The sequence below is a fragment of the Vidua macroura genome, chromosome 4 (assembly GCF_024509145.1).
Source record: "Vidua macroura isolate BioBank_ID:100142 chromosome 4, ASM2450914v1, whole genome shotgun sequence".
In the NCBI taxonomy this organism is placed as follows: Eukaryota; Metazoa; Chordata; class Aves; order Passeriformes; family Viduidae; genus Vidua; species Vidua macroura.
Genome location: NC_071574.1, coordinates 37,992,459 through 38,064,547, shown reverse-complemented (window position 1 = coordinate 38,064,547; position 72,089 = coordinate 37,992,459). Strand labels below are relative to the sequence as shown.

The following is a 72,089-nucleotide window of genomic DNA, read 5'->3' as shown; positions in this document are numbered from 1 at the left end:
TAGCTTCTACACAACTACCTCCAGATAGTTATGATTCTGAAGAGCTTTACCATACAGCTATCCAGTAATCTCTCACTTGAACATAATTCAGTTTAATCATTATTCATTCTGAAGCTGTTTTATGTCTTTGATCATCCTTGTTGTTCCTTGAACTTTTTCGATTTCTGCTGTAGGCCTATATTCTGCTGAAGTGAGATAAGGAAAAAAAATCACAGAATTCTAGGAGAACATGAAGTGTATATTTACAAAGTGGCATAAACATTTATTTGGCATTTGGTCTTGCTTCCTTTTGTAATAATTCTTAACATTCCTTTTTGTCCACTGCTGAATATTAAGTTAGTGTTTTGACAGAGCTATTTATCATAGCACTGGTTCACTTATAAGGAGCAAAGTTGCAGATCGCCAGGTCTCATGTAAAGCTAGGATTTTCTTTCCTCACATGCATCTTGTATATATCTAAAATTAATGTTAGCTGCCTCTTCATTCCATAGTCACACCAATTTCTGAGGTCCTTTAGCTGTCTTCAAGTGCTCTAATAAATTATTTTATCTGAAAACTGTTTCACCCACTGAGAATATAATTTTCTAATAATTTAGAAATATGTTGATAAGCCAAGATTCTTATCCAAGATGCTGTGGAATGCAGTGGAACTACAGTGGTAACCTCCCTCTCTCTCTTGTAATGAAAACATATAAATTCTATTTTGGTTATATTTGTTAGCCAGAGTTTTATCAATGGGACCTTCTCTCTAATTCTGATCATTTAGTCCCCTTAAAAGTCTTTGTAGAGGTAAACTAGCAGTCAAATTACCTTTAGCCACATGTCTGTTCAGACCTTTGAAAATCTCAAGAGGTTTACAATGCAGGACTTCCCTTTAGTAAAGCTATACTGAATCTTCCCAAAGGATTGCAGTTACCCTTAATTTAATCCACATTAAGACTGTGATCCCTTAGATATGAAATGTTTAAGTATTTTGCTTACTTGAGTCAACTTTTAAACAGCGTGAAGCTATCTAAATGGATGAAGGTGCTACATCTTTTTCAAGAATGTCCTGTGCTCTAGTAGGGACAGGCTATCTGATTCCTTTACAACTACAGAAAATATAGGGGTATAAGGGCACCCTCCAACTCCTAAGCTATCACAAAATGTTATACTGTAATGCTGATGAACTACAATGACTCATTCCTAATAGCTAAGCTTCTGTTAGAAGCTGGAAGCAGATGTCAGACAAACAGATACTTTGGAGAACTAAAGTATGGTGCTTGGCAAAAGAATTTTTCATCATCCTTTGGGCTCATTCCGAATACCTGAGTAGTCAACAGCAAGGGAACCTTATATTAGAAGTGACACCATTTGGGTTAAAGCAATAAGAGGTAATTTTTTTATAAACTAGATAGATAGATAGATAGATAGATAGATAGATAGATGACAAAATAAAATTAAAGAAACAAGAAAAAACAAAACATGAACAAACTTAAAAGCAATATCAATAAAACACACTAGACAACTGTCGGTGATTCCCAGTCTAACTTCTTCTTGGTAATTTTTCAAAGTAGCGATGTTTGGACCACTCCTCATACAGCTCAAGGCCCCAGGAAACAATACAATACTAAGTGATTTAAAAGCTTTGCTTTAATATTCATAGAATCAAGGATTCTCAAAGCTTGTAATAACTTTCCATTGTGTGCAATGGTGCAATGGTTATGAATATGCTCTGATTCTGATAAAGTCTTCAAAGTGCTTACAGACTATCAATTTCTACATATGCAAAAAAAAAAAAAAAAAAAAAAAGCACTAAGAATTTTGGAATATAGCTGAGGTGAGAGGCCAGAAATTATGTATTGGGAAATATCAAAAGATATGTAGTCAAAGTGGAGCAGGATAAAGGAATAGGAGACTTTAGAAAAGACAGTATCTTCCAAGACATAGGCACAGAAATAGAAATCTTGTCCCATCTGTAGAATTCTGTCATTTCAAAGGATCCTAGAGAATTTCACAAGATTTTAGAGTCAGCAGTTCCCTCTAAAGTAGCTTTTTATTTCAGACCAAAAGTGGCCTCATGAAGGAAGTCCCTTGGTTGCCTCCAATCACTGCATACTGGTTTGCATTGCAGGGCAGAATCAGAGTGCATGAACTGATACACTTTTGGGTGAGATTGTTTTACAATGCAGGACTTCTCTTCCACATAACACTTCAGCTGATAACAGACATTCACTTCACGCAAGCCGAGAGCTAACCTCAAGTAATCTCTCTCACTGCAAATGTGTTGCATGGATGTCCTCAACAGCTTGCTACCAGCTAAGGCAGATAGGGCCAGAATAAAAGGGACATCAATAGCACACACAGTGGAACAATGTATGTGTGCTATAGCACCCAAGGACAGTTTTGCTTCAGCCTTCACACGTTGCAAAATTTATAAAATTGAATTGTTATGATTCCATGTGCAGACTAGAATTGAGTTTAAGCTTATGGTAATACTTAAAATGTACACATGGAATTTACTCTGCTTAAACCCAAAACAGATTAATGCTGAGCAGGAAAAGTAGTTGAGTATGTGCAGCAGATGCATTTTCCACATTTTGATAATCAAGAATGATATTTGGCCTGAAGTTTTCCACAATTCAACTTTTGAGTTAGATGCCTGGGGGTAATAAATACCACCTGCTTTGGTGTTGCACCTGTAAGACCTGGCAGTTCCAAACTGAGTCACTTGAACACCATTTAAGGTCAAGTCTTCAGCTCTTTGTCTCTTTTGACAAAGAAACCATATTTTCTTAAAACAAGTGTTGAATTTCAAGGCATCCAGCACACACACACACACACACAGACAAACCCAGATTGTACTTTTCAAGCCCTTATAGGTGTGCAAATATGCCAGCAGAGTACATATATCAGTCGGTCACTATTACCGCTATCATATATCAGTCAGTCACTATCATCAGTCTTTGCATGAGACAGATTCAAAATTGTACCCAAGTATCTCATAAACCACAGTCAAGGCCAAAATGAGCATAATAAAAAAGGTTTATAATTTTGTCACAGCTAAAAAAGTTATAATATATCTTAATCCCAGACAGTTTAACAGATCTTTTTTAAGCATTATTCTATTTGTTAATGAACAGATATTCAGCATAGACTACTTGGTGAAAACATATTTACTCTACTTGACACACAAAAAGGACCAATATTGGCAAGTGTGTTTAAAGGAGGAATCCTCTAGACTATGGAACTCCTAAGGCAGTTACAAGATAGATAACATCTAACTTTTGGAACAGTGGCAATGAGGAAATTGTTTCAACAAAGCAACAGTGAAACATATGGAGTTATTACAGACATCCACGTAATGACTGGGACATGATAATTACAATGTCAATCAAGGTGGAACATGATCAGAAACAGATGAAAGGGAAGGAAAAGATCCAAGTAGAAAATACTAATTTAATTCAAGTGAGGACTAAAAGATGGTACATACAAAAAGAATTTAGACAGATGACAGCAAAGATGAAGACTTCCGCAGAAGCAAAAATGAAAATTTTATAGTACAGGAAGCTGTACAAAAGATTCTGCAGATAATAAGAGTAACCACAGAGGGTTCCCAAGGGAAGTCTGTTTGCTGAGACAATAGGATAACTTGGCAGTGGCTGGAGAAATATGATGAAGCTCTAGAGCAACTAGATAGAGTGTTCTATTATGTGAGTCCTTGCTGTCCAACAAATGGATATAAATTCATAGCTTTAACTCTCCTATTGTCTGACTTTCCAAACATCACTTTGCTTTTCAGGCACTCTATACCTTTCTAGACTAATCTCTGTAACCCAAACATCATTTCAGCATGCAAAGATAGCTTGGAAATTTCTACAGTACAAGTGAACTCTGATTGAAGCAGAATGAAATTTTATAGAAACTGAGAAGGGAAACCTGGCTGCCATATTTGCCAGTAGGAACTACAGCACACAAAGAACGCTTCAACAGCAGAAAATTGAACAGATGAGACACAGCGGTGTTTTGTTGTTGCATTACCATGAGTCACATCTAATGGAGTACTGTACAGGATGTTAAAATCATAATAATAATTCCAGAAAAACTGGTCAGATGAGAAAATCCAATGCTTCTTGAGATGGATATGCAATACAGATGTTTTTGGAGAGGACTGCATAACTGGAAAGTATTTATTGTTTCTCTGAAAATCTGTTCACAAGTAGGACATGAAGAATGACTTTTTCTTTGTAACATACATTGCTGTGGTTCACAAGGTCTCAGTAAATTTGCAATAGAATATTCAAAGGTACAAAGAAGGTACAATGACAAATGAAGCAGCCAAATGGTTGAGACCAAAAAATACAAAGACCTGCATGACAGTCTTAGGCAGGTATTCACAACCAGACTGAGCTGGTGATAAAGACTGAGCTCAGATGAGTTAAGTGTTAGCAATCTCTAACCTACACCGGTATTATCAGCAGATTATTACAAGTATGCCTCAGGCCTAATGTGAAGACATTATTTGTCTGAGGCATTTTTAATGGGAAATAGCAGAGGGAGTGTATTGTGATACTATCTTTTCAAATTAGTCACAAATAATTATCAGAAAACTTATATTAGCAAGAGGTCTCTTATGTGAGGCTCCAAATCTGTGAGACTGACATATCAACATAAGCCATTGTCAACCAAACTATCATTAGGTCACAGAGTCTGAAAAGCTATGTTCTTGGTCTCACTGCATGTCTGGTGGTGCAACAGTTAGGAAGAGAAATCAGAAAGTATAGAAACCAATGGATCACATTCTAATGTGATGATGAATCCCATGAAGATGAATTACAAAATACAGAGGACAGACTAAGGAGGAAGTCATGACAGCTGGAATGGCAGGAGGTGCAAATCAAAAGCAACCCACAGCAATACTCATCTAAGGCTAATATGTAAAGTGACATTACAACGAAGAGCTGTTCCTATGCGTGACTGTCACTTAGGATCAGAAAAGTGATAAATTTGTTGTGTCCTCCCTTCACAATTACTTCTGGCAGTGAAAGAACAGTGCTGTAAATATGATAAGCATATGATCTTTTTGCTGTGTGTTCTAGTTTGCAATGATTTGGGGTTTATTTTGTGGAAACACAAATTTGACATAGATGCTTTATAATTGATATCATAATAAGAAGAAAGAAGACAGCTGTACTTTATTCCTTTAATGTTTTTATTTTTTTAAGAAAATGGAAGAGAATACATATAAGCACTGTTTCCCATTTCAGGAAACAATCTGCTTCTTTGGTCTTATTGAGATCTGGAAATTTTGCATTCCAAGAGAACACCTTTTTATCTAACATTGAAAGAAAATTTGTGATTTGTGTGCTTAATGAGTAGTATATTTTACATGAGTCCAGCCATCTGAAATAGGTTTATTTTTTCCATCTCAAATAAAATTGTAACCCTAGCTAGGATTTTCATTAAAATATATTCTATACAGAAATAATATGGATCTTGAATGAGATGTGATCGTCTTCTTAACATAAAAATTCATAAGATTTTTCCCAGTAAGCTAAGAGACAAAATGGAATGCTAATATTTATGCTGTGTTTTCATTTTTTCATGCTGTCACAGCTGTCTTAGACTAAACAAAACAGTTTTATTTTAAAGCAAGAGACTGTACAGTTACTTCAAGGAATTAACAGAGCTTCTAGAATATTTGCTTTTAAGAGACTAATGGGAGATACCAACATTAAATAAACATACTGAAAGACAAATATACACACTATCTAAATAAAAAACAAGTTAGAAGAATAGTTTGGCTATATATTTATTTAATCATGTATACATATCTGAGGTTAACTATTTAAAATTATACATATTCCCATTATTTTATTGTCCTACATATTGTTTTATTTCTTTTCCATTTCCACATATTATTCATAAGGAATAAGGGCATACTATTTGTACATCTAAAGTCCTCCTTCAGTGACACAAATTTAATAAATCACAACACGAAACATAAATATATTTTTAACCACTGAACTGAACTGAAGATCTATACTTTGAAATAAAACTCTCAAACAACACATTGGCTTTACAGAGGTTTTGAAAATATATTCAGGAAAAGGAGTGAAGTGTGTTGATTTGGTTTGAATTTAGTATAATTCTATAACCTGTATTAACAAGAAATTATAAACAGGGATCAACAGATATCTTCTTCAATGGTGTTTGTGTCACCTTTCTTGGGAGGATCATGACCATTCCAACATGTAGTAAATTACTTCTGATGTATTAAGAGTACAGGAAATTCAATCTTGTCTAACAAAGAATAACTGCAAATTCCAAGAAAAGCTACTTATACCAATTAACTTAGGCAATTTTATTTCCATTCATAGCTTTTTAATCTCTTTTTGACATCTTTTCTGTCCTCATATCATATATCAAAACATTTCCCTGCAAGTTCATCTCCATGTTTTAACCTCATGCTAGTTTATGCCTCATTGAGTATTCTGTAAATGTTTAGATCATGCTCCTGTATTTGCTTCATTATCGTCACTATTATGCATAGGCTAAATTAGTTACAGATCAGCATAGCTTTATGACAAGGGTGTTCAGATAAAATGAATGCAAATAATGGCTTTGTATATATATATATATATATATATAAATATCATATGACTAGGTTCCATTGAATTGAAGCTGCTTACCTGCACGTTTAAGCACATGTCTAAATATTTACATGGTCTGATATTTAGAAGATTTCTTTAGAAGAGGAATAGTTTGTATGCTAACTGTATATTAAGAAGATCCCTTGGTTTTGTCCCTGAGGCAAAAAAAAACCTGTGACCTGTCATAGTGTTCTTGTTTATAAATGAGAATTATTTCAAAGTTATTTGATATTTGGAGATAAAAGAAGCAATGAAGCCCTATATCCCTCTGATAGTCTCATAGTACTTTTGGCATATGTAATAGTTGCTTTAGAAAAGTTTAAAATAAAAGCAAAAGTTTTGCTTCAGGATTTATGATATCACATGAATTTTAAAAATTGTAATCCTGTGAAAAATTTCATCCATAAGGACTCAAACCAAGTTCTGCCTAAAGAAACAAAAATCTGGAATCTTTTTATTGAAGTTAATAGATATGTTCCAGGTTTAAATGGCTGCCAGAAAGAGTAGAGTTTGGCTTCACATTTTAGTTGCAATCAGAAAATTTTAAGAGTAGGATACTCAGCAATTTATTTTTATATAGTTTTCCTCTAGAAAGAAATATTTGTAGTTGTTATGCTTTCAGCTGGAAAAATATTGTTATTTATTCCAACCCTTGCAAGATGAGGCTGATAGTTTTGCCACATAGGATGAACACAAGACTGAGTCACGGTTACAGTATGCTGGGTGTGGCTACAAAAAAAAAAATATTCCTTACCTTGACAATATTTGTTTTTTTGGTGGGGAGGTGAGAATGGGGCAAATATGGGTGATTTTATCAGTGAATGGGTGTGTTCCCAGCAAATTAGTATGGGTATTAGCTGGGTATGCCAACTGAGTAGGGTTCTCTACAAACTTTTGATACCAGAACATAGGAATCACAGGAAATATTGAAGTTATAGGAAAATCCTTACACTAAGTTTGAAAGTGCCTAAAGCATCTGAGGGAGTGACACAGTTGTCACAATAACAAAAGTTTTTCCAGGTTCTTGCTATTGGGTGCAAGTACAGGTAGATCACACACTGTCACCAGATTTGTCCATCTATAACTTCCAGATTACCCTCTAAAATCCAGTGCAGTTCAGCAGCTATGCAGATTAAACATAAGTCATAATATCATATGTAAAATGTTAGAGCAGAGCATTTTTCTATTGCCTCTGGTCTGCAATAGCCTGCTGCTTTTCCTTCCTGGAATCCACTGGACCATGTTTTCATCTAGTCTTCCCCTTCTACTTCAAACCTTCAAACTCCCTCCTCCCTGATTTCCACAGCTTGTGCTCCCTGTGACCACAGAGACACTGCTGTCAGTACCTACCCCCTCCTTTCACCATGCAGAAGTTACCTGAATGTGTGGGTCATCTGAGCACTTCTTTTCAGAGATCAGAACTTCAAAAAGTGCAAATATTTACTCAGGAAAATAATACTCTCTGCTTGTGCACATGAAGATCAGATATCCTTTCCTCCTTCAGACTCGATTTCTGCATCTCAGGTGAGAGCCTCAGGATCTCCTGCAGCATCACCAGAACTGGGACTGTCAGCTGGGCATTGGGAAGGGCCTGGTGGCAGGGAGGGAGCCCAAATCCCAGACCCACAGATGTTCACAGTGGCTGCGACAATCGCTCAGGCTGGACCTGTGACATGCACCAACCCAAAGTGGCTCCCGGGGCCCTGCCATGGGCCACTTGAGTCCACCTCTCCCCATGTCACCTGGTGGGACAGGGCTGTGTGCGGCGGCCTGTGGGATCCACAGAGGTTGAAACATTCTGGACACACAGGCAGGGGCGAGACACTCCCAAAGACGGGAGTCATGGGGAGCTGAAGAACCTTCCTCATATTTAGCCCCAGTGTCAGAGGGGCTGAGAAGGGGTGAAGGCCCCTGGTCAGATAATATACAAACACAGCCCTTCACCAGCATAGCAGCATCAGACAGGGATGGATAGTCTCCAAGAGCATATGGAAGCAACAAGTAAGTTACAAAAAGTGTCTCCTACCTTGAATGCAATTCCTTTTTTTTTTTTTTTTTTTTTGTTAATGTTAGTCCCATTTCTTATTCTTCTCACAACATCCACTGGTCAGGCTGGCGATGTGGGAGGCATGTGAAAACGCAGTCTCAGAGACAGGTAATTACCTTCTAGCAACAGGTAATCCACCTGATGTTGACCTCTTAGGCTTCTGGGGTTTTTTTTGGGTTTTTTGGGTTTTTTTTGTCTAAATATCACCACTGATCTGTCTAAACGACTCTAAACTGAAAAATTACTGATATTAAGATTACTGAGAAACCAAAAAGTGTTTGAGATCTCTTGTGCACTAATCTGACGGTACAGTACAATCTGCCTTTTAAATGTTTGCTTAAAATAGGCAGCAACTAAGCAGCCCTTTAAATGTTGTCGCAGGCCTGAAGAAGGCTTTTTTCTCTGTGCCAGGGCTTAGCAGATGGCATGTTTGCTGAGATGATACACAGAGCATAGGGCAGGTGCTGGAGGTACAGCTTGTTCTTCCAGATCTCAGGGGAGAACAGGAAGCTCTTAAAAGTTTGTCTCTAACATTTCCCTTATTAGCACACTTGTTCTATATTTGTTTTGTATTCACTTCTGCCAGTAAACACCTTTCAGCATGACCTCTAGCAATAAATTATCTTATGAATCAGGATACTTGGGATTGACTTTAAAGTGGAAGCCTTCTTTCTATCAAGTTAACCAAAGATAATTTTCAACCTATAATGAACATGTCCTAGAGAAATATCTGCATGCAAGAATTCAGCCCTGATGCTTTTCAACTGAAATTCTAACATTTAGCTCTCCCATGAGGATTCACATTTCACATGTGAGGAAGCGTAATGACACATGTGAGGGAAGCTCAGGCTAATATGACTTCGAGTCTCTCTTATTTTCTTTAAGCTCTTGTTTCCACAAAACACTGCCAGGTCACATGCAATCCCTCAGAGTTCTTCCCTGAAGACTGGCCACATATTGCAACATTTGGCAAACCAAATTTAAAGAGAAAAACGCTGGTGCTTCTAGAGAAATACACCACGCTTTCAGCCTCTGGACTATGCATTCTCACTCAGAGATGTAAATCTCTTAGCTTCACCCGCAGGTGTACACTAGTAATCCTGCAGGATGGCTGTGACTGCTGAAGACCATTTTATAAATACTTAGTGATATACTTCTAACATCCAATCCAAGATTTTTTTTCAGGGTCAGTCTATATGTATTTGTTCTTGTGCCAGCATTGTTCTTTAACTTAAACAGATCTGTTCCCTCAAGGTGTTTATCTCTGAGGAGAGCAATCTTAGCCCCTCTTGGCCTTCCTTTTGCATAGTTAAATAAATCACACTCTTCCACTATCTTTCGTTACTTAGGTTCTCCTTTCCTGTCGTCACCCTTGTAGTCTTCTCTGCAAATGCACTAGTTTCAGTTTAATTTTTTGCATATCTGTGACTGGAGTTTTAACTATTCCTGATGACCACAGCACCATCGTCCTGCTCACCAGTTCCCCTGGAATTCTTCTGGAGGTGAATATTTCAGTCTCATTTGCCTTTTTTTATGTCTCCACCCCTTGAGTAATTCGCACTCATGACATAACCATCAAAAATACTTTATTGTTATCTTTCTCAACTACTTCCAACTAAGAAGATGCAATCTTACAGCATGTTATCAGTCCCCAAAGCATGTGTTCATAACTATGCTGAATCTCCATGTAGATGATGTTCTGTGTCGGGGTTGGGTTGGCAAGACCCCAACAGTGTGAAAGTCCTTTTTCCCTAGCCTGGCAGCCAAAGAAGAGGTCTTGAAGGTGTGAAGCTGAGTTTTCAAGGTTGTTTATTTCTTCTTATCTAAAAGATTTTCTCTGTGACCTGACGAGGTCCGGCTAGTACAGAAGCCATGGCAGTCTGCCCCAAGCCCCAGGCATCTCCCACATTATATACCCAAAATTACCATGTTTACAGTTCCCGTACCAATACCTAAAATCTATGTTGGACAGTGTGTCCCTATCCTAGACCAATAGAAAAGTGTCACTATCACATTGAGACATGGAGGACAAGAAGAAGGAAGAAAAGGCTGGGGCACGCCCAGATTCCTCCATATTGTATCCCTGAGTTACATTCTAAAAAACCCCAAAATTCTACTTTTTTCACCCTGTACCAATTCCCTTATTACACTACTCGATCCCTTTTGGCTTGTAATTCCTCATATAAGGTTGGCAGCCTCTCCCATGGGTTAAAATCGAAGCCACAGGTGTTTTGGACTTGTTGCCAAGATCCCTGAGCCCTCTGCCACGGTCTTGAGGCATCCAGAGCAGCCAAGGGATGTTCTGAACCAAATCTCTCCTGAGCAGATCAAACAGTAGCAAGAGACGTGCACGCATGGCTAAGAACAGTTGAAGGCATGGAATGAAATTGCTAAACCTTCTTATTTAACCACAATAGGATTAAACTTAATGCTTCCACATACAATAATAAGCATTTAGAGGGAGAGAAAAGCCAAACTTGGCAGCATCCAAGTACAGAAAAATATAAACAAATATTGTAAATCAATACACAGTGGTTAGATTCTTTTTTTCTGCTATTTTTTTTAAGTTTGGTAAGGTTTTTGTTAAACAACAAAGTACTGAATACAATGAATTTACAAAAAATTCTACATGCTTTCATATCTCAGAAAAAAGGAAAGAGCAAAAAGAAACACAATTTTTACTTCCCAAAATTTGAAAATATACATAGCAAGCACCAGCTTCTGCAGAAAAGCCTGTTTGAGATTAAAATTGTAAAAAATATTTTCAGAACTTGCTGACTATTTGCATCTCCTGCCTCTTAAATGAACTTTCTTTAGCAGTGGAAGGTTTTCTCTACCTACCCTTGCAAGCAATAGTATTTCAGTGAAATGGGAATCTAGGTGCCTATTTCTATATGACCAAGCATAGTTACTCTTCTTCTTCCAGTTTTTAGTGTCTCATTTTTAATTTCTTCAGTTTCCATGATGGACTGTAACAGGAATAGTTGAGAGTCATTCCACACCCAGGAAGTTAGAATGTTCTTTCAGGAGGTAAAGGACATTATTTCAAATCTCAAAAATTCCTCATAGAAAATGCCAGACTCTATATTCAATGTCTGATTATCCCAACCTCCTGGCAAAAGAAAAGGTGACCTCTCACTGGATTTGTGAATACACTCCCTCTTTTTGCTTTTCTGACAAAACCTGGAAAACATTACTTTTGAACAAAGGGTTTTGCTAAGAAGTGGGGAATGAAAGTAAGGATCAAGATTATTTCAGTACAGCAAACAACAAAACATATACATTTAATAGAAAATATGTTTTTCTTTTAATTGACTGGTTAAGCAGCCAAAACAGAGAACTTATTTTTGCTCCCTTTTCCATATCTTAGTGATTAGCAATGTCCTGCAGCTGCATATTTGACACTTTGACAGATGCTTCCAGATCTGCCCAATGGCCGAGAAATTACTCTCTTACTTGGAAACACTATCTGAGGCATGGGAACACGTAATGCTTTTTAAAGGGGAACTGAACTAAGCTTTCCTTTACTTTTTAGTTCATTATGTGTATAAAAGGGAAAGAACTATTCTGCTCTGCCTTGTTTCTTACATCAAAATGCTCATTGCTACCACTGGGGAATATTGGCAGTTTGATCTGATTCTTTATGGAATTTTGTTATTATGCTATTACATATTATGGAGCTGTGCCTCAGGCACTGACTTCAGCTCTTTCTAAAACTGCAGACAATCAGCTGGAATTTGCGCAACAATACTGATTTCAAAACAAGATGGTGTTTGCTTGTGCATTCAAGCAAATTTAAGGGCAAAAGATATACCACATAAGGATGAGTGCTTTTGACAGTTTACATTAGAAGTTTACACTTTAGTATCACAGATCAAATCCTAGACCTTTGCTTCATTTTCTTCACATTGCTGAAGAAACAATCTGCACTTACAATACCACAGCTTCTGTATTCAGTGTGGATTTTTGTGCAAAATGGCCATTTTGTTCAGAACCGCCACATCAATGAGTCTGATTTCCTTAAAATGCAACCTTTCAGTCCATTTGCTTGTGTTCTGGGATGCCTTCAATCCAAAAGATAGCTTCTGTTTCCAGATATCCTCCAAAGAAATACACTCCCAACTTCCTCAAAGAGGGTCACTACTTTCTTTTTTAAAATGTTTTTTTTTAACATTTACTCAAGCAGCAGGACATTTTCTTTTCAATTTTAGACAGCTTAGTTCCTGTTATTTTCTGTAAAGTTCTGCAAGGTCTTGAAGGTTATCTGTCTTTTGTTCTAGCTGAGAGAATATGCTTTAATAAGTAGATTTAGCTGGATATCTAAAGCTGAAGTCAGTTCAGCCTGTTTTAAGATCATGGGGTATTTATATTTTTTTTTAATTTGAGTACATTTTATATTAGGTCTGAATCCTCAACAGATTAATTCTATCATGTCAAGGTAGCGACTAAATTTCCATTAAAAGAAAGTCTAAATTCTAGAAAGAATGTTTCATAAGACTAATCTTCTGAGACCATATCATTCATATGATTTGTATAAGGATAGTGTAAGCATGAAGAATTGCTTTTAATTACACCATTCAGAAGTGAATTTGTAATTGATTTTCAATTATAAGTTGATTTATTCAGTATCGCTGAAACATTTTTATAATTATGGCTGTTATTTTCTTTTTCACAGTTAAGGGGTTCTGCATGAATATACTTTGACTTGACAGCACACAATTATATGCTGCAGTGTGTACAGTAGTGTATGTGATTTTATCAAAGTCAGAAGAAGAGCTATTAGGTTAAAAGATTTAGAGGAACACATCTATTTAGGCCATTTCAATAGTTCCATCCTCAGGATTAAGAAGAGGGATATGCTACTCAAGATACAACCAAAAAAGTTCAATAAGGGTTTTTGAGGACAAATTTAAAGGCCGATTCCATCTGATGAGGACATTATCTTGAAAACAGATAGATTTCAGTGATGTCTGTCAAGTCTTTCTGGACTTCTTTTTCCCTTGCATTGCTGCTTCCTGATGAAAGAAAGGAAGTTACGACTGATGCATCAGTGTTCTGACTCCTGAATGCACAGAAATACCAGTTTGCTGGAAGAGCAAATAATACTTCAGGGTTTAAAACAACATCATCCACCTGGAAAATAGGTCTACACACATTTTAAAAACTTCTAATTTTTCATGCTAAAAGTTATCATTTTTGCTGCCTGTGAAGTTTTATTGTCATGTTCCAAAAACTCAGCAGAAGCTTCTAGGATTGCTCCCTCACCATGCTGTGCTTTTCCATGGACACCATTGGGAGCATTTTATTCTTCACCTGCAAGAAAATGCACCACCTGGTAATCTGCTCATTTTTGGACATGTCCTCCTTATCATATGTTTTTATTTGTGTGATGCATGAGGCAGTGCCATCCTACAGACACTTGTGGTCAAGGTAGACAATGAGTTGTACTCTGCCGGCCTCACCTCTGTACAGAAGTGCTCTTCTCATGGCACTACCATGGTGCATGTCCTTTTTGGACTACCGGGACCCTCTCACTGAAGACAGGAGCAGCAACAAAGTATATAATGCCTCTGCTACTCCCTAGAGGAAAACATAACTGTGGTCAGCATCCACGCACATTACCTGGTGAAATTCGTGGCCCCAGGGTGTTTTCGATGATATTTTTGCTGCCTCTGAAAAGACTTGCTAAAGTGTGTTGAGCCATGCTGCTGGAATGAACTGATGAAATCATGAGAAGCAACAGTTAAATGTTATACTGAGATTGCCAGCAGACACAGTGCTTGACTCCTTTTCACCTGAAGTAACCTTCTGTGGAATACTTTTTTTCTGTGATAGTTTTTAATTTGTTTTGTCATACCTAATATCCCCAGCCTTTTCAGATCGCAGTCAAAACATCTGCATGGCCATCAAAAGGCCACTCAATATTTTTGAGTTAAAAAAATTACAAGTGGTGATGATCTCTATTGAGTAATATGTCGCCTCATCCTCTAATCGGGAGTGATTCTAACCTGGTGCTGTTAAAGATGCAACAATATTCTTTCTGTAATTAAAAGTTGATCACAATTACAGATTTAATTGACAGTCTCTGAGAAAAGGCTAGCAACTTTTAAGACTTTGAAGAAGATTTCTCAGGTGATTCTAAGGCTGATTACAGATGGCCTTCTTGCACACCATTAACATTCTCAAAGTGAAGGGCTGTACCTCTGCGTCAGAGTTTGGCTTAGGTAGTTCACAGTCACTGATTCTTGGGATTCATGTTGCAAAACTTCCAGATTAACTGTTCCACTTAGCAATGTTCCAGAAGTAGAGGATTTCTTTCTGTTTCTCCTTCTGAAATAAAGGTCAGAGGAATGCTGTGAACAGCCTGTACTGCTGTTCCTAGAATCATAAACACAGTTTGTGGCTTTGGGAATTGTGAAATTGCCAGATCAAGTGAAAATATTGCATTATCAGAGGTAGTTCCCTTTCTTTCTTGGGACTAGGGAAATTAGTAAGTTCCCATCCTTCTTTTCAGCATTCCAAAACTGTACTTATGTATGCAATCAATCTGTTTTTCTAAAGAATCACTTACAGACTGCTCCTTCTGCTCCTCTGGGCAGTCCCTTTCCTTCACCACTGAAGATAGACATAGTTTCAATTGGAAAAATCTTACAACTACAACAAGGGGCAGGCTTCAATTGTTATTGAAGTTTCACAGAAATACAGAATAGGTAAGGGACCACTGGAAGTCCTCCAGGAGCCTTCCTGCTCAAGCAGGATCCTCTAGAGCATGTTACTCAGAATTGTGTCCAAACAACTTTTGAATATCTCCAGGGAGACTCCAACTTCACTGGGCAATTAGTTCCAGTGCTGAGTAACCCAAACAGCAAAGTTCTTCCTCATGTTCATGTGAAAAACTGTGTTCCAGTGTGTGCCTGTGGCCTCTTGTCCTATTGCCTGGCACCACCAAGAAGGGACTGGTTCTTGACACCGTCCATTCAGGCACTTATATACATTGATAAGATCCCCTCTCAGTCTCCCCCTCTCCAGGCTGAGCCAGGTGTATCTTCAGTATGTGCTCACAGAGGCAGCAGACACATGCAATAAGATGCAAGAGAAGTAGAACTTCCCGAAGTCAAATCAGAATGAAACAGTAAAATCACCATGATACCAAATAGGCAACATATTTTTCAATTAGCTTGAGCATGCTACTGGAAATTTTTCTGAAGCCAATACAAATTATGTGGCTTTGGTTTACCAGTATTTACTGTGGAAAAAATGCTTACACATGAAAAATTTGGACCAGCTTTAGTGAAAACTACTTGCAAAGTGCAGAATAGATTCATAAAACCTCAGAGATCTGATATTCAGAGTATTCTTTCACTGATTGCAATATCTATTTTTTATTCAGTGGTAATACAAAGGTGTTACATGTAGGAACAAACTGCGGAGCTAAAAGCCTGATAAAGACTTGTAAGTGAATAGTCACATGAATGTACTCGTGCTGCAAAGAATCTATATAGCAGCCATTAGCATATAGTCACTACAGCTAAATTACACACTAGTAATAAATTCATTAAGTAAACCAAATTGAAAAACAGACTTTCATGTGCCAGAGGCAACTTTTTTTTTTTAATCTTCCATCTTCAAAATACAATTATACCATCTTCCTGGAGTCATCCTGAAGCAATAATTCACTTCATACTCTTTGGCTGTAAACATCCTGGTATGACACAAAAATATTTAAATTCTTTTTTATTTATTACCTTATATTGTTCCATGGCTAGGATGCCTTTAGAATGAGTGGCTCTGAGGTGAGAGAGCACCAGTCTTAATCTAAAATTATTTCACAATGGATTAAGAACTAATCATTTATGTGGTCTCAAACATTTAACGCTGCCATGAACTCATTAACTCATTGTTTCCACGTATGTATGACACACATACACATGCACCTATATGCTCTGTCACCTCAGCATAATTCTTGGATCTCAGGATTGTAAAGACTATCAAGACGATATGACAGTTTTAATGTCTCAGAGAGACTAATTTACTTATAGGACATCTCCACTTATTGCATAGGGCAGACTTGGGTTTCATGATTATGTGCATGGTTACATTTTCACTGATGGTCCACAAAATCTGGGTTTCTTGAATGCTCTATGTCAAATTTACCAGTGAGTACTCCTTAAAGAGTACAAAATTATGTGGATGCCAATGTTTAAGCAACAAAATCCTTGCCACTATTGTCACTAAACTGAGGTAAAAGTTGTTTTACAGAATACAGTGCACCTCAAAGATTTAGGTCAGTACTTTAGCTTTGAGCCATAACTATTTTGGAGCTTTCTGTGAATAATTCTTAGGAAACAGAAGATGGCCATAATAGCCACTGCTCAGAAGTTGGAATTTTTGCTTTCTTTATTAGTACACGTAGACAGTCTGTGACATACCTTCTCTTGGGATGGATCTAAAGGAAAAAATCACGTGGTGTAAATCTGCATTTTTATTGACAGTTTTATTGTTTATTTGACAGTGACTGTACTAAAGGCAGTCTATAAACACAAAAACTAAGTTGCTAAAATTTGAATATGAATTCGACATTTTCTGACATGTTTGTATAGTTTAGTTTCTTAAACATTTTGACTTAATTTGTGAATCTATTTTTCTTTGGAAAAATTTGGAAGAAACAGATGTTTAGTTGCAATTTTCCTGTCACAGGATACACCATCTGTATTTCATAATTATGGTATACTAAATTGCAGTTACCACATACTGTGTCTTTATGTATTTTTATAATTTTCAGTCTCTCTCTCTTTAGTTCTGTTTTTCTTATTTTACTTTAATTCTGACTACATATGCCTTTCATAATCACAGTATTGAAAATTCATTTAGATTCTGTGACCAAAAAATACTGCCTAATGCCAGAAAAACAAAGAGAACAGCTGTCTCAAAGCGGGTTGTTACTTAGCTATATTTATTTACCTCATTTCTTGCAAACATATTCCTTTTTAAATACTAGTCACAACTAGTTAATATCAAGATAAATGGCATCTCCTGCTGATAGAGCTTCTAGGTTAACTGACCAGAAACTATCCTACGTAAGAATTCGACACTCAGAGATCCTTCTGATTTACTTCTCTATTATTTATTTTTTTTTCTTGGAGATTAATTTTGCAGTATCTAGATGCAAAAATTAATCCACAGTTATGATAAAATTACTTTTCTGTTGGAATTTTCCATTTCTATTTGGAGTTAATAATTACAGTATATTTTTTTAAGCCCATGGAGTGAGACAGGATTCTTTGCAAGAAATTACATTGTCTAGAATTTTAATTAATCACTTTGGTATTCATATAAACAAATAACATAAATATCTCACATAAGCCTGGATGTTTCTGCAGCAACATATAATGATCACTTAGTTTAAAATACACAGGCATACTTCAGGAACTACTGAAGGACTACTTAAAGTGCCCTAGTTTTAAAAGAAGGGCATTCCCTCACACTAAACCCAGTCTCACTGCACAGCCTCACTGCCTTATGTTTAAAACACTTTCTGGAGAGATATGGATTTCAGTTCATTCATTTTGTGGAAAGTTTTGAACCCCTTAGCCCCATATTCTATTAATATTAATGCTTTAATTGTTCAGGTATTCCACAAAATAGAAGACAGATCACCTCTACCACCTCTTATTTTAAGTTTTAAAAAGTGGTCAAAACATCCATATTTTGATTGAAGTTAATATGAAGCTGCACAGGTAAATACATGGGAAGGAAAACCCCATTTTTTCAGACTAATAATTGCATTTGTTTCAAACAGTTACCAGTCTTAATCCTAGCAAGATGGCAGTCACTGTAAATAATGGAATCTTTTGCATTAGAGAGTTTTGCAAAAGTCCCTTACATGGTTCAGCAGGACTTTTGAGAATCACGGTCTTGGATTTAGAACCTCTAACTATCTAAAGATCCACTTTTGGCACTATAAAAGTTTTGTGGATCTTGGCCTGAAACCCTCTGAGTCTTGATTTGAACTAGAACAGTACTATGAAAAACTGTAGCGATCTGCTATGGGAAAGTTTTGACTCTGCCTTTGACTCCCAGGCTGTCTGCGTGCCAGGAGATATTGGTGCCAGTAGTGCTGTACCAGCTGCCATGAGGACTGCCTCCTCACTAATGCTAATGGTTGAGAGATCTAGGGCAAAAGGCTAGTATAGACACATCTCTGATTCTTTAGGCTGATTATTTGTTCTCAGAGCAATAGAAGGAAACTATGCAATGAATTTGTGCAATAAATTAAGCGTTAAGCAAAGTGTTTTCACAGTTACTGATATTTTTGCAAAGTTTGTTGATTTCTTCAGCTGTCATTCTCTTTTGAGTTTGCTACTGTGTTAATTAACCTGTGTCAATTCTACCTGATTAGTCATAGACCTAAGTGAATCAGCATAAAATAATTCATGTGTGTCTTAACTTCATTGGATTACATTTAGTCACGCAATATTTGATTTGTCTTGGTTCCTAGATTCCCAGTGTATGATTTTGAATTTGCACATAGTTACTCTCTAAATTTTTGGACATCTTTGCTGGTTGTTGAGACATCCTGCCTTGAACTTTATCTGCTCCAGATGCCAGATGTGGTTAGTAACTTTGAGCTAGAGCCCAGAAACTTAAAAAAAAAAAGGCCAAAACAGATATGGAAAAAAAACCTACAGTGGTGCCAAGATCCACCCTCACTTTTCATGCACAGAAGGTACACTTTGGTAAACAACTGCTCCATCTACATGCTTAATGCTGTGAAAACATGACCTTAGCAAAATTGCAAAAAGGAAACCAGGAGGCTTCAGCCTAGCAGTAGGCTTTGTACTTACTAGAGCCCTCTGATTCAACATATATTGACTTTACTTGTGTCTTATTCCTGAGAAGCCCTATGTAACTGACTTGAAGATAACATATTTCTACATTACAGAAGATATTCATGAATTAAATAAATAACCATATTTACTTGTAAAAGCAAAAAGTCCAAAATAAAATAAATCAATATCTTTAGGAATCTATTGATGATAACAGGCATGATAATAAGAGTTATGGTACTATTATTACTCTTCTTTATGAAGAATACTCATTCTTTTACAGAATTAGAGAAAGGTAATTGGCTTTACAGAGGCACAGAATATTTTCAAGTGTATTTTTAATGTCTTGTACCTCTATAATTTATGAAAATAACACATGTATGAAAGTCTGTTAAAACCAATGCCATTCTTTTCCTTCATTCCCTATAAAATACTGGGTTTCTGTTGTTTAAAGCCATATGCTAAACTCTATGGTTAAATTGTCCTTACACTGTGGAATCTGATTGTACCAGATTCTCATAATAATACTTGCAGCTTGCCTGAAATTTATTTAGAATCACACAGAAACTGGACTTATGGGTTTGGCCTTAATCTCATGAAATCCGGGAGAAGAAAAAACAAAAACTCTTACTGTATAAGTGTAAAAATATCACACATTGAAATTTCTTTTTTCTCATTTAAACAAGCACAATTTTTAAAGGTATGGAATCAGATTAGTTCATCAAAATGCTCTTTGAGACAAACATACATATGCTTTTCTTGGCACTGATCTCTGCCAGTCCCACATAATGTCACCTAAGCCAGAAAAGAAAACATAAACTCACTCTATAAATACTGTTGCTCTTCTGCTTGTACCAGTTTTGATATTTCATAATGGGCTAATTTATCTTTCAAATAGAAATAAATGAAATGGAGAACCAGCCTATTTCCTAGATATAGAAAGATATACAGGCTATGTATATTTGTATAAACACACACAAATATACATTGATAATTGAGTGCATATTGATTTAGAGAGGACAGAATTAAATATACCTAAATTAGGTAAAAAAAATAATCAAACTTTCTTGAAAAATAATGTTCTATCTGTAAAAATTGTTCTGAAAAAAATGTGTAGAATAGATTTAGTTAACTTTATAAACCTTATAGTACTGTCACAATACCAAAATCAGGATTTTACTCATTCTGAACATAGATCCATATATTCTAAAATCCTGTCTTTGACAGTCGCCAGAACATATAAGAACATACATGTATGTATATGTGGTAACCAACATCTACAACAAGTGTATATATATATATGTTGTAATCTTCCACATTTTGTTATCTCACCTTCAGTGATGGTAATTTTGTGTCTAAGGGCACAGGAGCATGCAATTCCCAAATGCTGGAAGTCAAGTCAGAAAACCCAGTTGGCTGAACAGGAATCTTCTCTGGAAATAAGGCAAAAAAGGAAGGCATATGCACAGTGGAAGTAACGTCAGATGACACAGGAAGAATAGAGAGATGCTGCTTGCCACTGTAGAGAGAAAATTCATGTGGCCAAAGCTCAAGCATAGTTGAAGCTGGCCAGAAATATGGGGGACAATAAAAAGAGTTATTTCAAATCTATCAAAGTCAATAAGCAGTGTAGAAATAACATCAGCCCGTTACAGGGAGAGGATAGTCATTTCACAAACCCAGACACAATCAAGCCACAGGTGTTTAATACAGTCTTTGCCTCTATCTTCAACATGAATGATGGAACAAGGGGATCTCAGCACCCTGAGCTGGAGGACCATGACTGCAAGGGTGATCAACTCCCAGTCAACCCTGAAACTGTGTGGGATCTACTGCTCCAGCTGGATGCCTATATATCTATTGGATCTGATGGGATTCAGCCAAGAATATTCAAAGAGCTGGCTGACGTCATTGCAAAACCTATACTGATGATTTTGAGCATTCTTGGGAATCCAGAGAGGTCCCAGCTGAGCAGAAGCTAGTGACCATTGTCGCAGTTTTTAAGGTCTAGAAGGAAGACCCGAGAAACAACAGGCCTGTCAGTCTCACTTCAGTGCCTGGTAAAGTTATAGAGAGGATTAGTCTGGGAAGTAAGGAAAAACACCTGAAAGGCAATGCAGTCGTTGCTTCAGCCTGAGAAAAAAAGACTCAGGGGAGCGTCTCACTTCCCCTCACACTTCCTCATGAGGGGCAGAAGAGGGGCGGGCACTGATCTCTCTATTTGGTGACCAGCAACAGGACCCAAGGGAATGGCCTGAAGCTGGGCCAGGGGAGGGTTGAGTTGGATATTAGAAAAAGATTCTTCACCCAGAGGGTGATTGAGCACTGGAACAGAATCCCCAGGGAAGTGGACAGAGTACCAAGCCTGACAGAGTTCAAGGAGTGTTTAGACAATATTCTTGGGCACATGGTGTGACTCTTGAAAATAGTGCTGTGCAAGGCTGTGAGTTAGATTTGATGATCCTTGTGGGTCCCTACCAACTCAGCTTATTATGTGATTCTGTAAATTTCACTGATAATTTTTTTGAACTTGTTTAAAATTATATGACACCCTATGGGAATGAGTTTCACAGTCTAACCACATTGTGCATGCTGTAGAGATTTTGACACTACTAGTATGTCTTTTAAATAGTCAAGTATTACTTTTTAGTTATACACTGATGTTGAGAAGCCAAATGAACAGATACCCAAAGTACAAGGCTTATTCATAAGCCGTATGCGACGTTTAACATTTGAACTCACAAACTCTAAGCAGCTCAGCAGAAAAGCTTCCCATTTAGATCACATACCTCATTCTCTCAACGAACTACACCAAAAACTTATGTATACGAGGCCTCAGTTGAGTTATCTGAGTCAAACAGCTTGGACCAAGTGCCTCATAGCTTGGCATTGCTTTGCTTATTGGAGATGGCTGAACAGTGGTCATTAACTGTAGATTAATACATGAGAGATAGATAGATAGATAGATAGATAGATAATGTGTGATAGATAGATATGTGTGTGAGAAAAATGAAATACTTACTGTAAATATTTTTTATTTTCTCCAGTTCAAAGATATGGGACAACCTTTTCAAACAGTTTTTCTATGTGCATATATAAAATGAAATAAGGTTAAACTGTCTTTGCTGTCAGCTTCTGCCTGGTTTACCTCAGAATGGAATTCATCCATTATTATCCAAAGGGAAATAACAATTTCCCTTTGCGTATGGCATTCTTTAATTTAAAAGAATAAACTTCCTATAATAAAAAGTGTCATGGTGCTGACATTTGAGATTTTTGACTAATTTCTTAATTTCATTTAATGTGAAAATTTCTAGCAACTGCATCACTCATCAGTATTTACTTTCTTTTTTCATACCTTTTCTTTGACTTTTGGTTCACTTATTCTTGTTATTTCTGGATGTGATTACCTCATTATTCTGACCAGTTGTTAATCTATAGTATATTACAAGTTTTATGTAGCACTTCCAAGTTTATGCACATTATTTTCTTTACTCCAAATCTTTTCTTTCAGTTGTAGTAAATGTTCCTTAACACATACTTCTCACAGTCACTCTGTAGCACAAAAATATTTGCCCCATTTAAAAAAAAAATCTGTATGTGATAGCTTTTTCTTAAAACAGGACATCCACAAAATGATGCACCTACACAGTGACTATATGTATAGAAAAATGGAAGGAGCCAAAACACTAGCTTGAAAGATAATCAGACCATCTATCACCATCAGACCATACATAAAACTGGAAAGTAGAATAAGAGGATTGATTCTTTTCATAGTTAGCACATTAGTAGTAGCTATCAAATAAGATAATTAATAAGACTCCAGGATTTCAACAAATATCAAAATCCATAAAACTCTGTGTTTATAATAATTTAAAGAAATAGACAAAAAGTCACTTGCACTAGATGACACAGTTCTAAGAAACTCAAGTTGCTGTACTGGGTAGCTAGTGCAATTTTAATTGCTCACCCTAGCTTTTTAGGAAGCCCTTTACAATTTGATACCAGGCCTACAACATTTTCTTTGCAAACATATAGATATTTGCAGTGCTTGATGGATTGATAATCAAATTAACAGGGAAGACAGTCAGTCCTGCATATAGTGTGTTGCCAAACTTGCAAGAGGCATGGGAGGGGTTCACATATTTTTCTTTTGGTTTTGCTGCCAGCTGCCGTACTGCTGTGGTGTTTAAAGACAGTGCCAAATACAGGGTTTTAAAGGTTCTCCTATAATTATATCAGATAGAGAAAGGGCAGGGCATGCTTTAACACTGAATATTTCCTTATCCATTTAGAGCCTGTCTCGAGCCTTAAGAAGTTTTAACATCTTGCAGAACTGCCTTCCTAGCAAGGCCTCATGCTCATGTTCTCATTCTTCCAGTAGACTATATCTTTTTTAAATGTGTTCTTGATTTTCAGGCATGGGATTAACCCCAAATTCCCTTATCTAGTAACTTTTTAAAAGTGATTTTATTAATAATGCTTCTATCCTCACTGAACCTTGTGTTACCTTAATTGCTTTAAGCTTTTTTTATTTTTTTAACAGAAGTATCTAAGGGGAAACGCGAGTAGCTAAGTGTTCCTCAGTTATATGGCCTATATGCAGGACAATGGATTGAAATATTTATCACTTTGATGCTCGAGATACAGACTGAATTAATGTTGAGCATGGCAGAAGTAATTTGATCAATGAAAGGCATGCTGGAGAGCTAGAAAGCCTCTCTGAATAGGTACTCAGGAGAGGATTTCCAAATCTTTTGTCCTTAGCTTCCTAGGCAGCTGTTTTCTTCACCTCTTCTCTAGATATTCAGTACTACACTATTTTCTTAACTTCAAAACTTTTCTCTCAGTAGTAGTAGACATTTCCAAAATGACAGGAATCTCTCTTAACCTTCCTTCTCTAAAGTCAGTTCGAGACAATCTAAAAACCAGTCATCATCTCTCTGTGTCTCATTTATTGTCACATATTCCCACATGTTCTGACACATCTTTCCACAAAAACTGTATACCTTTTAGACATTCTCAAGAATCAGGAAATTTCACTGTACAAGATTCTCTGTCTCTTTTTTATTATCTCCAGTGACTTCCCTTTTCTACTTTATAAAGCAAAGTGACCACCGTATAGTCCTCTTTCAGCTAATAAACAAAGACTTTTTATTTTCATCAACTACCATTTCTATTATGACAATACTACTAACCTCAATTGCTTGTATTTTCAAAAAACCCACATTATTGCTTTCCCTGTCCTGTCTGCTATTTTTGAAAAAACAGACAACAACAGAACTATTTGTTTTAGTATCTTACTCCAAATCTCACCATGAAAGTCATGACATCTTCCACATATAGTACAAGCAATATGAAAAAAAGATTTTTGACAACTATTTTTTTGTACTCTACTTTGATACCCGGTTTTCTCTGATTCGGCCCAAGTACATTACGTTTTTGTGCATGTTCTGCTGTCGTCCTGAGTGAACAAAATAATCTAGCCACTCACTACCATGAGCTGATATGATGTCATCCCCTAAAAATGCATTTTGGCAAACCTCTGAGCCTGTTATTCCTTCATTTTCTTGCCCTCTGAGTTAGTTAGTTAGATATTTCTGGCAACCAGTCTATGTCTTGAACTCTTCTGTATACACAGATAGGTGTAATATCTGAAATGTAGCACAGCTGCATAAGCTCCTCTTCTTATGCAGTAATTTATGCCTTTCAATGTAACACATGCAGGGAGAAAATACAGAAATTGCATTATGAATAAGCCTCTTGGACATGGACAACTATTTCATACTTGCTCTAAATTTCTTGTTAATGAAAAAACACACACCACATTAAGTATGTGGCCTGAAATCTGTCTTAAATACCCCATGCAAAGCTAGACATTTGTGGCATTTCTCTAGTTTTGTACTCCACCTTTTCTTAGTAGAAGCTGGGGAATTGCACTAAGCTTCATACCAAAGCACAAATGCTGATTAGCTGTGTTTGTATGCCCTGCTACACGCATTGCCTGATTGCCTCATTCCCAGTGTGATACCACTCACTTTGTCTTTATAGCAACTTGGATAACACCTTGCAGAGAATGAGAGCATGATAAGAAAAATGAATGAACAGGGTGACATATGTCTGAGAGGCCATATTTCTATCTTCTCTACGAAAACAGATTTAAGCAACCTGGAGCTGGTTCACTTTGATGCCACTGTGGTCTATGAGGAACAGTGCAGTACAAGCCACGGACTTAGTAAATGGAGAGAAATGGAAGAGGAACCACAGACATAAAAGGAAAGCAGAAAAAGACATTGCTAGCCAAGAAATTTACTAGAAAGCAATAAATGAAATGACATTCTGTATGCAAACAATATGCAAAGGTTAATAAACATTCAACATTGCATCCTTTTGCAGGAGTTTGTGTGAAAAATTTTACCTCAGCAGCTTCAGCATCTAAGACATTATTTAGTAGTATTATTATTTCTTAACTTTGAACAGAAAATGCATGGAATTACCTTTCTGTCAAAGCACCAAAATCAAATATTTGTGTACTCATTTAGTATCTTTTCATGCCTGTGATTTCAGATAATAGTTTTTTGTGATACTTTTGAGTCTACCTAATGTATTACACAAAAACTCTTTAGGGCAAGCGTTAGTGCAAATTTCATTTTGGTGAAAAAAAATCACAGATATGATAAGATTTCATTTGACTCTTGACCACTGAATAATGCACCATTATTAACGGTCTCACATTTTCTTAAATCAGCATATCAGCTTAAATAAGCATACCAGTATACAGAGAATAGGGTACCCAAGGCATATATTCAGTCTTCTGTAAATTGGCCACTTATGAAAACAGATCATTTACGTATGCTACTGCCTGATGTGACAGCTCTTCCAACTTTTTATGTGAGGTTGGGTACTTTTTTTCTTAAGGTTGGGTTATTTGAAAAGGTGGGCCATTGAAAAATTGACAATGGAAGTCCTCGTGCTTCTATGAAAATTTTCTTTAAAATTGAAGGAAAGGTTCAAAAAATGTCAATTTATGAATCTGAGAGAAAAATATTTCATAACTACTCCCTACCCCCCTACTCAAGTTTCACCAAGAAGACTGAGATGCTAACTCAAGATTTCTAACAGATGTCTACAAGAAGCTTCTTTCTGTGGGCAATATTTTTTATGCAGTTGGTCAAAATAAAAACTTGCAATGGTAAAGGACTATGTGGCAGCAAATTTCTTAAGAGTACCTGTAGTGAGTTGGCAACAAATCCAGTGCAGTTTGAAAGAGCAAAGTACACATATCCCTTACAGCCAAGCAACCTCTGCTGGCTCCAGGGGTAAATCACAGAGCCATCTTTCTATCATTTCCATCCTGCAGAGGGTTGGCACATACTGTTCTAGTTAGGAACACTGTGTCTTATATCAAATATATTTCTCCAAGGTTATGGGTATCAGTGTGGATCCTTTTTTTGCTGTCTTGGAAGATGTGTCATTTAGATTCTTGAATGGAATAATGGCAAGAGTCTGTTCAGCCAACAAAACCAGATTAGAAATTCTGGCTTAGTTTATCAGAATACTTCTAAACAATTTCAACCTATGATATCCAAGATTGTATTCAACGAAGCTGATCTCTGGACACAGAACTATAAGTTTCTTTTTTAATGGAAACAGTGTGCACTCAGATTTTAAAGCATTCCAGCATTTCTAAAGAGTCCAGATTGTTCTTAACATTCATGCCAAATTATCAACAATTTAGAAAACTCTTGCCAAAGGTCATTCCAACTACAACTGTTTGGAATACAGAGGGGTTTATTGATCTTTTCCTTTGCATAGCTTTTTTAAAAAAAATTACATTGTGGAAATAAAGACCATGACAGATGTTGATCATTGCCATAGGAGAGGGAAGGAAGGGAAAGGACAGGCAGGTGGGTGTCAGGGTTAAATTGCAGGTGAAAGACTCTATTGCAATGCTATTGTTAGGTCCCTATGTGGTAATACTGTTCTCATGATGCGACTTTAACCTGGCACTGTACTTGTGTCCCAACAAATTAGGGAAGCTAGCTCAGCTGGTTGGTACAGAGCTCATTATAGCACTTTGGGTGGCATAATTTTCACAGCTCCAAAGCAAATTGGAGTCCTCTCAGAAACATACGTATCATATGCTAACAAATCACTTATCCCAGAGGCCACCTTTGACTGCTCTTCTGAAGTATGGTGAATCATGATCTTTAGGAAAACTTAATGGCTGTGATCTAATTTAGCAGCTGGAATATATTAGTTCACATTTTAAAGGACAAAGGTTATAATAACAAGATCTTGGGTTATTTGATTTATTCAATTAGGTTACATAGCTACTTTAATGGTTCTGTAAGAGTTTGCTGGGTGCTAGGAGTGATGTAATTTCTTTCTTCTAGGTAATACAAAAGAAGGGAATTCCATAGATAAAGGCAGGGTGGTAGAAAACAGAACAGGGATAAGAGAGGGCAAAATAGGAACACTGTTACTGAGAAACAAGGAGAAATTACAAGGCATTAATGATAGAGATGCAGTCTGAGTCAGAGTACTTTAGGGCCTTGAAAGCACAAGTAAAAAATTTAAACCTGATACACCAGGCAAAAGAAAACAGAGAACATGAAAGACAAGCGTGTGTGCTAATATATATGCACACTTGCATGATACACAGGTTTATAGAGCTTAGGGCTGAAGCAAAGTTTTTTTTCTGCCTAGCCAACACTCCACAACATTGCATTTTCTATGGGAAAAAATTTGTGAATCTCGAAACAAGCTAATGAACAAGAGCATTTATTTCGGCTTTTACATGATTAAGGGTGCTCTTATTTCTACAGTATGGTCATATGCATTTGTATTGAGAAATTTTAGTTGCATACAGTTCACATTAATATAGCTAAAGTTAAAAAAAAGAGGAACTTCATTCACACACATGACCTTTAACATAAAGTACAGCATTCTGATTCCCCTGATTCCTCTGATAAAACCTTTAAACCCTAAATGTGTTAATATTTATATTAACACATTTAATTCTATATTAATATAGAATTCTATATTAATATAGAATTTGGCTTATAAGCTATAAAAGCAGTTAAATATATTTTAAGGTATAAGCTACATTAACCACAGACCTGAAAATTTCTCAAAAGTGCTTATCTTGATATGTCTAATATCTGTGACATTAAATGGTTGCTTTTTCATGCAAATAGATTCTGCCTACTAGGGGAATGAGAGGGAGAAGGCGGGTGGGTTGTTTTGAAGCGAGAAAAAGTGGCCTATTTTTTTTTTTTTTTTTGGGGGGGGGCTGTCCTCACCCTATTCCTCATGCGACTTGGGCCAACCAAAACTCACACAGCCTCAGGAGCTGCCAACAGCCCTTATCAAAGCTTGTAGCAGCTTCTCACGCGATTTACACACACGCAAGCACAAAATCCCCCTCTCCACCGAGCGGAGCTGTAGCTGCCCTGGGACCCTTTCTCTGGGGGACATCGCGAGCCTGTCCTCTCCGGAAAGCCTGGGGGTGGGAAGAGGGGATGAAGCTGATCTTCTCCCTGGATCTTGCTCTCCAGAGTTCGTCCAGACACTCGGGAGGACGATTTAATGACCCGCTCCGCCCCTGCTTCCCCCCGCCCAGGCAGCTCCGGGAGGTTCCCGGTCACACGAGTGGGGAGTGGGGGGGAATGAGCCGCTGCAGCGGCGGCAGCAGGAGGAGGAGGGCAGGAGGGAGGGCAGGAGGGAGGGCACGAAGGAGAGAGAAAGGAAACCGGGCAGGTGACACCGCGCTGGGTTGCTCCGGCTGGACGGGCGCGGAGCGGGCGGCAGCAGAGCGGCGGCCATGCACGTCAATGGGAAGGTGGCTCTGGTCACCGGCGGGGCGCAGGGCATCGGCCGGGCTTTCGTCCAGGCGCTGCTGGGCAAGGGCGCCAAGGTAAGTCCCGGGAAGCGCGTCCTCCCTTTCCCTCCCCTCTGTCTGCAGCCGACACCCGCGGGCGGGGGGTGGTGGCAGCCCCCGGAGCTCGGCTCGGCTCGGCGGGCGACCTGTCCGTCTGTCCATCCGCCCTCCCGCCAGCCACTCATTTTCCTCCCGCCCCGCTTAGGTAGCCCTGTTGGACCGCAACTCCGAGGCCGGACAGGAGAGCAAGGCGGCCCTGGACGAGCAGTTTGAAGCGCAGAGGACGCTGTTCATCCAGTGCGACGTGACGGATCAGGAGCAGCTGAAAGGTAGGAGGGAACGCTGAGCGCTGCGCTCCGGCGCAAGGCGCAGCGAGCGGAGCGCGCCCGGGCTGCAGCACCGGTAAGCGCTCAGCGGAGAGAGAACTCTGCGGGACAGCCTGCTCCCTCCCGATCGCTTCTGGCACCGACTCAAAACCGACTTGTTCCTGAGCCTGCAAATGTGAAATATTGCTACCAGCATTACTACCACAATTTCAGTTTGTTCCTTGGCACATCGGAAAGGAAAGCCAAAGTCATTTCCATTGAGTGTTGTGGGTGATATTTTTGCATGAAAGCCTCTGCAGAAGATAATTGCTGTTTTATGAGTAATATATATAAACTTTAAAGCTCAGACTTGCTTTTTATGAGGTTTCAGTACAGATTCCAAGCTGCATTCCCTCGTCACAGGAGTAATAAATTCTGTGCTGGGTTACAGTGCTCTTTACATACAGCACACTTACATTCATTGTGTGCGGCCACAACTGAAAGAAGAACTGGCAGAAAATGGCACGCTGCTTTATCATGAGGTTAACTATAGGGTAATAACATTTCACACACATTTTGCAGATGCATGGAATGAAAGCAGTTTCCCTCATGAATGATTTGCGTTTCTGTTCTAGTGGATAAACAGTGTTCCCTACTGAGTATCATCTAACATTGATGTACCTTCATAACATTTCATAACATAACTTCATCGAAGTTTCATTATTAAATGGTACATTCATAGGTAGTGACTCAGATTCAGATTTTTACATCTCTTTTGTCAATGCCCTTTCCCCAGATTCATTTCTGCCATGCTAAACATGAATAGTTTTGGTCTGTTTTTGTTCATTACACTTCACTGGTCACTTTCTCAGCAGTGATCATTGAGCATAGCCATTTCAGAAAGCATTGCTGGTATTCCAGAATTCAGCAGTACTGTCCACTGTTCCAACATAGCATGATTATTCCTAATTCTATAGCTTTATATTGTCTATTTGTAAGAAAGATGCTGTACTTTAAGTCTGGGATCTTCTGTAATCAGCAAAATTTTTATCAGCTAGGTTGATGATTGACTTTTTCTCCAAGTGGGAGCAGTAAGGAGCAAGAAAAAGCATCCTAGGGGTAGGAATAGCATGTGCTGCTGTGTGGGTGTTGCCTCAGTGTGCCTTGTCTCCCACACCTCCTCCTTTCTTTTGTGCCAGGCGAGTACAGGACCAACAGGGTGTGAACCGGGAGCTGGAGTGAGTAGGACAGGTCAGCAAGGGAGTTTTTAGAACCAACTTAGCAAGAAAAAAAGCAATCAGAGTAAAATTGGTAGTGGCCCTTGCAAAGAAAAAGAGCAAGAACAGGCGGCTGCTGCTAATGCCTCTCCGATCATTGCATTAATCCTGCTGCAGGTTTCTTACCATAAATTTGGAATCACGTCTCACAATCCTTTCAGGATTCTGAGCTGGTTTTGTTGTTGGTTTTTTTTTGTTTGTTTGTTTGTTTTTAACTATTTTATTTTCATATTTTTCCACTTGCAATCGTAAGCTACTACTTCACAAATTTAGATTAATTTCACATTTAGGGTTAAAGGTTTTATCAGAGGAATCAGAGGAATCAGAATGCTGTACTTTATGTTAAAGGTCATGTGTGTGAATGAAGTTCCTCTTTTTTTTAACTTTAGCCCTTACAGTAGGAAGAAAGTCCCAGTACTAAAATTAGTATTTCTAAGTACATGAGGCTTATGGGCAAGAAATCATCTGCTTAACCTAATTTCAAGTCTTGCCTGTACTTTTTTCTCTGGTGGTTCTTTCACCTAATCCCCCACAAAAAAATCTCCTATCTCATCCCACTTTTGAAAACTCACCATACTTACTATTGCCTTCCAGGGACATTTAAGAAGCTCACATATAACTGGTGTTTGTGCTGACTTTGCATTGTTTTTCATACATTTCCTTTAAAATGGATCCTTCACTTAATTTTTCCTTCCCCACTCAATATTTCAGACAAACATCTGCTTTTTTATGGTTCCATAAGCACTAATTAATGTGCAATGCAAACACAGAATTATTCTAGGTTTGAAGAGGGAAGAATAAATCAGCTTATACTGATGTGTAGGTGACAACTTCACTAAGAATTTACAAGAAGAGTCTTCTGTTTGTAGATAGGTGATAGATGGGATTACTGCAGGCAGATAAACTTTTACCAGAAATATTCTAAACACAGATATGCAAAAAAAATCTGGTCTTTTCTCAATATGTAAAATAGAAAACTACAATTAGCCAAGTCTGTGTAAATTTAATTAAAAAATCATTGGCAAAATAACTATTATCCATGGTGGTTTTTGAATTTTCTAGTTCTTGATAGAATCTTTAAAACCATCTTTCTTAGGAAAGAGAGGGCTTAAAAGGGAATTAGCCAGTTTCCAAAATTTGGAAGATATTTAAGGACCTAAATTGTATTTATTTTACTCATTCAAAATAAGTTAAATACTGACTTCTGCTTCTAATAAAGCCAAAGGTTTTCATTTGCCCTAGCTGATGGAGAATTGGAAAGATAAGTGACTGAAGAGTTGAGAAATCAGAGAATGAACTGGCAACAAACATAAGAAAAGAAAAAAAAGGCAGACAGACCAAACCAGAAGATTTATTAATATTACAATATTCTAGTATAGGTTAAGAATATTAGAAAAATCTGTACCATAAAGGCAGTTGGACGAATAAAATCTGTCTCATCAGCTGCCCAGCTCTTGTTTTGATCACAAGATGAGGACTATGATGGTCCTAAAGCATTGAGGCAAAGAAAAGGCTGGTGCAGGAAAAGCTTTGTAAACCCGTGCAACTGCTGCAGTAAAAGATGGATGTTTGGAAGCTGGTGCTATGCACCTGATAGACCTAAAGGGCCAAGCACTAAAGATCAGAGAAGGAAGATGCTCTTGGGATCACCTTTCAGTCAAGTAATTTCATCAAGGCCTACCAAGCTTAATTTTGGTATACCTGAAATACTGTTGATTTTGAGTCAAACACCAAACAATGTTTTTTAAAATAATACTGGGGACGTGGTGTCTTGGTTTACATAATAGTAAATATTTAGTGCCGAGGAACAATATTTGGAGGGGAAAACAAGCAAGTTATATATACATGTCAGAAAATGTCCTCAGTCCTGGAACATCTTAGTCTGGAACGAACATCTGGAAGTCATCTCATCCATCTTGTCAAAGCAGAGCCAGGCTTGAGAAGTTTACTCCTCATTATGACATCATCACGTTTTTCTATACACATCTTTTATCTCAGTTCTAACACTGTCACCTGGGAAAACACAATGTCATTGCGGAAGTTTCCCAGTTCTCATTTTGAAATTCTTTGGAAGACAGGTCACTATTTTTATCCTCAGAAAAAAAAGGAAGATTTGAATTTGAGAAACACATTATTAAAGTGACCTGAGAAGTAGGATATATAACAATTTATCCATAAATAGATACATCTAAACAAGAATAATGATTAATTATTTGTAGTTGAAATATTCATGTCAGTTATTCATTAAATAAAAACTGTGTTCTTGGCTAAATTTGGACTGAATTAAGAATTTTTTTCTGAACACTTGAAGCTTTTGTTTTTCATTCAAAATAGATGATGTCAAATCTTGATTTTACTAGCTATACCAAACTGCTACAAATCAAGCTATAAATGCCTAAGTTATGTAATTGGGGTGCCAAACATCCTATCTAATACAAAATGTATAAGTGCTAAGAACTTACAGCTCCTGTTATCAGACATTATCAAACTGAATGAAAAGGCAACAACATTATCTTAATCCTTCCACTTTCCCTAAATATTTCTGATGTTGGTGCATGTTAGATAAAGTATTTAATTGCATGTTGCTCACTAATGTTTAAGAAAATAATGAAGACATTTTGGTATGCTAATAAACCTTTAATTTTTATGCATGCATTTTATTTTTATATCTTACTTTCCAAAGTTCTAAGAAATGTCACTCTTGGATCTTACTATAGGTGCTTTCAAAAAAGTAATTGAACATTTTGGAAGGCTGGATATTTTGGTTAATAATGCTGGAGTGAACAATGAGAAGGACTGGGAAAGCACTATACAAATTAATTTGGTAAGCATTACCTCTTTTCTCCTGTCTATATTTCAGTATTTAATGCTGGAATACAGTTAACAGCCTGTGGTTTGTACAGATTTTGCCAGATGACAGAACATTAATTATTGGATTGGCAAGTACAGCTATTGAAACAATCACCACATAACTAGTGTGTGGTGGGTCCCTAAAATTGTCTATCCAAGACATATTGCACTGTGTAGAGGCGCTTGGATTATGTATCACCAAACATTGCCTTTCTAGAAAATCCAATTATTTCCCAAATAGGTGTAAGAATTGACTGCCCAAGGCAGTAGAGCTGCATCCACAGTTGGCCAGTCTGTTTATATGAACATTTTAGAACATTTTAGTTACTTATGAGGCTCGGCTGGCCTGCATTAGAGTTGCCATTTGTTGATACTACAAGTAAATTTGTTCAGCCAAGATCTCCACACTTTCCTCACCACCCATGCCAGCATAAAATCTAAGTTTTAATACAGGTCACTTCACCATCATCACTGGTAGGAGCACACCACTTAAGGGCACTTACTCCCTAAAATCCAGTACATTCAACAAGCCTGTAAAATTAATTTTCAAACAAACTGTTACCACTTGGATATTATCTGGTATCTAGTCAGATGAAAACACAATATCTGTTTCTCAGCTGAAAAGTTTTTAATTTCAAGTACACCTCTAGGACATCTAAGCTCCAAGGAATGACTTTTATAGCATTAATAGAATTTCTAGGTTAATTAAATTCAACTTGTAGTCTACCATCTGTGAAGTCCTAATTCAATGGTGATTCAACAAGTCACCCCATGATCATACTACTGCAAAGAAAGTAGCAAAAGAAAACTTTGAAGAGTAAAATGTGGAGTTTTCTCATTTGAAATTTGTTGTACAACAAGAAAGCTCAGAATATGAAAATTAGGTGTGTTTTTGTCAAAAACTTTAAAGACAAAGATATCCATCTTTGAATTCTAATGCCTCCAAAAAAAAACCAAATGAACAAAATAACTCCAGGACAAATAATATAATCTGTACATGAGACAAGTTACAGAAAAATTAATGAGAAAATCAGTATTTGAAACAAAAAGTATTTAAGTTTCATAACACCTTTCTCTTGATTTTTTTAATATCTATTCCTTACTCATTCTTCAAGATTTAAGTACGTATATTTCTTCCTCTTTATTTAATTTCTAAAATGTTCCAAAAAATTAAACGTTAGGAAACTTCATATTGTGAAGTAACAGTAGTTTGTCATCCTCAGCGATAGGCAGCATCTAGGTTATCTCTTAGTACAGATCCCTTGAATGTAAAAGACGACTGCGTTCTAGATGACTTATTTCTCTTTACTTTTTTGTCTGGTTTTAACAAGATATAAGTTAATGTAGGCAGCCATCCACCTGTCACATTTGCAAGCAGAGATAATTAGTCATCACTGGAAATACTAAAGTCCATGTGAGAAATACGTTTGACTGTGATGCTTGCTGTCAAGGTAAATATCCTCACTTAGAGTGATATCTTAATAATTTTTTGATGCCAAGAGCTTCAAACAAAAGATGTTGAGATCCTCCTCCTACTATATTGCAGAAGACACCAAGCTGGGTGGAGGGTTGATCTGCTGAGGGGTCAGAAGGCTCTGCAATAAGGTGAAGTGCTGAGTCCTACACTTTGTCACAACAACCCCATGCATTGCTGCAGGCTTAGGGCAGAGTGGCTGAAAAGGTGCCCACTGGGAAAGGATCTGGGGGTGCTGGTCAACAGCAGCTGCATGAGCCAGCTACACTCAGGTGGTCAGGAAGGCCAATGGCATCCTGGCCTGAATCAGCAATAGTGAGGCCAGTGGGACCAGGGCAGGGATTGTCTCTCCGTAGTCAGCATTGGTGAGACTGCACCACAAATGCCATGTTCAGTTTGGGCCCCTCTCTACAAGAAAGACGTTGAGGTGCAGGAGTATGCCCAGAAAAGGGCAACAAAGCAGTGAAGGGTCTTATGAGGAGCAGCTGAGGAAGATGAGGTTGTTTAATCTGGAGAAAAGAAGGCTTAGAGGAGCCTTATCACCCTCTACAAACACCTGAATGGAGGTTGTAAGAAGGTGGGGGACAGCCTCCTCTTCCAGGTAAGAAGTGATAAGACAAAAGAAAATGGTCAGAAGGGCTGGAGGAGGTTTAAATTGGATATGAGGAGAGATTTCTTCACTAAAGGGGTTATCAAGCACTGGAAGAGGCTGCCCAGGAAAGTGGATGACTCACCATTTCTGGAGGTATTTAAAAGGCCTATAGATGTGGTGCTTGGGGTTATGGTTTAGTGATGGATTTGGCAGTGCTCAGCTAAGAGTTGTATTTGATGATTCTAAACCATTCCATGAATCTATTTTTCTTTTTTCTTATTACAAGTAATTAAGCAGAAGCAAACCATAAGTGGTCTCAAAATCTGAAATCCAAGTCTTAGAAACCTACCTATGCTTAACTATCAAGTTAGTCCCCTATTTTTTTTTCCTAAGAGAATATTATATAGTTTATACATTATTATATATGTAAGTTCACCATAAACGTCCTAATGACCTAATACAGAGTTGAATGTTGAAAAAATTTATAAATATGTGGTGGCAACTGAAAGAACATCTAAAATGATCAGAGTAGAAGTACAGTTATGTGGGTTAAATCAAAGCCACTCAAAGATCCAAATATCTCCACTCACCTTTTTGATTTGATTATTCTTTCCCTGTCTAACACCAAGTCAACTAACTAGTTTATCTCCATAAGCATTTCTATCTAGTTACTGTAATTTCTGTAAAGCAAGATATAACACTTTGTATTTTTGTTTTTTTAATTATAACCAAAAAAAAAATAGCTGATGCATGTAATATCTTCTATGGGTTGGTTCTATAAAATATTTTTCTGTTTCCTGTAGAAAGGAGCAAAATATATATGAAACGCATTATTTTAAAATGTCTCAATTTCCCTCTTGTAGGATAGTTTAAGTATTCTTTTTTTATTCCTAAGAACAGAAATAACTGCTATAGCCATACAGTGTGATACACAATTTTTTATTTTAAAAGGGGAAAAAAAATCTATATGCCAGTCGTTGTCTTAGTGATTTCATTTATATATTGATATAACAAATATTCCCTGCCCCAGTCTAAAGTACAAAGTACAAAGTAGAGCAGTACAGAGCAAGATAAATCAGAACAAACACATCTGGGGTGTGTTCTTTACGGCTAAAACAGTTCACAGAACTTGTTGGTCTTCAGGAATGTTTTTATAGAAGTGTAAGGAAGTTCTCTGATAGTACTGCTTGAGAAAGCATGAAGAAGAAGGTTCAAAAAGTGGGACTTAATTTGGAAGGAAAATGGAGTAAAACGCAATTCCTACTCGTGTCCATTACAGTTTCCTGAGAGCAAGAAAAGACAACTTGATAAAGCCGGGGACGGGGTGTAGGAAGGAGTACTGACTACTAAAATGATATTTCTATTGCAGTGCTTTCAACCATTTTGCTATATTTTGTGCTAAACATCCATCTTTTCATTACTTTATTAATACATCTATTTTTTTTTAAATTAAGTATTCCAGCAAAGCCATCTATTCCTCACCTCAAAACTCCAAATCTCATGGTGTTTACTTGATATCAGCTTGAACATCAGAGGCTTCAACTAGTGATACTCATACAAGGGTACATGCTTCTTATTACGACACATAAAAAAATTAACTTGGCAACCATACAAGAATTCCATTTTAAAGGGATATTACTGGTGTAGTTTTAGCAGTCTGTCACACACACAGATTTGTGCACAGAATAGCACAAGGGTGTATGACACATAAATTCTTATTAAGGGTCCTACCTACAGTCCTCCATCATGACAGTCTTTATTGCATTCATAAAAATTTTTGCTTAAGGGTTCAGAAATTTTATAACCTGTCTTTTTTCAGTCTTCAAATCCCTAAAGGAAGAAAAGGGCCTACATCTTTATGAGCCTTGAACATGTATGTTATTTAAACACAATTGGGTGTTATAAGAAGCTTCAATAATCTTATCTTGTGTTGATGTGGCTTTCTGGAACGACTGTAATTAGAGTGGCCCCTATAATTACAGTGTCTTTTGTCATTACAAATGCAATTAGCACATTTTACACTAAAGACTATCCCCCGAATTGCACACAGGGTCTCTTTTTATGCTCATGTCAGAGGTTTCTGAAAACTGACATAGGTTGCAGTATACAGTTAAATGTAGCAGTATTGGTATCACCCATGCTTACACTTTAATTACCTGAATTAAAAGTTTAGAGGTAATTTATGTGGCATTTTGACCACCTTACTGTTTTATTATGACAAAAAATTAATATTGTATACATATTTAAACCAATTCCCCAAATGAATTTATGAAAAAATTTGAAAGCAAAATCACAACTATCTCCTGTTTATGTGATAATTTTGCAGGTTTTAACACATTCTGGCAAAACTTTAAATTGCAGGCCAGAACCTGGGCATATCAAAACACCCCAATCATGTGGGATTCAATTATTTAAGCATTATCCAGTAAGTAGAATTCAAATGCACACATAAAGTTTCTTCAGGTATATGAGTCTTATTCTTCATTACTAAGCAAAATGTAGAAATATGCAGCAATTCCAAATTTTTACATTTTTTGTGAGTTTGCACAATTTCTTTCCATAAGTGGCAGAAGTAACAAATTTCCATGCATTTATAAAAGTCCTTTACTAAAATGAAGTCTACCAACATCATGGTTTGTCCCTGCAAAATACTTAAATTGGAACTTCAGAGAAGATAATGCACCACTGTATATTTATGTGTGACTCCTTTCAATATAGCTCATGGTGAAATACATGTTCAAGCACCTAGCAAACCTTGCAAAATCAATGTTTGCTTATCAGTAAGGACCTGTTTCTCAGAAGGCCAATTAATGTTTCAGCAGAAGACAGAAGGGTGACTAAGCAAACATCAGAAGTGATTAATTGAATTTATTTTTGTGACAAAGGCATCATGATCATCAAAAGGCTGTTCCACTGTGCGAGCTATAAAATGGAGTATGTTGCAACCTTCTTCTGGTCCATACACCTTGCTGGCCTTTCCCAGCATACCAGGAGAAATGAGAAGGACTAAACTTTCATCCCAAAGTAATGTAACCTGGACACATAACTGGATTCAGCAGCTGGAAATAACCACTACGTCCTACACTAGAGACAATGGCAAGCATCATTTCTCAGTGCTAGCAACAGACAAACAAACCAAAACAAGCAGTGCTATCGGTAGTAGATGAAATGGCATAGGTGACTGGTTTACTGACAACTCAATGGCTTACTTGCCTATTCTTCAGCATCATTTGATGTCAGAGGACTAAGTGTCTAGGGGGAGATGTGGCCAAAAAATGAGAAGTGACACCTTGAAATTAGTAGCACAAGGATCAATCCTCTAAGTACATAAAGAAGCCTTTAGGTATAATTATTTTTGCTGTTTATATTGTACTAGGAAGGACACAGTTACTTACCTTAATAGCACAGTAAGTCAATGAAATTTTTAGCTTATGGTTTTAATGCATGTTTACAGTAACCAGTGTTGAAGTATAATGAAAAGCAAAGGTATCAAACTAAAAATGTAAGACCCGCTATCAAAACGGAATACTATTCCTAGGTCCTTCAGGAATGTTGAGGTGTATTGAATGAGGAGAGGGAACTAAAGGAATCTGCACCATAAAAGACTGAAGCACAGTGTTTCATTCCCACATTGTAAAAGAGCTATTGATTTGTAGCAAGTTATCTAATCCTGCTATATATTCCTTTCTCCTTTCTGCCTCTTCCTCTTTAAACTTCGTTTTCCAGAGTTTGAGTTGCAAATTCATACTCAAGAGCTTAAAATTTTATTTTGTATAGCAATCAAACTAACCTATACATAGGAATGCCAAGGAACTTGCATGCTTGCTCTAACTTGTCTACATCCTAGAAAATCTACATTAAAAAAAAATTAGTCCCACCTTCCTGTCCAACAGCAAAATGCTAAAATTTTCCATGAATATCACAAGCAGCACTTTTAGTTTCAGAATTTTGAAGTTCATTGTACACAGTTAACAAAGTACTTTTAAATGTTTCCTTATAGAGAATAATTGTTTTACAACATCACTCTATGACAGGCAAATGGTCTTGGGTCAAATTCCAGCTCTGTGCTAACCTGCTTTATGAAACCACAAGTTAGCGGCTCTTTCATTTTTGCTCAGTACCCCTAGCACTGAGCTATCTTATCTCAGGAACCTACATAAAATGCTACTATTTTGTTTTCTCAAAGGAATTCATATTACCATATCACCTTGATATCAATTTAGTGCTCATCTTCAGCACTGAAGATGCTGATGTATTTTCTCAGCATGAAGTACCAGATGTATCTGACAAGTGGTGGCAAGCAAAACCTTATTAAATAGGTGTGAGAAACTATGTCAGTTGGAACAGCTGCCCTGAAACACTAGGAAAAAAAGCACTGTGTACTCAGTTACTTTCAAAGCAATTGTCACTTGAAAATGATGATGATTAATGATGTCCTGGGCACCATCACCAAAAAACACTTTTTTTTTTAATAGATAAATCTAAAATGAAATACAAAGTATGAAAACTGACAAATATAATGTTGGAATAGAACAACATTGTACACATTGGCTGGCATTATTTCCTAAAGGTGGAAAAAATTAATTAGTGCTCTACTGAAGACTCTCAGCCTAATTAGAATCAGAGTTTCAATATATGATTTTTTTAGAATGATAGAATAAAAGCTATACAGCCAAAAGACACATATAAATCTGAAGAATCAAAGATTTTTTAAGTTTTAGTTCTGATTTTGACACTGGCAACTAAAGTGCTGTTTTAGAAATCATTAAATAAATTACAGATTACTGATATGTTATTCTTAAAAGCAACAGCAAATATTTTGAGTATTTGCACAATTAGTTTGCAATGTTTACCATGATGTCAGATATCATATTGGATTTATTACTGTGTGATACTTCAGCATGTCTGATCTCCTCTAATTTAAATCTGTAAATTAATGCTAGGACATATAACCACACTCACCAGTATAACTTTATTTAAAAGAATCCTAAATTTTCTGCTGGCAGTTGAAGAGTAAAATTGCCTCCCTTGAGAGCACACTCAGGCCTCCAGTGCACCTTAATGGCCTATCTTCATTTTGTGCTGTAGTAAAACACTGTATATTGGTAAGAAAATAAAGAGCAGTGTTGCTGAGATATCATATGTTTGTCAACATCAAGAAGAACTGAAATTTAGATTATTTTCTGACTTCAAGGATACTAATTTTCCATAGCCAGGATAAAAACAAAAACAAAAAACAAAAAAACCCAAAAAAACCCCCCAAAAAAACCCCACAAAACAAAGAAAAAAAAAAAGTAAAAAAAAAAAACCCAAAAAAAGAGGTAAGAGGCAACTCTACCAATTTTTGATTTACCTACATTTAGTTACAAAGCTGACTACTTTGATACTCTTTGTTGACATATTTATGAAAAACCCTTGAACTAATTGCAGTTGCAAACAAAGGAATCATAAAAAATTCAGCTCTAAAATGCCTTCCTGTACAAAGTCTCCCACCATATTTTCATCTTACTCTGAGTCAGACAACTTTTTATTAGGTAATTTTAAATTTAACTCTCCCAGAATTTTTATTCAATAGATAATCTATAAATTATTGTTGGTTAAGAGCCTGGGATTAATTTATTAGTCTTAAAAGTATGATTGGGGAACTGCACAATCTAAAAATATTTTTAGTTTCTTTCATTTAATTGAAAGGAAATGACATTTTCATATCCTAAAACCAAAAAACTGGGTTCAGAAAACACATACATTTTGAGAGGACTGGAGAGAGGTGAATTCTTTCAAGAGAATGGGACATCCAACACACAATAGAAGAAAAGTGCCATCTGCTGAGAGTGCAGGCAGGTTCTTCTCACCCTGGCTATGTGGTTCAGAGTTTACCTGCAGAATAATTCTGTATTTTATCAACCTAAACATCATAAATAGCCATTTGACCCAAGATCAGCCACACTCAGTGAGGTTTTTGTTAGGATCACAGATGAGGATTACAAGGGTATAGCAGGTGTAAGGGGCAATATCCAGAGGGAAGTCTGCATTTATCTTGAAGACCACCTCTCACAATGCATTTATGTAAAGGAGAACATGTCTCCAGCCACTTGAAGAAATACTAAGTTAATGGATTCCAGAGGGAGAAAAAGAACAATACAGTAATTTTGATTGGAAAGCCAAGCTACCCACTTTTTTCTCGGTTTATAATTGTGGTTTGGCCAAGGACTCATCTAGCTCTATTATCTCTGAATTAGAAGGAATTGAAAAGCCTTGAAGGAGCCCCAAGCTACTTCCTTCTTCAACTGATTTATTTTCTCTAATTATCCTAAGTAGAATTCTCCTTTTCTGCTCAGCAGGCTGAGCCACTGCTCCAGGGCATGACAGGACCTGCACCTGCTCTCCAAAGACAGCATTAACCCCTTTCTTCCTTAAATATCTTCTGTACAACCTCTCATACATATATATATATATTAGAAAACACACTCCACTCTTAAGCCCAAATCTAATTTTGGTTGAGGTGCCAATAAGTTTATGTTCAGAATAAGTATATCTTATAACAACACTACTGTACATTAAATCAAATTTACATGTGACAATCAACATTAAACAGCACTAGATCAACCTTTATAAGGCTTCTGCTACTTTCCAGGAAATGCAAGAGAAATCTGATTTTGTTTGGTATGTGTCAAGATACCAAAGACGATTCTTTTGAAAGTTTCTGTTAAAGCATTTAATCAACAGCATCCATTTTAAATTAATCAAAATAATTCTTAAAAAATGATAGCTTAACCAAGACTTTCAAGGAAAAATTTAATTTTTTTCTTTAAGAAAAAATTTAAAATATTATTTCAGAATTTTAAAATAGTCATAATTTGTGGAGTTTTACACTATTCCAGGAAATAGATATTCTGAAAATATATTATTATAAAAATATCTCATTAAGTGCTGAAACTATAGAAAATGAGAAAAGCTGATTCATTATCAAGATTCCAAAACAAACTTGGTAATGAGGTCTCAGGTTGTTGTATCTCTGTCAATGGGCAGCCTCATGTTAATTGAAAAATCAATCAGTGATATTAATAAAATCAGACATGCATTCTTCCAAATCTGATTCCTATTAAAACCAAAAAAGCATGAAGGATAACTGACAATAAATTAGAAGGACTACTTTATATTTTGTAACATGCATGTCTAAAAATATCAGCTAATGAAAATGGAATATAATACCCATCTCAAGATTATTCCAATTTTGCTTTAGGAATTTAGATAATGACAGAAAAATAGCTAACATTCTGATTTTAAAAGCTTTTTTCTTTTTTCCCCCAGTTTCTCTAGTCACTATCCATTAGGTTTTAGACAAATACAGATTCTTCACTGTGGTTTTTTTTTATGGGAAATTTCTGTCTCCATTATTCTGCAGGCCTTCTCTGGTCAAAAATATTGGAACAATCATGCACACTTCACCTTTTGGACATCTTAATTTATTTGGGTCAATAAATAGCACTAAACACTCAAAAAGTACCAATGAAGTTCTCATTTAAAAGCTGAAATAATATTTCCAAAAGACTAAAAGTGTGTCTCAATGTATTTGTCCATTTTAAGTAGAAATTGTAAAGCAAATATGAAATTCTTCTAGACAGAGCTAAAAAAAAAAAAAAAAAAGGGTAAATACTTGTGGAACTCATCACTATTGCAGTAATACCTGGAACATTTCTCTAAAGTTATTATCTTCCACCAGGAACCATATCTGCTGCCTTTTTCTTACTATTCATTTCACTCTCAGGTAAAGTGACTTTCTGGGAGAAACTCTCTCATGATTCCTCCAGCAGGCTGGTAACCCAAGGCTTGGTGTGTCTTTGGATGTGTCAGTTTAAAAGTCTGAAGCTCAGTGAGAGGAATCTCAGCAGAATTTCAAAAACAGATTTTAAGGAATCAAGATGATACATACAGGTCTCAGAAGTTTGTTTTTTTTTTTTTTTCCTTGAAGTTCTGTCTTTAAAAAAAAAATGTTTGTAAAAATCACAGCTAATATTATGCTAACAATATCTCACATCTCTTAGAATGCCTTTTTTACCTTCTCTGTATTTGCCTGTGGGGGCTAACTGTCATTTGAGAGGAATGGTAAAACTCCTGTAACTTTAGTCAGAAAATAATACACATTTTTAATATCTTGGGACCAGAAATATATCATGGTACTTAATCCTAAAAAGTGTGAATTTCTTTTGATTTGAGCCTAATGCAGTTTTAAGTGTTAATGTTATCTTCAGATAAAGTCAGTACATTTTTTATAATATAGAACAGGCTATCTCAACAAAAATGATGGGATTTAGATTGGTTCATCTGCCACTTATATTTTTAGATAAATATATGTGTTTAATCTCTAAATTATTTACTTACTCTTTATTTAATTTCCTTCAAAGCTCTTATTCCGCATTTCAATATTTTCATTTGTTTATTTATATCTTATTAAGAGAAATAAGTAAACTACTATTACTTCTATCTATAGCAATTATGCTTCTGAAGTTATTGAGTTGCAATACTGTGGAGTGTCTCTGTGCTTACAAACTTCAAAGTATAAATAAGATCACTGGTAAAGCAATGCAGGTTCTAAGCACCACAATAAAAGTAAGTTTCAGTTTGTAAAAGCACAATAGATATTTTGAATAACATCAATAATTCAGTAAAATAATTTGAATAGTTTCAAATAATCTTTGAATATCTTCAATAATTCCTTCCTCTCTATACCAGACATCTGTGATCAGAGGAACCTACCTTGGCCTGGAATACATGAAAAAAGGAAATGGAGGCGATGGAGGAGTAATCATTAATATCTCATCCTTGGCAGGTGAGAAAATTTTCTGCATGAACAAATTCTGGTGGGTTTTCTTCTTAAGTAAATGAATCATACTGGTCAGTCTTACTTTTTCTTCTTTTTATGGCCCTCTCCTGTTTAGCAATATTTTGAACTGGTTTTCGTCGTAACAATAGAAGGAATATCAAACAACCACAAATTTCATTTGTTTTTTTAAACACAATTCAGTAGAAAAAAACTCAGTAATTTTCCAACCTATCAGTCTTGTATTTAAAATCTTGAGCCTGATGTAAATTTCTCCATTCAAGTCCAGAGGAACACACATGTAAGAATCTCTAAGGCTAGACTGTATCTAATTTATTATCAAAGATTGTCATACACACACTCTGTTCCAAGTCCTTTCAACTGTGATCTACCTGTACTTGAGAAGTCATAAAATTAACACTCATATTTCACCAAGCTTAAGCAAGCACTTTCTTTGCTCACTATTTATCTATTCTATAACTGTATTTCAATTTATTGGTATAACAATTGAATTCTATGGATCCTACAGCAGTTGGGGGTAATGTTGCCCCATTGTGAGGCAGAATTCTGCACTATTTCCTTTAACTATACTCAGTGTTTTAGTCACTCTTTTAGTCACACTTTTAGTCACTCCCAGCAAAAAAGCACAGCTGAGGGGGAAACTGTACATGGAGAATGAAGTCACCTGACAACCCTCCTCAAAAATGTTGTGGGGTAGCACTTGCATTCTCTCTTTTTTGTTTGGAGCGATTGTTCTCTTTCTACTGTCATACTGCCTGTGAAAATAATACATATGATACCTGACACTCTGATTGTCAGAGGGGTATTTTCGTGCCTGTGCAGATGATGAAATCCTAGTCATTTCATTCCAGGATATTCCTACGTGTTTTAGCAATAAAAAGCCAGTTAAGATAGCACAGGCTACAGTTAACTGATTGTGCACAGGTGTGGATGTTCTGAGTAGTTTTAAGTTCTCCTACAAACCTTAGCTTTTGTGATAAAAAGTCCAGTTCACCCTACTGACATAATGCGTGTGGATCTTGAGGATCTGACTTAATGCATGCAGGTATATCCAAAGGGTGAGAGAGTCTTATTAAAAGACTCCATGTACCTTTAACTCAGCATTTGTCATACATTGCCTACTGACAAGTTTGTCTCTATAAGCTGAAATGGACATTGTATTGGGTCCAAATTAACCTGAAGGAAACTGCTGTTTCAGTGCAAGAGGTCATCAACACAAGTAAAATATTAAACATGTTCGCAGAGACACTGATGCCCAAGGCAGTGCTTTAAAAAGGGTAGGGCTAGCAAGTGGTTTGATTCCTTTTCTAACTGGTCTCAAATGAACACAAAATTATTTTGTTTTTAAGACCTAAAGGCTTGGCTGTTCTGTTAAGACAAACAAAAGTTTCTTTGCTTTGTTTGGTTTTACATGGTTTGTGTTTAACAATTGTTTCCAAGGTCATAAGGAAAAACACACTTTAAAAGCTAACATATACTAATTTTTAATGTTTATTTACTTACTACTGTTTGTGCTTTGTGATTGTAATTCTCCTTTCCAGTCTGGAGGTCTAAATCCTGCAGTTTATTCCATATATGAAAGACAAACTTCCATTGGCTTGCTTAACATCCCCTTCAAGTGCTTTCTCAGAGCTAGCTTCTGTTGATCATTAAACTTCTGAGTGGTTTTGATCCCCACTGTCCAAGTTCTCTGTAAGATACAGACAGCAAACCTTCCTATGTCTTTCTGAGCAACAAGAAGAGTTGTGCATAGTGCTTAGGTAAAATTCAACAATACTTCCTCTGCACTTCAATTAGCTACATTAATATTAATCAGTACATCACCATGGGAATTTTGCCAGTGATTTGGACTAGGCACAGAATCAAGCCGTACAATATTACATTTCCAAACACCCATGGTACTACCGAAATTATTTCTTTGAAGTGGATGCTTAAAAGTGTTAATTCAGCTGGATCAAAGCCAGAGCCTGTCTATCCAGTAGTGAGGCTTCCTTTCTTTAGTCTTGACCCCAGACTTAAAAGAGGGAGAGAAATATGTGAGCACATGCAACAAGCACTCAACTATGTCTCAAAGCTACAAAATTTAATTTTATTTGATTTGTGCATTCATATCAAGAAGAAGTAATTCTGCTAAACTGAGATAATGAGAAATGTGTTTTACTTCAAATTTGGCTCCATAAAAAATAATTTCAATGATTGCAGAATTTTGTATTGGAATAGACTTAATTTTCAAATTCAAGTAATAAAATATTCTAAAGTTTCTTATGTAGTAAGCTACACATGGTACCTTTAATTGCATTTAATTGAATAGTTACAAGCAACAGAGAAAGCATAAAAAACCAAATTTAACTCAAGAGGCTGTTTAAATTATTAAATTTAACATGGTCTTTTACCTTGTGGTGGCTAGTACCTGTACCCTTTTTGCAAAAGGTAAAAGGGCAAAAGGAATTCAAGTATGGCACACACTTTTGTTTTGATGGATTTCATATTTTGAAGAAGGTTTTCTGTGAAAATGAATTTGTATTTGTCTGTATTGTAGCAGACAAAAAAAAAAGTCTAAGTATTCACAGAGGGCTTAAAAAATGTTGGAATTTTTTGCATATCATCATGCTACTTTTTTGAGAGGCTTTTCAATGTGTAGTGAATCTGGATGCCTTTCTGTGGCACGGCCGTATCGGTGGTTTGACTGCACCCAACTTCAAACATTCAGATTCTGCAAACAGCTGGTTTGCCTTCCCATTATTGAAAGCTGCAGCCACAACAAATACTTAAAGTACCTGTCACAGCAAACAAGCTTTTTTAGGACCAGATCCTATACGTATTATAAGAACAAAACTAAGCATATGGTTACATCACCAAGAAAGGACTCTGTCACAGTGATACAGAAGTGTCAATGGCTGTACAACTGAGGCCTTCAGCTCAGCATCATGACAGAGCTTCTGGTCCCTCACCTTTGTGAAAAGGAAAATGCTCAGCAGAATCTGCCAGAATGAGCTTAACAAGAATTATAAGCTATTCTATTCAGACTTCAATCCACTACAAAAAAAAAAAAAATCATAGAAATGGCACAGCTTAGAATTTTTACTAGGATTTTTGTTTCACCTTTCTTTTGGCACTCAGGAAGATTAAAATGATGTCATGGGGGTATGCAGAAAGAAAACCAGAAAGGCCAAAAAAAAAGGCTAATAAATCTTATTCAAAGAGAGGAACTTACTCAAATCTCTGAGAGCAACATTTTCAGTGGGAGAGCGTAACTGGGGAAAAATGCTTAATTCTGTTTTTATCAAAGTTCTTTCATTTCTTCAAAGTGGAATGAAAGGAAATACTGGTTTCAGCAAACCCTACTGATACAATTCAAACTTGCTGATAGAATTCTCCACCCCTAGTATTAATTTCTCAGGATGTGGCTATTGAAACTATTGACCATGACAAATAAGGAGTTGCATTGAGACACCTGACACCATATCTTCAATGGCAGAGTGCTCTTGACACCAACAAGGAGAGTAGAATATAAGCAAGGGCAAGAACTGTCTCTCTCAGCCTGCCAGGAACTGAGAAAAATAGAACAAAGACGTTAACATTGGAGCACAGGATTATTGTTGGTCTGCTTGAACTGGTTATGGTAAACCAAAGAGCATCTTGAGTCATCATGAAGTCATTTTCAATTCGCCATGCAGCAACATCTAGAGAGAGAGAAAAATCTAGCCATGGCAGCACCCCTCTCCTCCTCATCTGAGAGATTAAAACCCAAATGTATCATTTTCCAGAAGTACACTGACCCATCACTATCCATTTGAACACCCCCCTCTTCTTCTCCCCGTTATTTTGTGCATAATGGTCTCTAGTCTGTTTCACTGCCATTCTGATTTGCATAAGATAATTAAATATTCATGGCAGCAGCAAATAGAATCCAGATTTTCTAACAAACGAATGCCCTAACTAATATGTCAGGAACTCATCTCTGCTCACTGGTTGAACAAACATGTGGGCAGAGCAGACTCAATATGACACAGAAGTTTATCATAAAATGCTGGCTAGGAGTCACTGGGACACACCACCAGCAGAGGCCCAGCTCTTCCTAGGGCAGCGAAGTGGCTCAGGGCTGGGAAGCCCGCACTGTGGTTCTGAGTACTGAACTCAAGCACAAAAGTGAGACAGGACTGTTACTGTTTTGTGTGAAGAATGCTAGGACTAGTCTTAGATACTTTATCAAAAAGTGAGATGATTTTTTCTTGGTTCTCCACTTCAGCAAAGATAATTTTAATTAGAAAGTAGCTGGTTTAAAAAAAACCCCACTATTTGTTCCTCTCTTCCTGCCTAGGTATTCCTGCCGTCTTTGGCATTTAAGTAAGTCTTTGAACCTTATTGCACTTCATTATTGTGAGCTGTGCCTTTCCTTTGTTTATTTCTTGACTTTGTTTCTCTTCCCTCTCAAGTAAAAGGTGATTTTTCTTACTGTAGTTAAAAAATAAAAATAAAATTACTTCTAAATTCTTCCTCTGTGTTTTCCCATAGACTTTGTCTGTTTTATTTCTGTCAGCTGCAGCCTGCTTAGAATTTCCTTTATTTAGAGCATGTACTTGAGAGTTTGGGGTTTTTAAAAAATGGTATTGTATTATTTCTAATGTGCCAATATCCCAATGTTTCCAATAATCCGAAGAATGGTGATCCTCAAAAGTCAACAGATGAATATAAAGCATTTGTTGTGATCACAACCCACAAGAGACAGTACAACAGCCATTTCATAAAGTGAGTTCTTAAGCAGAAGCGTAACATTAATCCAAGCTAAGCAAATAAATACAATTTTAAAAGGACAACCAGATAATAGGTTAAGTTCTTCATTTCCCATTATTTAACAGTGCTGCTTTCACAGGATCATCAAGGTAGCTTTTAAATCAAGCTAAAACCTTGAAGCTGCCAGGTTGGTAATTAGAGCTTTGTGCTGTCTTACAAAGTTCTTTCTGTTAGACAAAATAGATCCCAGTCTGGCATATATAATTTTTCTGGCAAATCCATACTTAGAGCTAGATAGCGAATTCTTCATCTCCGCTGAAGTAAGTCACACCCCTTCTTGAAAGTATCACCTTAAGATCTGAAGTATGAAAGATTAAAAAAAAAATTAGTTATTAATTTGGATTATTTCCATTAGAATCAAACATTAAGGCATTAAAATTACTATCCTGTTTTACAATAGCACATCCAGGAAAACATTTTATCCTCTAGCTTTCAGACAGGCTGAAGTTTGCAATTCATAAGGGCCTAATTTTCAGGGGGAACTACAGCATCTATTTGGTCCAGTTCAGCTTTCATTGTACAGTAGAAATTGTTGGCATAATTGGTGGAAATGAATATGTGCTCATGGTGCATCATTTCTTCTTGACTAGCTTTTTGCCATCTATTCAGTCTTACCAGAATTAAGTTCTTTGTTTTCTTCCAAAACCTCTGTTCTCTCTTGTTTCTCTACAACAAATGAAAATTTTGTGCTCTCCCACTCAGACCATAAAGGTTTACAGTGTTAGCAGAAAATGTTTATTTTGCTTCTCCTATTCCCACACTTCCTCCCTGAACACACTGTAAATGATTGCAGGTATCCAGTTCACACATTAGATATCAAAGCCTACCTAAAAGACTTTGCTCCTCACTATACTTTAAATACTTTACTCATTCATAGATGCCTCAAAAATCTCATTCTTGAGATTTTGTGGACACAATTTTTGTGAACACAATTTTCCAGATTGTGTCCTCTATTTTAAGTCATACTTCATAGATACAACTTTTAAAAGTTATGCTTTTTTATTACTCTTCTTTTGCCTGCATATTTTTATTCATCTAATTTTTTCTTAGCCTATCCCAGATTACACAAAATAATTTACAAATGTCTACTAATCCATTTTGTTGCATCTCTGTCACAAATACACTGTAGACCTATACGTGTGTTTAAGGTAATCATAAAATAGGAATATGCCGCATCTTCATTCAGCTTTTTTTTTTTAAAGGACTCATGCCTGCTGCATTCCAGCCTGTGTACTGTGCTACAAAGCATGGTGTCATTGGATTCACACGGTCCATAGCAGTAAGTATGCGTTTTCCAAAAGGGTGTCAGCAGCTCCTTGGGAACATGCTTACATTTTTCATGCTCCTCCTCTGTAGCCACACAACTGGAACTGAGTTTATGAAAGAAAACAAAGTGTGCGAAACAGTGGAGGTTCCCCACTTTCACAAAGGGGATCTGAAGATGCAATTAGCATGGCATCTGTGTGTTTATGACCAATTTGAGGTTTGGACAACATAGAAGAAAGATGTTGCAAAGTAATTTAAGGACAGTAAGAGGCATCCAAAAACAAAATTCTAATCCAAGTTTTAAAAATATTTTTTCAGAACCCTGTCCCAGTCATTTAACATTTTGGTTTCCTTATTTTTAAGTCAAGTCAATGACTTTTTTTAACGATAAATAGACACTGAAGTGTAAAAAAGTTACTTGAACATATCATTATTTATTCTTACTGACTCTTAATACTCTGAAAATGAAAAATGACACATTCAGAATGGGACATGTAAGATGACCACATTATAAGTTTCAGCCTCTAACTCCAAAACTTTCTAGTTAAACTGAACAAGCAGTGTAATAAAACAACTTAGAGGGAGAAAATGCTATTACACTTTAATAGATTAACTTTAAAGATAATCTGCTCACATAAGATTTCCAATCTGATTTCCATAATTAAATACCTGAAATTATGCTATCAATTTATTAACATTAATAGCCATATTGTATACCCCCATCCCCACACAAATAACTCCTTTATCAGATTAGCATAAATAGTGTGGATAAGTGTTGCATATATCATATTAAACACATCAAGAACATGACACCAAGTTTTCCATTTTTGTTTTCTCATTAGAAATATAAATATCACCATCTAAGCACAAAAGTAAATTAGAGGAAATGCTGTCTTTAAGGAACACGAGAATGCAGAAGAAAAAAAGAATAATAAACATAGAGAACTACAGTATTTACCAGGAAAGGCACTACAGCCTGATGTTGGGCAGGTCTGATACCTTACATGTAGGACTTCAGTTTCTTGTCTCCCCAGATCAAAAGAGCAGGCTACCATGCCATGAAAATGACATGTAACTTACATAATACCTGAAAGGAGTCCATTAAATGTTAAAATAAATAGAAAACAGTGCTTAACAGTTATGGCTATTCTTGGATATATCATGTATAGTTCATCAGTTCTGTGCTACTTCTAAGTTCATACAGCTCACCCAGTTCATTCAACTCATACCTGGATGTTGATCAGACTTTTTTGCTACATGCACACTTTGTTAGAACCACAAACAAGGGGTCCTACCTCTCCCAGAACAACTTGTACTTCTTTCTTGCATCATGTTCCTGAGCTGCTTCCTGAAAAAAAAATCAGTTCACAGGGACTTTCCAGTGGAGATGCTCAGTGATAGATTCATACCTTGGCAGGGACAACAGAGCAAGTAGAAAGGTTTAGCATTACAGTCGTAGGGATAGAGAATATATTGTATTTCTGTTGATGTGAGGAAGGTATCTTAATACAGTATCTTAAAGATTATTTTATTTATTTTGGAGTTTTCTTTTAATAAAAAGAAGCTGCTATAAGATTGGAAGCATACATTTGGGAGAACCTTTTCTTGGTTTTGCTTAGAAGAATTATCATTACCATAGAATACTGTCAGTGACATTCTAAAGAGCACTAAGAACAAAAAGTATTAGGAAAAAAAAACCAGCTTCATGGAAAGAGTTCTGATTTCTTGTAGAATTATTCTCCTAACAAAATAAATGCGTTTTTTTTTTCCAGGTAATCTAGTATGATTACTAGAGAAAACGTGCTTCAAACTTATTTGTTAAAACAATCAGTAGTAACAAAATCTCCTTACTTAGCAAGGCTGAAAAATACTTTGTCGTAAATTTCATTCTTTGAAAATTTGCTTACACAATACTATCTTAAAATGTTGATGACAAATGCCTACCCCTTTCTCTTTTCTAGTTAGCTGCTAACATGGAAAACTACGGTGTGAGACTGAACACAATTTGTCCAGGATTTGTCAACACACCAATTCTTCAGTCAATAGATAAAGAAGAGAATATGGGACAATATTATTCATACAAAGATGAGATAAAAAATATGATGCAGTTCTATGGCGTGATGGAGTAAGTCAAGTCAGATACTATGTTGGTTTTGCACTTTGTTGATGAAGAACAAGGACACACTTTCAGCAAAATTAAACAGAAGGGAAATACTGCCTCAGATAAAAGACTGTCAAATGTGTTATCTGTATAGAAAGAAAAAAATAGCAGATATCTAAACCTATTTTAGGAGCACCATCTGCACAGTGATGTATCTCTTTATGCATTCCCATTTCCCAGCAAAGTCTAAATCAAATTATCAAGTTAAATATAGTGATTTTAGTTTTTAATAGTCTTTGGTGTTCCCTCATGAATTTGTTTAATCAAACTTCTTGTGAAATACAGGGTATATAATTTGCACAGAATTTTCACAAAATTGTCAAGTGAACCAAGATAGAAATCAGACCATGAACTGACAAAATTGGATTGAGAGTACAATAGCAGCCACGATGGATCAGATCAAAGAGTTACCTGGCCCACTGCATCTTGCCAACGAAGGCCAAAACCAGACAGCTTGGACAGACTGTGAGAACGTGGCGAGCATAAAGTTATATTCTTTAACATTTTCTTAGCTTCTAACAATTAGCTTCCAAGATGCTTCTGCACAAAGGAAATTGTATGACTGTGTTGTTTCACCTATACTTTACTTTATGTAAAATATTTTGCACCTATTGACTACAGCAAACTGCATGTGAAATTATCCTTTATGCTAATTTGTATGTCTGCTCTGCTACAGAAGCAGGATAAATCAACAGCAAAGAACTGCAGAGGATTGTGTAAGGATTACTTTTGTCCATTTCCCTGACAGCGAAAACTTTGATAGGAAGCCCAGTGGCAGCTGGATGTCCACAGGCATTTATCAGAAACTAGAGCAAACAAATGATGATAAAAAGTAGCCACTTTAGATGTATGTCCTGATTGAGAATACACATCTCTCCTGAAACACTCATACCACCTCTGCTTTTCCTCAAAATAAATTTGTTCAAATGCCTTTTTTTTTTAATTTTCAGATATATAGATTTACATTTAGTTTCTTGTCCTTTTTACATGTTCTATTATATCATAACTCTGAAATAACTTTTTTTTCAGCCCATCACTAATTGCTGAGGGATTGATAACAATAATTGAAGATGATACTCTAAATGGAGAAGTTATGAAGATCACAGCATCCCAAGGAATTCATTTTCACCAATATGGCCAAACACCTTTTACATCATCAAAGAGATAAATAATTGTCTTGAGCTAATTCTGTTTGTCTTTTCTTAAATAGAAAAAATTTTGAAAATATTAATTTCAGGGAAAAATATTAGTGTTGCTTCTAGATCAGTGACAGTGTTCAAACATTTGCATCCTAATAACAAAGAGATAGGTGAGAAAATCTGTTGTGGGAAGATGTTACCACACTATTCTGATTCTATAAGCACTAGTAACAGTATTTATTTAGTAGAATAAAAATACTGCTCTGAAGTCTTTTTTTTATTATTGTTTAGTAGTAGGGGCCACTTTTTTTTCATTCTGGTTGTTCTGATCTACGTACTCCAAGCATAGTTTAGTTGATCTGACTTAGTTTGTTATAATTCTTTTCACAGTCATGCCTACTTATTTACATCTTGAATTCTTCAGACCAGGAATTCAGTTCAGGAATCTAAATCACAAATGTAGCCATAAGGAGTTAAGAATTAACTTTCTCTTATGAAATGTTAAATATGTGCAGCTTAATATGTTGTATATCATACAAGGAAGTACAGGTTTTTAACTTCTTGGATTTTAGATTTTTATAAAATATTTCAGAAATATTTTTATTTTCTTTTGTAGATATATATATGTGAATTTTCTCACTCTGTATATACAAAGATGAATATTTTGGCATTGATTGAAATGTCTGCTTGCCTATTAAATCTTATTTTCTAAACCTTTAATTTCTTGCCTTCATTGAGTAAAATCCCAATTCAATCCTGAATAATCTGGTTTTTATCATGTTTTATACATGTGCCTTTTGGTTTCACAGTACATATTCTCAGATATAGCATGTCATATAGTAGCAATAAAATAGAATAAAAATTGAGCTTCCTACATCCTGAGCAGTACTTCTGAATCCAGGGCAATCCTCAGCTATATTTATGCAAAAAAAATCTGCATACTTCATGGGTTACATGCCTAACAAAAATAATTTTTTGCATGGTAATTTAATTCGGCTCATAGCATAAGAAGATTTGATAGCTCCTGGGAAAGCTGGAAAGTTAATATTCACCCTTCTTAGGAGTACTGACTTTAATTCCACTGATTTTTGCTACTGAAAGGTGGTAACAGTAGTTCTTACCTTCTGTGGAAGTCAGGGAGCAATAAGTCTGTTTAGGGAGAAGAAAAGAAACAGACAAGAAATTCACATACTTTGAATTGCTCATCCTTCTCCCAATGCCTGCATTTTTGGGTATGTTAACACTATTTTTAAAGCCCATTTTGAATGCACACAGGATGCTAGCCACACCTTTAGCATCCCTGACAGCATCCATTTATGCCTCTGGATTAAAAACTACTATCTGATTTCATAGTATTTGTTTCTGTCTGTCTCATTAAAATCAGACTACTTCCCAATACATGGCAGAATAGTGTAAGAGATGTGATAAAAACTTGAAGTCAGCATGTGTTAGTTGGGTCCTAAAGCTAATAATATCTACCTCTGTGTGTCTCCTTGTTAAACTCATAATCCTGTTGTGTTTATAATCTAGTTTCAATGTAGTCTAGAAACTAGGGAAGGTTTAACAATAATGATTGTACATGCAAAACTTGAAACCACCAAACTCCCCACTAGGACAATAACTCAGCAGCTTCTTCTTATTCACTTCAAAAAAATGATAGGAATATGATTGATGGTACATTGCTGACTTGATTGCTTTTGCTCATCTCTGCTTTTTGATACCCCAAAAGAAATTTCTGCTAAACAGGGTGGGTTGGCTTCCCCAGGGAATAAGTGAAAGAATAAATAATTTAATAATGTTAGTAATAAAAGACCAGGAGGCCAACGTATGCTCCGTGAAGGGAAAGAACCAGAAAGAAATGTGAAGTTACTTGCAGTTAATCATTTTAGTCATTGCTCAATTAACTTGTGATATTGTACTTCTATAAAACTCTAATCTATTAATTGGCATCATTCTAATATTCCATTTATGTGGTATATCAATAGTCACACAAGAAAAAATTATATTCATAAAACATGCAATTAGACTCCAGGACACCAGAAAAATCTAAGCCTATATCTGGGAAAGAATTTAAATTGTATCTTACATGTATAGGTCTTTTCTTCTAGATTAATTTTGTAACTCAAAAGACAGATATTTTCAAATCAAAACCATACCGAAAACTTCATGAAAGGCATATAGTGCACTGATTTCCATCTGATAATCTGATAAGAAAGCCTCAGAATCAAATAAACATTTAAACTAAGATAAATCTGGAACCTACTGGAAGAAATATGTACAGTGAAGCAAAATCCTTGATGCAAATCATAATGTGAAAAATAACGATCGAAATTCTATGTTTTAATTAAAAAGTGCCCCAAACTAATTACAGCTTTCCAGTTTCAGATAGTCTGAATTTAAACACATCTGTGGGTTTTATCTCCACAGGATGAACAAGTTCTACATATGTTTTGGGAGGGTTTCCTGTAAGACTTCCCCCCAAACTTTGGAAGACTTCCAGTCAGAAAGAAAGAGAGCATATGTTTGATTTAAAGAGAGAAATACGAGAGAATCAGTAGGTAGAAAGAGGAGTTGAGGGGGGAAAGTGAGTTTGAATTTTTGCATAAAGACTGTTTTGAAACTTCATCTTCAGTTAAAAGTCTTGACATAATTCCAAGACTTGATTTATTTTGCCCGAGAGACCATCATTTTTAAGACAACTGTTCCAGTGTTGCAGAGAAACTCAGCCAAAAGGAAAAATAAATATTTTAAATGAGTAACGCTAATTGCCAAGAACATAAAATAACAAGTAATATTCTAGACTGATATAATGATCATGATTTGGAATGAACACTCAACCCCATGTGACACAAGTTTACTTTTCAGTGTGTACTTAGAGTTTCAAGTAGGATTTTTCTTAGGGATAAAGAATAAATATTACTAATGAACTCCATTTTTTTCAGTGCTTATGATCCTACAGAAAAGCCAAAATCATAAGGCATTTCAAATGCTTTGTTACGTGACAGTGTTAGTTTATTTAGATTGTTTCATGCCTTAATTCAAGGCATTTAAGAGGTATATAATCTACATAATTATGTGGATTGTTCATTGCACTCTGTAGAGTTCAGAACGACCTGGAACTTACTTGTATTATGAGTGCCATAAAATCATATGGTATCAATTTTGTTATTGATGGGGTGAACCATGGAGTAACAACCCCTTCTTGTAGTTTTCTGAAATTAAGGAAGTCCAGTTTTGAGAGACTAGACCTTTTCCTCTTGTTTGGAACACAAGCTTTGCAGTAAACAGTAAACCAAAAACAAATTTCAATAAAACCAAAACTTGATTTCCACTGAAATCGTGAATATGAGACTAATCTTTAAAGGAAAGCATTATGTACCTAAAGATATGGCTTTGGGGCAGGACAGGCTCTTCTGACAGATGATGATTTCCTTCCTCCAGTGTTGAACTGCTCTAAACTTTCGACAGGATGATTCTCCAGCTTGAACTTCCCTTTTAGCTACGTCTATTTGCTTTGCATCAAGAGACGTTGACAGCTTTCAGCTCCAGCTCCAGGAATCCAGATGGTGCAATGAAAGTGAAAGATAATACCATATGACTTAGATTTTTTTTTTCCCCTCCAGTACATAAAGGAACAGCTTAATGTCAGGTCAAATTTAAAATTAAAACAGAAAGGAGCCGTAAACAAGCATAATGCAGTTACTCTGATGGGGACAGTAAACAGGAAGAGATCAGATGCGGTAAAATGAGGCGCAAAAAGGCTAAACCTGGAACATCTTTAAAATAAGTAACTTAAACCCCACTGTTTAAGTGAAAGGCCATTACTATGCACTGTAGCCCAAATTTAAATCTGGATGTTTTCTGATTTGTACAAAGACAGTCTAACACACTATTCTCTCTAGGATTCAGAGGATAAAATCAGGATCTTCACAGTAAAAATTAATCTTAATAAAAAATTTGAACTATTTCAAGCAATCATTCAGCAAAGAAGGATTTGAAACAGTTATATATTCAGGTCCTTTTATTTTTCACAAGCTCTGTGTTAATTCACTACTTGTATCTGCTGGGCAAACTTTACACAGATTATTACTACTGCCGGGGTGGAATTAATTTCTTGCTACCAGAATCGCACTTTTTTTGCTTTCACTTTCATCAGAGGGTTCCTAGTCCTCCTCCTTTCACACAGAAGAGAGGCTGCACAGGACAGGATAATCACCTAGTGACAGGTCTGACATCTGGCCCAGGAATTCTGAATGGTTGAAGGCCCTAGATTTACCCTCATCAAGCTAAGATTTATGGTAGTGACATCCAAGCAGAACACAAAAGATCTACCTGATCCCTTATTTGTCACCCTGACGCTGCCAATTCCTTCTCTTCATCTTTACATTGGACTACCATAAACACAAGCATTTCAGAGGTGAGCTACACTCCAGCTACACCAAAACAGCTGTGCTTCTTCAGCAGCCACCAAGAACATATTCACTTAAGACATCATTCATTGCACTGATTTCAGAGAAACTGTAAAGCCAGATTATTAGTTCACATGACACTCCACATCAAAGAAATGGCTCAAGATATCTCAGTAGATTTTTTTCTCTTTGCAATGGAACCTTTCCCGAGCAGTGAAATCTTGAGAAAGGAAAGAAAGAAGAAAAAGAAATCAGGCTCTCAGTCAGACAGCAGCGGCAAATCTATGCTCTTATCTATTATAATTTCTTACATACTATTTTATATACTATCATAGATAATCACAGTCACTGGAAGGTTTGTGATGCTATACATGGGACATTTTCCAAATATTTCATTACAGAGTCTTTAGAATTGTAGAATCACTTAGGTTGGAAAAGATATTTAAGACCATTTAGACCACCCTTGGGACAGGGCAAATTTATATTTTTTCATTGGGTTTTCCTTCTTTTTTTATGCTGCTAGCATTGTTAATTTTTACTTGCAGAAGGGCAAACATAATAAAACAATAATGCCAAAACTCCAAAAAGGCATAAAAGAACATACAATGACATTTCATTTATTGAACAGAACCATGCACTGAATACAACAGCAGGCTCTGCTTAAAAAGTACAATTGTGCTACACTGTGGCCAAAACCAAAAATATGGTCACTAGGCCAACCTCTGGGACTGTGTTACTTGAAAAATCATCAAACATATCATCTGAGTAGTCTCATTATTCCTTGTCATTGCCCATTATGTCTTATATGTCAAACATTAAAAAAAAAAGGCCAAGAAAAAAAGCACAAACATAGAACAAAATGTTTCTATAAAGTACAAAGCTTATGCCACTCAACTGAACTGAAGATAAATAGCTGTATCTTGCCGTACAGATATTTGTCTATGACATGTACATGGTGGCTGAAACTGTGGCTGAAAGAGTAAGGTTCATTCCTATGAACAACAAAGAGTCTGTATAAATATTAGTATGGATAGCAGGTTTCCTATTGGCCACTATTTTTCACTCAATTTGTCATTGTACCATACCGTTAGGAAAAAATTGTTTAAACAGCTTAAGGAAGAAAAATTATTCAGTACTCACTCTACACAATGGAGTGAAATTCAAACTTCATTTCCAGTGAGAGTTTCTTAAAACATTTGGCCCTGAAAACACATTTGTAGCATAAATTAAAATACTCCAGGGTGCCAACAAACATCTGTGGAGTCTGTTTAACAGACATAAGGACTAAAACCTTATTAGACATTGGTTTTGGCCTCTTCAATTGGCAACAGCTTGAAAAGCAATAATAATCATTTTAAATAAACTAAATGTGTTTCATTTCTGTAAATTTCAAGCCTTTGTGCTACATTTATAACAAAGCACTTTTGTTCTCAAGTTAAATGACACTTCAGTACTAAAATATTTGTCATGCTGGGGAAACATCTGTATTTAAAGCAGGATTTGCATGCTAAGCTTCAGGGAAATGCTAAGATGTCATCAACTTCAGTGAGCCTGAACTAGCCGACAAGTCAGCTGAATCTGTTTTCAAGTCTGTGCTAGACAGAAAATAATGGCATAGCATATTTCATTGCATTAACTGCAAATTGGTCCTGATGGAGTGTTCCTTCTTTGCCAATCTTTCTGTGAAGACTAAGAATTTTGGACAGCCTTTGAAGTCAAGGAAGGTGAAAGCTATGCAAGAATCCCCCAAAGAAACAAGATGGAATTTTCTACTTCTCTCCAAGACTTCTCTCCTGCATAGCATTGTTCTCCACCTTCTGGATAAAAGTGAGCTGCGTTAGCTGTCTTAGTCTCTTAGTACTTTCCTTCCAGCGTCCCTTAATTTCTTGAAATTCAAGAAAAAATTCAGTTAAAAGTCATTTTGGCCTATCCCAGAAAACTAAAATTCATCTCCATAGGTATTGGGTTACAGCTTCTGAGCTGCACAATTTTAGAGAAAATGCAGAAGAAATTAGTTAACATGAACTTAGGAACTAAATCTAACTACTGTTATCTAACAGTAAATGCTGATCCAGAGCATGCGACAAACTGTGAAGATTTGCTAAGGGTAGTTGAAAATATGCATAAATTGAGTTTTCACGCAATTTCTAAGTAAAATGCTAATGTCTAGGCAAATTGACTATAAATACTTTTCACTCCCCTCCAGGCAGAGGTGATTGAGTCCTCAGTTCTGAAAGTCAAAAAAACAGCATTCTAGAAGAATTGAAAAGAGAACAAAAGTCTCATCTTGCACCTCATCTCTCAGGTGCAGATTAACACAAATCTACCTATAAAGACTGCATAGTAATTACAGTATAGTAATCATTCTAAATTTCCAGTACTGAGATTTTCTTAAAGGGGCTTGCAACCCAGCAAAGTTATCCTCAACAACTGTTAATGCTTAATACTCATTGCTCTTGAACCGTGGATTATAAATACATTTTACACTTCTAGAAACTGGCAAATAACTGCTAATCAGCAGCATGACTACCCTGTCTTGGAACCTGGCTACCTCTGTAGTACTACAGCTTTGAGGAAAGATCTGACCTGCAGAATCATAGTTACTGGTTTCTAATTCTTTAGTTTACTTTTTTTCTCCTTGCATTCCAGAAGTTTTTGAATATTTAAAACACTCAGAATATATAAGCAGGACTCTAATCACCTTTAAAGCAACTATGACTACAGGATCCTCAATATTTACCTGATATTCAAAAATTTTCAGATGATCAGAAGCTCTGGCATTGGTGTTTGGCTGACTCCCAAAGCAGAAGTGGAAATTACTAAGAGAATGCATTTTGATTTGCAAATCTTTGGTTTAGATTTAATATGTATTCATATCTGATTAAAACTCAGAGAATGAAATACAACTATTATAATCTAATTTCTAAAGCCTAGTCTAATTTTTCAAATCATTAGTAATTAATGCATTTTGATCAAATTTTCACTCTCTAGTAATTCTTTACAGCATATCTTTGAAAGTGAGCTGCATAAAAGGTTTTACGATTTGACAGATTCAACCAATTCAGTAGCTTTGTTTATAGGGCAGCTGCCAAGACGTGAGTCACCAAGTCAGCCTGTGACATGCCCGCTTGTATAACTTGTATTCTTTGGCAGCTTTTGAGGGGTTTGCATAGCTGTTACTGGATACATAACTCCACTCACATATCAAAAAAATAAATAGAGTCATAAATTTGTGTAAAATTAGTTTTAAACTGTACTCATTAAATCTAGTGGAGATCAGTGTATTTTTTTACATCCTGCACCACCCTCTAACTTGGCGGTCAAGAAAAGGCAAGAACTTGAAGCTGGTAAAACACAAACTTCTTGACTTACATCAGACTTTTGATTAAAAGAACAGATTTAAAATCCATGAGGGTAGCGTATCTTTTAGCAGAAGCTGGGAGATATTCCAAAAGAGAAAATTTAATCAATTTGTCACAAAAGCCACTGACTTCAGCCTGCTGCATATCAATAACCACCTCTATGTGGAGAGAGAAATCACATTCTCTCTTTCTCTCGATCTACTTAATCGAATTAGGGAAAAGACAGTGCAAAGGCTAATAAACTTCAAGCACATCTCTTTGCTCTTTAAGCTTAAGTTGGATACCAAAATAATTGTTCTCCACCATTCAGAGATCTGTTCTGCTATTTTCGTGCAGTTTTTATGCATGAAAAACTGAGAGTTGTTTCCTAACTAAATGGCTCAAACAGTAAACACTTTGTGAGATGATTTGTTTTGCTTGGTCTAACATCTAGAAAATGGTTAGGCTTTTTAAACTTCTTAGTCTGATATACAACATTTTAGCTCTGGATTGAAAAAGTTCCTGGTCACCAACTGTTACTTTTTTGCTCCTAAACAAGGTTTATTTAGTGGAACAACCAACTCTCAACAACTCTGGCATCCTGTTTAGGTGGTATTATACAATTGAACTTCATATCAGATTTTAAAGCTTGTCAGGACTTACTTAGATATTCCTATTTATCTTTCTCTGGAAAAGAAAGGAAATGTTTTGTTTGCTTTCTCATATCATTTTGCCTTGGAGGATTCCATTAGGCCAGTTTGAAATCCAGAATATTAATTACCTTATATACACCATTACGTCAATATGATCTGGAGGAAACATATTTTTCTGGGTTTCCTGTTCTAAATGATGTGGTTTCAGATAGAACATTTGATAGTTGAGAACTGGGGCCTCTCTACATGCAGTAAGTTCTTCCTTATCAAGTAGAGTATTGTTTTTAATTTCATGTTCTGTTAGTGCCAGGCTGAAATGAAATTATATTATTTTTCATATTTGACCTTTCCACACATAAAACTTCATCTTTTTACGTTTTGAGGTAGGGTGTCTGATGGTCAGGGATGAGAATGTGAAGTAAAGGAATCCATCAACAAAGAGATTCTAGAGCCTGAGATCACCATAGAGGACACAGAATCAGTGTGTTTTCCCTGCTCTTTAGAATCAGCCTAGTATTGGGTAAGTTTCACTTGAATTCTGGTGAAATACATTCATCAGATGTGTTCTTCTCTAAACAAAGAAGAACTTGAAAACAAATTTGTCACTCACTGGCTGTAATTAGTCCACAGCCTGAGAGGTGAAGTGTCAAAATTCTAATGAGGGAGCAAAAGCCAGTACCAGTCAAGGGAATAAAGGATAAAGAGGCGGGCAAGAATCTATACAAGCTGCAGGAAAGCCTTCTTAGGGGCATATCCTCTGGGACAAAGAGCTCTCTGATGTTCTAGAGTATTTGATAATCTCATCTATGCTCCATTTCCAATTAAAGATTGGACCAGATGGTTTTGTCCCTTCCAACCTGGCCTGTTTTGTGGTTCTGCTATTTTTTTTTTTTAATACTCTCTACGTGGGCTATACTATGGTGCTTCTGGGTCTACTCATCTTCAGACCACCATCACACCCCACAACCAGTCTGAACTCCAATCCGTCGATAAATAGTTCATGTCAAATGGTGGCAAGCAATGGTCTAAAGATCCACCGTACAGTGACAGTGTGTGGCTAGGAATTTCCTTCCTAAAGAGAAATCACGTTTTATCCTCTTTTTTTCCCCTTTTTTTGATTTCTCTTGTAATCACTGAGTGTGTCTGCCTAGTTCTACTTTCCATGACCAGATCCAGAGGTTTAGAAATTATACACAGAATAATGGGCTGCAGGATTTTATCTTCTAATGAGTAACTGATAATAATGCTTACTGTAGTGTAACGGGAAGGAAAAAAATACGCAGAAACATGAAACCGTTTGTAAGGTCAGCTTCTGCCTGAAATTGCAGAGGTTCTAATTCCATGTGCACATCCTGATGAAAGATGGGAAATTTCTGTTTATGGTAGAAAAAGCCCAGTGCTGTTAGCAGCATGAGGACACCACACAAATGTTTTAATTTCTTCTGAGTTACCCTTGCTCAACTGAAAGAACACATCTAGTCTAGTCTGAGAAAAGGAGGGGTTTGTACTATACTGGCCTGGAAATGGTTGTGGAAAGGAGGGATCCAATATATCAGAGGGCTTCCTAGGCCACGATATGCTGCTATATTAAGGAAACTCTAGACATGACAGACAGGGATGGAATAGAATATTCTCAGTGCTCATGTATCCTTTCAACATCAATTCTGCCCAGAATGAAGTTTGGGGATTTTACTGTACCTGCCTTCCTCATCTCCTTTCTTGGCCTATTTGACAGCAGGAATTGCTCAGCTGATTAGGACTGTGAAGGAAATGCATCTCTATGTGGTCCTAATTATACAGCTTGCAAATTGTATCAAAAAAAATCACATTTCTAAGCTTGGAAAGCGAGAGGGCAAAATGGACTGAAAGGCTAAAGAAGGAATTTACACTCAGAGGACACTGCTGCAAGATTTAGAGAGATACAGCACTTTTTGTCTTTGCAAAAGCAGACAATTTTCAAAATGGAAGCCAAATTATAGAATCATAAAATCATTAAGGTTGGAAAAGTCTATTAAGATCACCAAATCTAACTGTCAACTTAGCTACACCACCATATTCACCATTAAACCATGTCTTCAGATGCCATGTCCAAGTGTATTTTGAACACTTCCAGAGATGTTGGCTCCACCACATTCCTGGGCAGCCTGTTCCAGTGCTAAGCAATCCTTTCAGTGAAGAAATTAAATGAGATTACTTTATTAAGGCAGGATTCCTCACACTAAAACACCAAATTCTAAATTACTAAAATATTTTCATACCTCTGATTTCCCCGTGATTTCTAAGAAAATATTGATTTCTGTGCTAGCATCATGTTGAAAAGGCCTTTAACATTTTTTTTAACATTCAGGGGAAACCTAGAACCACTTCATATGAAAAATTTATTGTGAATTATAGACACAGTCCTGAATTTTTTAAAATCTGTTTCAGACTAGGAGTATTAGATGCAATTACTAACATTATTTTCCTTTGCAGGTAGGGAGCTCAGGCCAAAATACTTCTATTTCAATGGTAATATATGCTGTTTCACCACAGAAAGCATTTCTATCATTATTGGCCTAAACTCATATTTTTTCTCAAGAATCTATGACGTCTTTGGGACTGAAACTCACTTTGACCCTGAATAGCTAAGTGCTGTGACTACCCTATTGTGCAGGGGTAACAATTTTATTTTTTAACTAGTAACTGATAGTCAAATACAATTCCTATTTTTTTCATGAACACTAGTTGTCCTACAGACATCATACTACATTGCAAACAGGCTTCAAATTATAATACATTTTAGAAGTAAAGAAACTGATTGGGTAAAGAGTTGAAAGACACGTTCTTTCCATTTATATTTAAAAATGTCTACGTAACAGCACGCCATACCTTCCCTATGCTCTTGTAAATACTTGAAGTAGCCAGACAGGTTTTTGAAGGTCACATTACATTACTATGAATGAAGCTTCATAAAAAGGCAGAATTACCATGTTTGCTATAATTTGTGGCAATATGTAGTAGAAAACCTGTGATCTGTAGCACCTGTGATTCCTAAGCTTTTTCAAAAAGAAATGTTAGATAGAGAAATATGTGTGCATGTTCTTTTGGGGCTTTTTCCTGCTCACAGATAATCACTTTTACTACATAGGCTCTGTGATAAAAAATGAAACAAAATATACCACCTTCTGTTTCTTGTGTAAAAAAAAAAAAAATAAGCAACAAAAGTGGGCTTATTGAAAAGCCACAGCTTTGGAGAACACGCTTCAATACACAGGTAGTATTGAAATTTAGGATGACAGGTTAAAAGGGAAGAGACAGTGGAATCAAGAACCTGCCTATATCCATGCTACCCCATCCTTCACTGCCAGATGCTTATACCATTTTGGTCCTGTTAGAGGCTTCCTCAATGAGATGTTCCTCTAAACAAGCCAGCTGCTGGCAAAGTGCCACAGTAATCCAACAGTCCTTGTACCTCACAATGTGTGTGACAACTTTCAGAAGGTTGAGCCAGTTCATCTCACTAGGGAAGAGTGACATCAGCACTGGTGTGGATCGTGGAGGCACAAGGATGACTAGCAAACCCACATCCTGATCTCGCAGAAAGATGTTTATAAGTACATGACCAGGCTTGCATGTTCTGCTTTTCTTTCATACAGTTGGCCTGAGGAGAAAAGCCTATTGGATTAACTAAATATTTCATTTTCAAAGCATAGATGATATTTATGTCTGCTGAAATTTTGAGGGATTAAATTTTACATTTAAATTTTTTTCTCCTTTAGCTTCAGGTTTTTTTCTCTGCCTTTAGGCTGTCTGTTGCTAGTTCGTTATGAAAAAAAAAAATTCATTTCTCTGCACATGAATGTTCTGCATCAGAGGATTCCAGGCATCAATAATTTCAAAAAAATTTTGCAATTTCTGGTACACTATGAAACCATTTTTTAACAAATATGAATGTCTTCTCTCTCACTAGAAACCTTGCACCAGCCAATACAACAGAAGAATATGAAAGATCTATGGACCAACTAAAAAGAAAATGTGGTGAGAAACATTGCCAGTAAAATGCCTTGTGAATTCCTTACTTTCTGGGACATTTCCATGTGAAATTTATTCTCAGAAGAAACAGCAATTGCAAAATCAGCAGCCGTAGTTTGAGTAAAAAAAAGTTTGCTTCAGAAAAATTGTGTTCATTATAAATCTTAACTTCCTGTTATAAGATTGGTAGAGTGTGTATGGAAAACCAGGGAAATCTGATGCAATACTATGGGGTCTTTAGGCAGTGGCAGACTGTGCTCTCATTATCTTCTACCAACAAGTTCTTCTCAGCCAAAGATAGAACTAGCACATGAAAAATGGTTTGTGTTTACAGGAACAGGCAACCTCTTTCCTTCTCCTATTTTTTTGCTACACCACACTCAAGAGCCTCTTTCATCCAGGAACTTGCTGAAGCCTTTTACTCTGTCATCAGGTCTATCAAGCCACTGACACTGATCCTAAACTGCTTTCTCAAAATGCCCTTACTGAAGAAGAGGAACTTGCAGAAGTTAGTACCAGCAGCTTCTGTCTGGCACTGAAGACTTAAAAATCTAACTAGAAAACAGAGTGAAAAATGGAGGTCAAAATAAATAATACTGATGTTCTAAATAACACCAGAAGTTCCAATAGAAATATTACACAATGTTGTCTGGTTTCATCTCTTACTCAGCCCATGTTTTGACATAGCCCCTAAACCTTTACATGACTAATATCAAAACAAAATCAAAACTCTTTCTCTTAACAAGAAAACACCAAGAACCCCTTTTTCAGAAACACAGTTTTTTGCTGAATATGGGTTATGTAGGTGAGCCTCTTCTAGGAAAAGCAGCCTACACTTAGAGCCACTGAAGCCAACCTTCCATCCTTCTAATGTGCATCAAACCACAGAATCATCTGAGTTGGAAGGGACCCAGAAGGATGACTGAGTTAAACTCTGAAGTGAATGGACTATTATATTTAATTTTCAATTCAGCTGATTCAATTTAAACATTTTTCTTCTTCATTTAGAGTTAAAAATTAACTGCCAACTTTTGTTTATATACTGATCAGCACAATTTCTAATCCCTATTGAAATGAAATATGCATTATTTAATTTGCTTGCATGCTTTCCCCCAGAGTCTGTTGTACGATTTCTGGAATGCTAATTACTTCATAATTTTTCTTTTTGATATCCATAATTTTGTTTGGGATCCAGACAAAGAGAAATTTAAGCAAAATTAAATACATTGGAGAAATCCCAATCTTGTAATCACACTCTGTACTGCTATGTTATGTTTTACTACAGTGCCTGTTCTCACATGAATGAAGCATACTCTTTAGTTTCTATGTTTGATTGTGCAGAAATGAATGACTACAATTTTCAGTGGAGCACTCGAAACAGGAAGACATTAAAGATTAAGTCCCACCTTCAAGAAGTCTACGAGCTTTTACAATTTTCTTTAAAGGAGATAGTATTTTGTATGAACAAATTCATATGGGCACTTGGTGGCTATGGAATGTTTTAAAAAAACTTCTGGGTAGCTCTTTAACCACTTTAACTGTCCTTTTTATACAAACCAGTGCTGCTCTTTGCACCTAGCAAGCATTTCATTAGTGGAGGAAAGCAAAATAGCACTTTAGAAAACCCTGAGAAATTAAACAACTTGCAAGATTACCACCACATCAACCCCTTACCCACCTAGACAGAAGATTTTATTTCATGCTAAGTGTTGTGATTTCATTAAGAACTTCAATTTGTAGATTGAATTTTACAGGAAGAATTCCTGTAATGTGTAAACTGTTTATGTCACTAGAATTTCACTCCTGTTTGTTTTGGAAGATGCTTGTCTGAATCTAAAAGGAAGGCAATTGGTTTGGCCTCAGGGTTTAGTTATTAATTATTTCCAACAAACAGAGAAGTGGGAAATAATTAATTTAAAATGCAGAATAAATAGTAAGGGAAAAATGTTTACAGATAAAATATTAAAAAAAAAAAATCAGAAAAAATCAGTGAACTGCAGGAAATATGCAACTGGAAAATGAGATAGCCAGATAAACAATAAATTTTTTTTGCTGAACATGTCAATTTTAATTTACAATAATTAACTGTGAAATACAATTGAAAAATGCAGTTGAGTTAAAATCACAATAGCAAGATTTGCAACTTAATTCTAGTGCCAAAAAAGTCCTTCTAAAGAACATATTTATAAAGAGATTGAAGATCATGTACATAATATACAAATGCACATTAAAGATCATGCGCATAATAACAAACGCTCATAAGAAAGCAGTGAGAGTACTGTTGGTTTTGCTGTAAATAAAAACTGGTAATTACCCATAAATCATAGCAAAAAAAAAAAAAGTCATAGAGATAAACCTATAAAATGTGCATGTAGAGAGAAACATATGCACTATTTGATCGGTACTAAAGAAGAAGGTAATGTTCTGGAATTTTTTTTTTTTATTTATTATCTCAGCAGGGTTAATTTGTTTCATATACATGGTGTTTGTCTGAGATTTTTAATCAATCCTGACAGTTCTCCAGTTAATTATTAAAGTGCCTAAAGCTTCTGCATGTAGTTCTTGTAGCTGACATAATGGAAAAAGAATTGAAGAGTTTCTCTAAGCAATTTTGTGAACATACTGTTCAGAGCATAAGAACAGGGACATCTTACCACATTATTTGACTGTTAATAAGGGAAGTACTATTAAGGAGTTATGTACTTTCATCACAGATACTGGTGGATTAGTGGTAGCATCCTAAAAAATTTAACAGTTAGAAGTTACGAGTTCATATACATGCACCTTCATCCTGTTGCCTAGATATTTATATGACCTTTCAGTATCTCCCACGCACTATACCTGCAATCATCAGACTTTTATTTTGTTCCTATATTTACAAAGGATCCAGGAGGAAAATTACTTCCTGCATTTACAAGTCAGAATAGCCCTAAGCTATGTTCATAATGACATTCCTTATCTGTTGCAATCTTAGCTTCCTTTCCTTTGCTGGGATTTTTGGGAACAGTCTGTATAGTAGCTACTCTAATATTGTTCTTTTTTCTAAAATACTTTCATATTAAAAGAAAAAAAGAAGTGCAATGCAATGCAATTCAGGGTAAAAAATTTATACTGAAACAAATCCAATAAACTTAGAAAATCTATCCATTTCAGTCACTGCAAACAGAGCAGATCCTAAGCACCAAAATTGACTACAGTTGGACAGAGTACATTAGTAGGAATATTCAGCAGCTATTTTACAGTGTTTGGATATTTTTAAACAGAAAAACAGGGGTCAAAATTGTTATGCAATTGCTGAAATTGAGACAGCAAAGTTTTTGTGTTCCATCCTCCTACAGAATGAGGAAAGAAAAAATTAGTAAAAAAGCTACACGTCTGAAATGCATGCAGTTTCTCCTGCATGTTTAATGAAGTACTTATCTGGCATGCAAGCTTTTAATTTAGTCTCTTTGGCTCTTTTCTCCATAAAAACTACAAGCAAGGCAGAGTGAAAGTATTTTCCTCTGATTTACGTAAACAGTGGATGTATGAGAGTACACAGGAATTGTCAAACTTCCATATCCTGTTTCTGATAGCAGTCACTACCACTGTCAGAAGAAAGCAGGCAACAGTAACAAGATATCCCTATCAACACGGACAGCTGTTCCCACCCTCTGAAATTGGTTCATGTCTAGAAGATAACATCAAAACAACTGTAAAAAAAATACAAATAGTCTTGTTACCTCTACAAAGCAGCAGCCTGTTCTTTAGTCCTTTGGCTTTGATGTTACATGAAAATTCTTGATCTCCTAGTGTATTTCCAAGAGAACATCTCATTTTTCCATCACATCACAAGATCCCATCTCTTACTCAATATTATTGCCTAACAATAGAAGACCGTTCTTTTTCCCAGGCAGAAGGCACACTTCTAGTGCAGGATTGCCAGTGGCAGCATACAGAAACAAATTGTATCAGGTTTCTGCTCTACAACCACTCTCAAAATATAACAGTGATGTTGAAATTATGCAATGTATTTGGCCATCATAAAAATTCAGAATTTATTAGATATTATTACACAACTTTCTATGGAAATGCATTAGCAATATCAAAGTAGATTCCCTCACACTCTCTACTTTATTAGTGAACCTGGTGCTGCTTCCTAGCATCAGACAACGCAATTTGGAAGTCATGGAGACCTTTCAAAAATTCATATAATTTTTAAGACATGATGTGAAACCAACCAAAAGAACAATTTAAATTTTTTTCCACAGCCCTAGTACTCTGCTTACCTTTAAGAAGTCATGACTTCTTCAAAATAATCTCAAATGTGATTTGAAAAAGAGAATTGGAAAAGGAGCTTTTTCAATGTGAATGTTAAGTATTTCCACTGGGAAAACTGAAAAGAAAATTAAGCATTAAATGAGTTAAAATAAGCTTTATAATAACAACATCCTTTGCAAACTCATGCAACTTTCTCCACCAAAAGCTTCAAAAATATTATTTATCAATATCCGATGTTACATGAATAAAATTTCTGGTGAAAAAATCATAGTTTTCAAAAAAGGTTAGGAAAAGTCATAGTGAAAAAGTGTTCTTGTATTTGTGAGAAATAAGCAACCTAGTAGAAGAATTTAGGTGAAATTTTGGAGAAAGTTTTAATTTAGCAGTTCACCTTAATTCCAATTAATGTTTCTCTTGTTGCTGGGTATTTTCATATCAGATTATTAGAACAGTAATATAGGATTTCGAAGTTAACTTTTCTCCTTATCTTTTGCATCCAGTCCTTCTATGCCATTCCAAAAAAAACCTAGACAGACCCTGCTGTGTTAGATCATCCAGCATATCTCCACACAGATAGGACCTCCTAGACAAGATTGTTTGTTCTACAAAAATCTACCATGTTGGGATTTCCACAACTCCTACCAAATATCCCTTTCTTCATAGATTTCACTCTCAAGAAGATTTCATATGTTCAAATCTTAGTTTTATTTTACATACTCCGTACTTTTGTACTGGATTCCAGCTCAGTGGATTATACAAAATAATTCCTCATTGTTGCATCTGAACTAATAGTATCAGGACAGAGATGCAGGCCATGTCTCAGCTGAGTGTCAAAAAAAGGGAGACAGAAAAGAAAGAGGCCACCAAGTGCTCTAAAAGTGAAGGAAAAATTCTCACAGTTAGTATGAGATACTCTGGGAACCAGCACAGCAAGGCAAACTTCCAATATAACTGACACTGCCAACTCTTCTGTTTAATAAATAAATAGTAACTGATTAATGTATTTTAAATTTCCGAACTAACAGCACTGTGAAGACTTGTTTCACAACAGAAGGAGGGGAAGTATCATGTTTACATCCTTTTCATGTGGCAGTATCATTTTATGCGGAACTAGATGAATAAAAATAGACCATATAAAAAGAATTTGAGCAGCACTGTTCAGTCTTACAGGATATTGGATATCTACATGATTTTCTCAGTAAGTATTTTGATTAATTCAGGATTCCCACAAAGGAGAGTCTTACTATGAATCACCTCAAGTCTGGCTTTCACAAGGCCACAGGAATGTTCCCACTCTGAAATGCACATTTAATTGGAAGGCATTAGT

General features: G+C 36.2%; 1 protein-coding gene and 1 long non-coding RNA gene across 2 annotated transcripts; one reads left to right on the top strand and one right to left on the bottom strand.

Annotated features, from left to right (window-relative positions):
- The first annotated feature begins 29,261 nt into the window (after positions 1–29,261).
- HPGD (15-hydroxyprostaglandin dehydrogenase) lies at positions 29,262–54,808 on the top strand. The gene is made up of 7 exons (XM_053975671.1): positions 29,262–29,424; positions 29,594–29,717; positions 33,688–33,794; positions 44,620–44,716; positions 50,725–50,801; positions 52,750–52,913; positions 53,979–54,808. Exons 1-7 carry the CDS (start codon positions 29,332–29,334, stop codon positions 54,115–54,117), a joined length of 801 nt encoding a protein of 266 aa, XP_053831646.1. The 5' UTR covers positions 29,262–29,331; the 3' UTR covers positions 54,118–54,808.
- On the bottom strand, positions 49,720–52,314 carry LOC128806250 (uncharacterized). Its single transcript, XR_008436743.1, has 3 exons — positions 52,084–52,314; positions 51,747–51,875; positions 49,720–49,820 (listed from the first exon to the last, which is right to left on the bottom strand). It is a non-coding gene; the product is annotated as an uncharacterized LOC128806250 (long non-coding RNA).
- Positions 54,809–72,089: the final 17,281 nt, after the last annotated feature.

Coding starts and splice junctions, on each gene's coding strand:
- HPGD (XM_053975671.1), top strand. CDS start 29,332: ATGCACGTCAATGGGAAGGTGGCTCTGGTCACCGGCGGGGCGCAGGGC. Junction 33,795..44,619: donor GCACTATACAAATTAATTTG/GTAAGCATTACC, acceptor TCTCTATACCAG/ACATCTGTGATCAGAGGAAC. Junction 52,914..53,978: donor CAGTTCTATGGCGTGATGGA/GTAAGTCAAGTC, acceptor CTTTTTTTTCAG/CCCATCACTAATTGCTGAGG.